Source organism: Melanostigma gelatinosum, assembly GCF_949748355.1.
Source record: "Melanostigma gelatinosum genome assembly, chromosome: 8".
Taxonomy (NCBI): Eukaryota; Metazoa; Chordata; class Actinopteri; order Perciformes; family Zoarcidae; genus Melanostigma; species Melanostigma gelatinosum.
In genome coordinates this window covers 19,738,682-19,810,770 of record NC_136641.1, presented here as the reverse complement: position 1 = coordinate 19,810,770, position 72,089 = coordinate 19,738,682, and the positions used below count along the sequence as shown (strand labels likewise).

General features: G+C 41.8%; 1 protein-coding gene across 1 annotated transcript; it reads right to left on the bottom strand.

Moving 5' to 3' along the window:
- Positions 1-26,215: 26,215 nt before the first annotated feature.
- Positions 26,216-63,595, bottom strand: tshz2 (teashirt zinc finger homeobox 2; the record flags this gene model as incomplete). Its single annotated transcript, XM_079272885.1, has 2 exons — positions 63,505-63,595; positions 26,216-29,256 (listed from the first exon to the last, which is right to left on the bottom strand). The coding sequence occupies exons 1-2, from the start codon at positions 63,542-63,544 to the stop codon at positions 26,216-26,218; spliced, it is 3,081 nt and encodes a 1,026-aa protein (XP_079129011.1). The 5' UTR covers positions 63,545-63,595.
- Between the last annotated feature and the right edge of the window lie 8,494 nt (positions 63,596-72,089).

Genomic DNA, 72,089 nt, shown 5'->3' with positions numbered 1-72,089 from the left:
TTTTTGGTTTATAGATAAGCATCCATAAGTGGTGTATTATCAGTTAATGAATATTTGATAACACAGTAGTTGTAAGCATACAATCATGCTCAGTTTTAAATAGAGTTATAAACAGTTTTAAACCTGCTGTTTACAAACAGTTAATAAACGCTGACACAATGTAATCTTGTTATGAGCTAATATAGATATCTTGTAATTGCTATTGATAAAATTGTTTTTTTTAAAACTCCATAAGCACTTAACACTATTAAATAGTTGCCTCGTTGTCTTTTATTTAAATATTCAAATATATGAACAATTAAAACCTTAATCTGATGATGTGCATCTACTCACCCTTCCTTATTTAAAACAGCAACGTGTTATGTTGTTGAACATTGAATATCTATGCAACACAATCAGCTGATTGTAACTATAATCTGTTACACGCAGCAGGTTGACTGATTTATCTGGATAACTTTGCTGAGAAACAACTGGGAACCTTTTGCAAAACTGAAACATGGACTTGTGTTAAAAGATCGGTTAACTCAACCGAATTATCATTATTTAGAAAACCGTATCCATCCACGAATAAATACATAGTAATGCTGTGGGACGAATAAAATAATCTTAAATTGTCAACTGGTAAGATGTTCACATTTTATGTTTTTAATGCTGACAAATGCTTATAAAATGTATACATTCATCCGGTTAATGCTTATCAATGTTTGGCAAACATACTTGAGTGTTTATTACCATGAAAAGGGAGCAAAAAATAAACTTTACATTTTCTTTTACACTTTTTAAAAATTGTTATGAATTCATGAATAACCAATTGTAATACATCTATATTTTGACTTTTAATAATGTACATTTGTAACAGTTGTATTAATTGTTACATGTGCACAATCTCTCAAAGGGAAGTTTAAAACAGTTTATAGATGTGATTAAAAGTTATAGTTGTTTTTTTAATCAAACGTTCATTCACTGTTTCGTAGCCCGTTATGAATGCCTCATAGCAAAGAACAAAACACATCATTAAACACTTACAAATGTTCTTATATTTGTTTACAACCACATCACTGTATGTCAGAAACCATTTATTCATTGTGTAAATGCTGCCAATAAATTCTAGATTGGAGAGTACATTTTACTCTGCAGTCTGCAGTGATGAAACAGTCTTGTTCCGGATTCAAACAGAGCTGCCTGCGGGTTATATTAAGATGTTAATGTGATATATCTAGCCACCGCTTTTATGTGAAACGCGTTCGGAGCATCTGCCTTTCAGCACCTTGAGATCGAAACCTCCGCTACATGTGGACTAAGGGGCAAATGAGAGAACATAATGCACAGTTGAACACATGATGCATTCACTGTAGTTTGTGTGTCTGTGTGCATCTACGTGGGCATCGGTGTATTTGACCTTGGCTGCAGGACATTTTGGTTCATCAGGAAAGATGATTGTTTCCTTTAAAAGATATTAAGAGGACTGTGTCTAAAGGAAACTGACATGGCTCCCTGCATCCCTGATGGTTTCCACTCCGTTTCTTTTATAGTCACTCAAGCACTATGGGAATAGTGTCCCACCACAGTATTTATACATTAAGCAAGGTCTCGTCTCCAGAAACAAGAGAAGAGCAGTGATTGGCCCCAGAGTATAATGTCTCCCGTGTCTACATTGGCGTGTCATCCTTTATCAATAATCACCTTGGAGGGAGTGCTGCTCTTCTTCCAGGGATATTGACCTCTGTGGTGATGAGGGTACGTGAACGCTGGTCATCCGTTACCACAACCCATACTTGACCCTGTATTATATCCGCGTATAGAGAGTCTGGGAGGAACCTTCTTTGCCGGGATTAGAGTGGGACAACATGCAGTAGGTGTCACCACTGCAGGAAACCCTTCCACCACATGGTAAGAAGACAAACAGTGTCCCATTTTAAAAAATGAAAAATGAAAAAAAGAAAGACATGGGGGTGCTCAGGCCTGCAGTCTCCTTTTAAATGCATCCCTTAAAGCCATTATCTGATTGCAGTACATTTACATTTGATCACTTTGGTTTTCTATGTGCTGGTGCAATGCAGAAACAACAACATCAGGATGAATGGGAAGCTCGATCTTGGAAAGGAGGAGCGAAGAAGTTACGCATCCATTCCACAAAGCAATAGCCCTCCTCTTCTAACGCATTGTGACACTGAATACTACACACAGAGAAACAAGTAACCTCAAATTGAGTTATTCTTCCTACCTGCCAGTAATCCAGTTGATAAGCACTATACATGTAGATTTCTGGGGAGCAGAGAAATCAGATTACCCTGAGTTGAACTGGGATTTTCAGTCTAAATTGGCTGTTGTTCCTCGGGTCTCTCATTCTATCAGGATGAATGAGGGGAAATAAATGATTTGACTTTGCTCCAGATAAATTGTCTGCGCAGGAGCACACGTAAAGAAAACAGTGCTGGGGTAATTGAGCATACGGGGATGCACCACATACGTGTCTTGATAAAATACATGTTTCAAAATCGACTAAATGGTCGGATGATTTATTTTAAGTTGTCTCTGTGATATTTAGGTCGATAAACTATTCTAAATACAACAATTCTGCAACATTTCTTCACTCATTCAAACATTGGTGACACCTCTAAACTTGTAACTTTTTTGGTTTTGCAAAGGGCAAGCAGCTAAGCATCACCTGGAGGAAATGTGATGAACTGTAAAGGTTTACACTTTTATTGTGAAAAGCCTGTCTTAAATAAACCTAAGAAGCTAAACCAGGATAAATCTGTTTTTATAAACCCAACCCGGGACCCAGAGCTGATGAGATCAGGCTAATAATAGTCTTAGGACGGTCTAGACTAGAGTCTACAGTCACACTAGCGGCTCTGTGAGTCTCTACTGGCACGGTGGGGCTTTCTGCTAAATGCAAACATTGCAACCTCGGATGTGTCAAGAGAACTGGATACAGCGTTGGAGGCGGTGCCCCACTCATTCCTATGAAAGTTGCTAAATTTTTGACTTCTGATTATAAAATTCTGATCAAATTAGCCAGATCTTCTGGTGATATTTTGCATCCATAGAGCATCAGCACTCGCGTTTCCTTTAACCCCTCCTTCCAGTCCAGCCTCGTTGTCAGGCTCATTTACACCAACGGAGGAAGGAAAATATTAGTTTCCTTGAAACTAATGATTTAAAGGACTATTCGTGTGTTTGTACTCGGAAGTTGATTCACTTAAAAAAAAGTTGCAATTCCACCGTTTGGCCACTAAATTCGAAAAAGTAAAAACAAATTCATCATGAAGGGGGATTGAAGGCCAGCACCGAATTCCATGGCCAACCATCCAATAAAGCCATGCGAGAAACACAACTCCAGCCATATCAACCATATATATATCAATCATATAGGTGATGCTATTTCAGTGCGGAGCTCAGCCGGAAAATGAGATACACAGCAGGATTTTATTTCTCTTGAAAATAAAGTTTGCTTTTTGGTTTGTAGTAACATAACAGCATTTGTAAGGCAAAACTAAGTGGATTTTCTTGTTTCCCGCTTTCATTTTTGACATTTAAACAGGGAGTAAGTGTAAAAAATGCTACATAAGGATACTGCCATGAGTTCTTTATTACCATTATTCTAAATGCAAAAAGTATTCAGACTCCTTTACTTTTTTTCACATTTTGCTAGACTCAGCTCAAGAAAGAGCCCTGGTTGTTGTACACTTCTTCTGTTTAAGAATTATGGAAGCCACTGTGCTCTTGGGAACCTTTCAATGCACCAGATCTGTGCCTCGACACAATCCTGTCTCTCTCTCTGCAGGCAGTTCTTTGTTTTTTTTGTGCAGACAGGTGTGTGCCTTTCCAAATCATGTCCAATCACTTGAATTTAGCGCAGGTGGACTGCAATCAAGGTGTAGAAAAGTCTCAACGATGATCAAGAGAAATGGGAAGCAGCTGAGCTAAATGTCAAGTGTCAAAGCAAAGGTTCTGAATACTTCTGCACCGTATTTTGTTTTGATGGAATAAATACCATAACCTGCTTGGTTTAAATAAATAAAGATATCATTTTAACTTTTATCGATTTGATTTTTGTCACAAATGATGCGAACACCGTTTATCCAGAAAACATGGAAACTCAAACATCAATGCGGCTCTTACGTCGGTGCATGTCTGACTTGCGTGGAACATCTCGGCATGATTCATGCCCTAAACCGCATTTTCTTGCATTGCAAATAGCCAGAGTCTCAGCCCCACCTCTCCTGTTTTTGTATTGTCTAACATGACACATGAATCCCTGGTGGCCCCGGAAATCAGACAACCCAGGTGCAACACTAATATCCTCCCAGTATCCAAACATTTCCTTTAAAAGTAACTGGCACACTGGGGCCCATAAATTAGAGCTGAACGCTGCTCAAGATGCCTGGCTTCCAATAAGACCGTACCCAGAGCAATAAACTTTGACATTGCTGCTTGAAAAATGTCTGCCCTTTTTCATTGTCAAGTGTTACAAATTGATGAAATGAGTTCATCGATGTTCCCCGGTCATTATCTCTCCAGTGGCACTTTGTTTTACAGACAGTGGGGAAAGGGACCGTGCAGATTAGAGGCCCAGGCACAGTTTATCAAACAAAATCTAATATCATCCATAAGAGAGGAATCTGGAAATCAATACTTCATTACTAAATTGTTAGTGGGAATGAAGAGTAATTGTGTGAGTTCAGAGATGTGTCTCGGCGGCCGGGGCATAGGAAGTTCAATGTCACCCGGGAAGTGATAAGTAAAGGCACTGATGGGAAGAAACATTTCTGTAATGGGGGCTGCTGGAGGAGGGCAGTGGCCTGAGCACAGAGCAGACAATAGACACTGGTTTGCCATTGATTGGCTCAGCTATAAAGATGGAATGGTTTAAAGAGCCAGAGAGAGAGAGACAGAATGAGAGAGGGAGAAAAAAAGAGTCAGAGTGAGCACCACCTTCTGAATTTACCCTTGTCTTGTCACCAGTTTTTGCCCACTGCGTAAAGTCTTCTTCTGTGGTCACTCCGATCAATCGTCCGGTACATTTGCATCCTGACAGATAAGTGCAATGATAAAACAGTCCCTCTGCAAAAACGGAAGACCGCTTGATGACACGGCCATTACCGCTGGCCGAAGGCTTGTCTTTGAAACGGCTTTGTGTTAATGAACGTTCATAAATAACTTTGATGATTAATCCCAGTCGTCGCTGTATGTTCTGTGATGTTTACAGTACTGTACATGCAGCTATCTGTATCTTGTGTGATCTCAGCAGAGCCCTCTAGCTCCTCTTTTGTTCAAGCTGTGTGTGAGGTCACATCAGAGCAATGAGCACATCACCTCCGTGCAGCCTGGCACAGCCTCATCCCTCTAAAAGCTTGTGTCTGGAGTCCCTCTGACCTGTTCCCCTGCCTCACCATGTTCAGCCATGCAAATCAGAGTGCCTTCAATTTGAACATTCATAAGCCGAACCTGCAGCTTGTGTTTGGAGCCAGTGGGAGCCCCGAGTGCATCCTGATATAGAATTGAATTGGCGACTTTTATATTTTGGTGAAAAGTGAGGCGTAGGTGGAGAGAGGGGTGTACTGTGGTAAACCAAATGTGGTTTTATATATATATATATATATATATATATATATATATATATATATATATATATGTTTACTTATGTTTTTACTTCGTTCTTTTAGAGCCACATTGGGGATTTGTTTTTCTTTGTTCTTTGATACATTAGGACATTAAATAGAACCAATTAGGCCTGGAATAAATGATTATTATGTTTAATTGATCTGTCGGTAAAGATTAATTTATTTTGCCTATAAAATGCCACTAAATAGTAATAATACCAATCACAACCTGCAGGAGCCCAAGGTGACACATTAACCTGGCTTGTTTTGTTGGACAAGCAACCCACAATTCAAATAGCTCTCATTTACAATCACAACAAATAGCGGCAAATTTGCTTGCTAAATGACTCAATCTACTTAGTAATGATGAAAGTTGTTATTAAAAGGATCCGTTTTCACAGATTATTTCGGATTGTGTTTGAGACCGCAAATATTTGACTGAAAAGTCATTAAATGGAGGGTATTGAACAGGCAGAGACATTTTAAAGAAAGGACCAATTGAGTTGCATTATGGGAAATTTATACTACATTGGAGTGCAGTATTAATTCCCTGACTGGAGTAGCCCTTTTCCGTTTTCTATTGGTTGACTAATCATTCGGTGTGTAGGATTTGGTGGCATCCAACGATGTGGTTACAGATCGCAACCAACTGAATACCCCTCCGCTCTTTCCTCTGTTTCCAGGACTGCGGTAACGTGAGCCGCTGAGTGCAAAACCGTGATAACACCATTCGCCTCGCTCCGAGGTCATCCATACCATAATCATTTTACTTTAGAGCAACGGATGTCAGATGGAGGCTGGCGGTACCACTGTTTTGCACTTTGCAGCTCACGTTACTCCAGTTTTTCTAGCGTGACTACGGTGGCCTTCAGGTAATGTAAAAATGCAAAAGGCCCTTTCTTGAGCCAGTGTTTGGTTTGTCCATTCTGGGCTACTGTAGAAACATGGCGGTGCGTCATGGTGGACTAATAAAGAGACCCACTAATAACAATAAAAACACTCCCTCTGTAGATATAGGGCTCATTCTAAGCTAACAAAAACACAACGATTCTTAGTTCCAGGTGATTAAACACGAATCAAAACATAGTTAATAGTTAATATTATATTAAATTTCTGCTAATAAATCCCTCAAATTGCTACACCGGCCCTTGAAAATGAAGTTTCAACACTACAAACAATGTATATGTATTGATAGTCTAAGTTATTTTGTAATATCACGTATTGATCAAATCAAAGATTCGTTAGTTGTAAACATAACGTAACATTTGAGGTTGAAATGGAGAACTTTTTGGCTACCAGTGGCCTATTTACTCATGCAGCAGACTCAGAGCAACATTAGCATTCATTCAGACTGATGAGTCTAACTGTTCTTTTAGCTCTGTTTTTGTCTCCACCAACTCCTGAGGGAAATATATGGCTCTTTAGCTGCTAAATGCTCCACTGTGTTCACCAGCTATAGTCTCTAACTGTGTCTGCTGTTCAGTGTGAAACTGCAGCGACTTCTTTCACATACACTTGGCCATTTGCTCCATTGTTGACATACATATATCGGTTATAGCGGCTTTAATTCATCAGTCCGCTAAAATATGCATTGTAAGTGAGTGTGAGGGACTGAAAACTCAATATTTGGAAGAGCACAGTATCTTCTTTTACCTTTCATCTGTAAATATCCACCACTGCAAATTCTACAGATGGAGAGTTCTTTTCTAATTAACAAAAAAAAACCCACCTCGCTTACACATCAAAAGCTAGCGGCGTGGGAGTGATATAACAAGCTGCTGGAATCCAGAGACTCTCATTTCATAGCATGTTTCAATGTTCAGCAGGTATACTGTTCCATTTAAAAAGAGCCTTCCCCTGTTGTTGACAGAGATAAACATTTTTTTTATGGCAGTGCTTTGACGTCGGTGAAGTGAAGCTGACAGTCCAGTAACAGGGGCCGTTTGCTAATGATTTTTGAGCAGCCCCCAACTGAGTCCTAAATGTCTGCAATATCCATAAACAACTCTATACTGTCCAATTAGGCAGACAGAGATGTACTGGGCTGTCAGACAGATTTGCATGGCTAAGCACCTGAGATCCAGAGGATGATGAGGGGGATGGTTCACCGGCCAGGGAGAGAATGTGCACAATGGATGACTTTCATTACAGCATTACCGCTTTACATACACACTCATCCAATTACTGCCTGGATTAATTGATCATCGTACCTTTCTTTCCCCAGCACCAGCGCTGGTGTGTTTTTCTCCCTTCTGTACCGACTACACGACCCGCTGCTTTCATTCCTTCTGCTCTATAGCGCCTGTCCCAGGTTTACAGCCAGAGCGCTTCATAAAAACTCAGAGGGGACATTTTGAGAAGGGAGGGGGGGGGGTTTTGTTAGAGAAAGCCATCGTCGGCCAACCACTGCGAGGACGGCCATTTGCAGCATCGCATACATTGGGAATAATTAGAATTTATGTGCGCTCGTCAATCCCGCCTCATCCCCTTCTCTGCTGTAGACCCATCAGTGGTCAGAAGGTTCACCGGAGCATGACTCATCCCTGAGTGCGTTTGATCAGAATGAATTATGCCCCTTCGATTCATTATGGCACTTTATTTCTCCTCTCTGTCCTCCTCCCTTGTCCGTTCAGCACCGGGAATGAAATGTACAAGACAGGGTACATATTTTATTGTATGCATGCTGTCATGCACACACAGTTAGGGATAAGAGGTAGGCAGTGGTGGTTTAGCCTAGCTTCCCAATGGAATACTCTACGAGAGTGCAAAGTGTGTTGGAGGAAACAGGAAAAAAAAACTCCAGAATATTTGTAACTTCAGCAAACAGGCCTGAAACCTAATGGCACGGGGGAGATTTGTCAGAGCCCTCTTGCAGATAATTTGGAAAGAGGCACAACTGGAAGACATCAAATGTGGCATCGGGAAACCACTTTAATATGACAAAAATCTAATTGAACTCACGCTGTTTAGTGTACAGGACTATGACAAGTGCTAATGGGTTCATTTCAGATCATTTAAAATACAAACGAGTCTTGGCTTTCTGTTCATTAATTACTGCTAATTATACGAACAGCTAGCCTTGTCGGAGCAGTGCATTTGGTTGTCTCTGAGTTGTGAATATCGGGTCTGAACGTGAGGATGTCCCATTCCCCTCCTGGAAGATAATGCATGGCGACGGTGAGATGAAGGAACATCACTGTGTTAGACACACAGCTGTTATTTTTTAAATTTATTTTGTAGTATAAGTAGTTGTTCTTTTACCGGACTGTTTTTACTTTGTGTTTCTCTACAGAGCTTTGTTTTGAAGAAATGATTCGGGGATTTCAAACTGCTAACCCATCATTTATTTAGAAAATGTCGTTCATGCCTCTGCAATCCACAACTGTCCATTTGTCTAAATACAGTTCATAAAGTGAGATTTCATGAGAATAACTCATCAGCGTCATTTAGAGAGAGCAGATTGCGTCAACTCATTTATTTCGCATTTTTAATTGTAGTTTTCTCTCCTTCCCTGGCCCCAGTCCCCTCCAGAGGAAGAGCCCAGCAACAGAAAGGTTAGCAATCTCTGATGCAAGCAAGCTGCTCGGTTTCAGATCATGTCAAGTCTTTCTCCGTTAGCCTGCTCTGCCTGGTTAATAATGTAGTTACCTATCCCCGTTCATTTATGCGTGCTATAACATTACCTATCCAGATTTGGAGAGAAAAAAAGAGGTTATATCTGAAATAATTACCACTTCCAAGTGGTCAATCTTTTTTTAACTGTTGTTTTCAGCCTCTGTTCAGAGCTTCATCAGTAATCAAGGGTTAATTTCACACCTCAGTGGATTGCCTGCCGTAATCTCTATTCAGTGTAATTAAATCTGTCCAATAAAGTGAGCTCTTTTCCTCTTTGTTCTCTCCCATCTCCTACTCTCTTTTTTTTTATTGTTTTACACCCATCACATCTCATCGTCTGAACTACAGGCCATCCAGCCTCACTTGACAGGCAGAATATATCCCTAAAATTAAAACATTCCTGACTGAGATTGTAAGGGGGAAAGAGAGGGAGAGGGAGCGGGAGGGGAGTTTGTAGAGCATGGTGCAGAGGAAAAGGAAAGGGAAGGGAAGCTGACGCATCCAGTGTCTATTTTACTTTTTTTTTTTTTTCATTTCAGCAGACTGGAATGTGAAGATTTGACCTTGTCAATCAGACCTCTTGACAAGTTTAATCACGGTGTGCCCTCTGCAAAATCATGGCTAAATAGGAATGCAAATAATAGAGCGCTGGGGCCTCTTATAAATGCTAATCAAGAGGACTAATCAACTGACAGGTCCACAGATATGGCCTGCACAAGGAGTCACTCAAACACTTTTTTGCCAACATTAATAAGAGGACAAATTAATAACATTAACATCTCCAGCCGTCCTATTCTTGTTTTTCCAACTGCATATGTGACACATTTTGATGTTTCTAAATCTATTTTTGTCTCCGAACATGAGACAAAAGGTTATATCTAAGCTGTGTAAAGGGTATCTTTCTTTTCAAGCAAGACCAGCCCGGGATTTCTGAACAATGTAAATGAGTCTTGCCAATCCACCCCTCTGTGATCTGCCACAAAAGTCAAGGGCTCCATGAAGACTTTGAAATGTTGATTCGGTTGAGTATGGTGACTTCCCTTTGCACCTTTAAAAAATGCAACTGATCTAACTTTTATGTGCGCTTGAAAGTTTTGAAGGTTGCTTCTCTCTCTCCCCCCCCCCCCCCCCCCAATTGTCAAAGATGTCAAAGCTAAATATGAAATTCCGTCTTGCCTCGACTGCATCAAAAGTCAGGGCTTTTTTTTAAGTCCGTAAGATCAGAAAGACAAATCCCAATACTTTGCCTCAAGTCTTTTGGGCTTTATCCATCACATCTAAAATCAAACAAACAAATCAAGCAATCACTTAAAACACATGTTGAATCGGAATCCACATCCAGAGATATTCTTTGTGAAATACTGCAGTTGATTTGTGGTTCTGAATCTATAATTTCATTTATTTAGAGAACCTTATACATGCAGAAGGGGTAAATTGGATTTGCCTCGCCATAATTACACATGATTTTAGATGGTTTGGTTTGTCACTGGGAATAAAAGGGGTTATATGGCACATCAGCTGGATCTAACATTTTTTAAGACTTACACTTCTCCGTTCGCTAATGATGGTTTACAGGCCAATTCTCTGGGGGCAGTCTGAGTGCTTCCAAGATATCACATCTTCACAGGCAATCCACATAACTTAGTCTGGCAATGCCAAAGGGAGGGTTGAAAGACACGCCAAAAGCTTGAGTAAGAGATGTGTCAGAAAACAGCACCATATATATAAATCTGTGCAAACAAAACATTACAAAATCAAATCCTCCTTCACCTTCTCATTCCTCTGCTCTGGCTCCTTTCTCTAAATTGCAACATTTAATGTGTATTTTTTTTTCTTGCGTTATAATACATCGGCTGAGGCATAAAAGCTCGTCATAAAAGAATAATACAAAAAAATAAAATCTCATCGCTGATATTCTGCCGGATTATAGTTCAGCAACATTCAGCCGCCTACATCACCTGCACAGCAAGATCAACATCCAAACAATGGAGCAGCCAAGACCAGACATCATGAGGCTTCTTAACACCTCACAAAACACAGACAGACTGACATCCAGCCAATTTGGCCATGAGCTGAGACTAGTAGTCTACAACCTCACTATGGACTAATGATGGTCTAAGCCTGTCTTGGCCCCTCACAGGCCTGTTTGATCAGGTACAGTAGAAATCTCGTGTGACGTGAAGTTGACTATACATTCAGCAGTATTTACCTGCTTGAATCCCATCGGGTGTTTGGCAGATGATCAACAGAGGAGTTATTTAAACTGATGTATATCAGCTTTACAATACAGTACCCGTCACCCGTCACTCTATCTATGCTGGACTAAAATTAACAGAGTGAGAGAGGCTGGAGAAAGAGCAATGCACATGTCCATCAACAAAGATGTGTGCTGACGTGTAATATGCTGAATTTTCCACAGAAGACGCATCATAAAAACAATTTTAGTGTGCTATCACCAGGCTATTTGCAGAGCTATTTTATCCGTTTTGATTAAAAAAAATACAGCAGAGATCATTTGGCACCGAGCAGACCATCTACTCAGGACGGCAGGCAGCTGGATGGATGGCATGAGGGCAAATATAGGGAGGAATGATGCACAGTATTTATAGCATCCAGATAACACTAGGTTGGAAATTGACAGGCCCACCTAATGATGCTCCTCAAAGTGGCATGGATGCAGACGAGTGGACCTCTTCAAATGGGAGGCCAATCCCTGCTGACACAGGGGATAATAGCCCAGCATTGAGCCCATTGTCTGGGCACCCCACACCATGGCATTTGGAACTGAGCTGCCCCTATTCCTGCGGACAAATGATCCGCACTCTGCCAGGGAATGTCAGCCATCATGTCCCTCAGTCAGGCTGTTCACATGAGCGATGATGGCAGAGGCCACTTTCTCGTAACCCTATTAGTTTATGAATAATTAGCCCTATAGCAACAAATAGGACGGGATATCTCTCTATCTCTCTATCTATCTATCTATCTACCTATCTACCTATCTCTCTCTCTATCTATCTATCTATCTATCTATCTATCTATCTATCTATCTATCTATCTATCTATCTACCTATCTACCTATCTCTCTCTCTATCTATCTACCTATCTCTCTCTCTATCTATCTCTCTCTCTCTCTATCTATCTATCTATCTATCTATCTATCTATCTATCTATCTATCTATCTATCTATCTATCTATCTATCTATCTATCTATCTATCTACCTGTCTGTGAATCTGTGTTATAATTGCGTGTAAACAAAAGAAACTCTCTACAGTCATTATAAACCCACCCACAGCTGCCACTGGGACCTCCATTAAGCCCAGTGTTCCTGAGATGCTCTGGTCTTATCTGATTCATCAACAAGACGTTGGCTGGCATGATTTATCTATGCCACTTACTTGTTTTCATTTTGCCCAGGGGCTGCCGCCAGCATCAGGGGCTTCTTTTTACAACGTGACAGCTCCATCTCAAGAGAAAAGACTCCGCATGCAAAAGCAGTGCTTCAAAACAAATAAGGCCCGAACCACTTAAGAGAAGTGGCTGCGTTCAGGACCCATTTTCACTACATGTCAACCAAATGATGCAACGGCACGCTCAAATCTGCATTACTTCTGTCTCTATGCCTTTTGTCTGAAAATTCCATGTGTGAGCCTAAAAATAGGGTGTAAACACAAACATGTTCGATTATGTATTAGTGTTTTTTTTATTTAGAGTACATATTTGACCCCAAAATTATACAAAGAATATATTTTTTCAATTGATTATCTGAGTTTTTGTTCTCTGCAGGCGTCCATTTACCCATCTTCTTTGCAAAAATTCTCCACCTCTCAGTTTACAACTGGTTTCCCCTTCTATGCTCCCCAAATCTAGAGGCAACGGGACGCTCTTGTACATTAAATAAGAACTGTCACCCTGGGCAACTTGCAGCAATGAAGCATTTATTCTGCCTCACATTTCCTGGCACTTAGAATTATTTCCTTCATGCCTGATAACCAAATTACAATATGGCAGGTCTCCCCGGAGCCACAGGATTGTTAGTGCCAGCTCACAACATACTTTCAACTGATGTGGCATTTCATGTACAGCTGCCAATCAAAGCCAGCAGAAGGGAGAGATGTAAATGAGGGCGGGCCCGACGGTGTTCAATTACTGCTCTGAGCTCTGCATAATCCCCCTTCCCACTGACTGACTGAATGACAGCTCCACATTCCTCCTCATCCCCAGCTTTCTCCCCCAATTTCACTACCTAGGTTTTGCCTCATATACTGTTACATGGAACCAGACATTGGAGGGAATTTCTGTCATTTCCGTTTAGAATAGTGCAAATGTATTATCTGACATCTGAAGGACTGTAAAGGTAAGGCACGTGTCTTCAGAAAGTAAATCATTGCTTACAACAAATTCCCTACAATTTGTGGCCCGAAGCTCGAAGCTAAACAAAGTCTCCGAAAGGCGACTCTGTTGATTATAATTCTCTCTTTCCCATTATAAAAGAATGGGACTTTCAACAGCTGAGTGGGCCGAGATACTCTTAGCTGCCTACTCAGCATCAACCTTTGGTAAATACTCAGATTAAGGAGATCCATGAATAGTGCCGGTATCTTTTGCTCTTTCTGTCATAAAGACGCCTTTAGATTCCTCTTAATCCTCGTGTTAAAGGTACGCCAGCCGAATGGCTTAAGCAATGTTCTGCTTGTGACTGAGAAATGATGCCATTAGACCTGCATGATTCAAAATGCTATGTTTTGGTGCAGGAGTGTTTTAATACCACAGTGTATCATGGGACATAATACGATATAGTTTGTCTGGCTTCATTTCATTTTAAAACATCAAAGTTTTTTGCTCCACAGTCACCTGATTTTTGTCTCCGCACCGTCGTCGTCGTCATTTACTTCTCTCGTCTGTCTCAAACTGGCACTTTTGTTGCATTTCAAGAGGTTGATAAATCAATCCATCAAAAAATTCTTTGCGGTGAAACTCAATCAAGAAAGGTCATGTCGGTGGGAAAAGAACAGATTAAATTAGCATTGAATTAGACATGGAAAGTGAGCTCTGTCAAAACCATCACTGTGCTCAGCACAATTAGAATATGTTAATTATGCATTTCATTAAGGGGCCTCAGCGCTCTTTGAATGTGAGATGAAATGTCACTGGTGTAGGCAGCCGAAAAATGGAAGATTGCCAGGCACAACTTTCTTTGTGCAATGTGTGACACCTTCATTAACATCAGGGATTGCTAGTCTGATTAGACTTTTTGTATTAGTTTAAGCCTTTAGGCTTTCAAATGCGATGCTTTTTTTCTTTTCCGTTTTGATGTGGCAGCTAAGACCCTTCTCCATTTCCAAGCAGATATTGTCTATGGTTCAATCCTTTGTTTAAATTCTCCAACATAATGCCACGACATTGGACGCAGCATCTCATTGTCTTTGGGTAGATGACGCCATTTGCCGCGTCTTTGTTTCACATAATCTTGGGTCACTTTCAGCAGTGCGAGACTTGAAGAGCCAAAATTCCCACAGTGTGTGCTCATATCCAAGATGTTCAGGGTGGCCTTTGTGTTTAATGCGTGTGATGTTGACATTAAACAGTTTGAATTTTCAGTTTTAGCTGGAGAACATCAGTACTCGCAATTCGATCGAGCATGGATGGATGGCATATATAGATAAGGTTGGCACTTACAGCTCATCATAGAAGAGAAACTTCAGGACGGACTTATTTCTCTGCACCAGTGAGTGATTAACTTCTGAGAGAACTCGGGAATGTCCCACATGGTGTCATGGTTGACAGGTCGTCACGTTGCATTCTGTGGAAACCGCACGGAGAACAGATGATAGGTAAGCGAAAGTTGGACTGTGGCAGCAGCTTACATTATAGATCAGCCAACTTTTAAAACTTCATTAAAACAAAATGAAAGCAGTTCCCAGCACACTTAAATTAAATCGAAATGCTTTGGGAAAGAGATGATGAAAGCCAAAAGTGGGAGCTGTCTGACAATTTCAGCGCTCACATACTTTCATGACATAAGATGATTCTTGTGTGCTGAAAGTGAATCGTAGGAATGATTGTCTCTGGAAGACCCCATCTCACAGATGTAATATAGATGTCGTGAATGAGTGACTACCTGCTGGCCTGTCTTTGCACCCATAACCGAGAATATACAGTACCTGTAGAATACAGCTCCCACCTCTGTAGCTACGGCACGAGATTGCCTTCTGACGCCAACCGCAGAGGGTTAAGGAGGTGAGACTGAAGCTGGGGATCAATTTCTTCATGTATTTATGGTTTGCTGTATAACAGTCATTAATATAAAATCAATCACGACTTGGATATTACAATTTAATAACAAGATTTCCATTCTTTATCAAGTAGTTCGACACATCTTCTGCAGAGGCCTTCATCTTTGCCTGAAAGGACGTATCCCAGTGTGTGACGGCTCATATTTTCTGTGGCTACTTTTCACTTTATCCACCTCGCACGGTCAGCACATACGTTCCACATGAGGGATGGTTCAGAACCATCCTCAAGGATAAGGGTCCTGCAAAACCATGAAGTCGGATCATTCACTGTCTCGGCTCCATTTGAGGTTTTGGTTCATGGGGATCGTGCGGTGGCACTGAAGCCTCTGACTGACTGCTCAGGTGGGAGGGATTCAGTACCTTCACAACTTTGCCACAAGTGTGTCATTTGCCTTTCTCGGCTCGCTGTCGAGCCTTTGTCACATTAAAACCTCAGCAGCTGTGACACTTGCACTCCTAAGAGAAGTGGAGTAATTAAAATGCATCAATCACTTGTTTTAGCACATGAAGCTATTTCCCCCCTGTTTGATCTGATATGGACAGCAACAACAAAACGAACAATGAAGGCGTCATGTCGGAAAATAATCTACTTACAGGTCCAGCACTGCAGGGAAGCACTCGATCATACGTGAAAAATGGAGGTCCGTGTCCAAGGCCTAAATGTATTCCATGGCCGGAGAATGAACCTGCTGCCCATGTGACACATGATTTACACAGGAAAAGGCCTGTGACTCCCTACAATGATAGATCTACGCCTGAGTCTGCCTGGGCTCACTCTATGACATATAATCCTTCTCTTTTAAGTTGTAAGATAGAGATAGATAACAAAATGCTGTATTGATTTCCCTGTCTGCACACAGTGGCTGGGTTTTTAAGACTGCACTTGTCCATGTCTGAATCTTGACCACATTGACAACTGTCTATGCAGCTCATACTATCACTGTTGCTTACAGTTGCATCATTGGATCAATTTAGCTTCTCTGATATTCAACGCATGTTCTGCATGAAAAAAAACATAGACACCTGAAGTGTTGTCTGTATGTTAAGACGCATCTTGTTTCACCACTGTGATTTTATTCTATTTATTTTATTTTATATGTGAACACGTCTATTCACGGTAGTCCTTTCATCAATTCAGAAACTGTTGTGACTTTGTGCCATTGGTTCACTCATGTGCCTGGAGAGGAGGCTTATTTCAAACATGCAGAAGATCCATAAGATTCTTTTTTATGAAGTCAGACTTGTGGTTTACATATTGTAACATTGCCATGTGTCTTCAAAAGGCTTAAAAGCGGCTTTCGTGACAATGAAAAGAAAAAGGCCCAAAATATACAGTGCAGATATATACTGTACATGTCACAAATGTTGATAAATGAAGAGCGATGAATGTCTTCAGATCCCTTCTACATTTTGACAGGGCTGCAGTTGAAAAATTGATATAAAAGTTTCGGCATTCATTTACCAATATAATGATAGTAGTGAAATAGTGTATATTTCAAAGGGGACTCAGGTGACCTCATGGTAAATGTATCTTTTATCATCAGAACACATAATGTGTCAGATTGATGGGGGATTTACTGCCTGTGTTTTCTCTGTCTGAAACTGTGTCCTCATCTCAGGCTGGAAAAGGGAGATGCATCAGCATGTCATGTCACATTAACACAACCTGATTGCCATTGCACATCTAATTGGAGTTATATCACAAAAAAACTGAACATGTCTAACCGTATTCAAGCTCTTATAGGTCATTAGGCAACATTCAGTGGTTTTGGGTGGGTGGTGAGGGCTGATTTATTTATTTTTTGCTGTTTTATTTTGCTAGGGGCCCATGGACCCAGGCTGTGTTTACAGACTGAGAGAAATAGCTTAAATCTGCTGGCGTCAATGCTGATTCATGTCAAATTGAGTGACAGGTGACCCGAGAGCCGGCAGCCAGACAGTGAGACGGATTACAAGTGAGCAAAACGCCAACAACCTCTGGCCTGCTGTGGGGCAACAGATGACAGCGGAGGAGGGCAAGAGGTGGAGAGCTCTGTTCTCTACCCCCCTCGTCCCTCCATCCATCCATCAACCCATCCCCCCTCCTGGCCACCATCCACTCAGGCTGACTGATAGACAAGGGAAAATGAGAACATTCAGTTGTAAAAAATATTACAGCTCTGTCGAGTATTATGTCACATGTTACAGATTCGGTGTTTTACTTTTGAAGTACCACTGCTACCGTGTTCATGTTGCGTCTGGCTTGGATTAGGATCCAAAGGTGAGAGAGAGAGAGATTTGTTACAGTATATCTACAAAGCAGCAGATTGTGAAAATGCTTGTCAATCAATCAAGGTCATTGTTTCTTACGCGGCAGCAGCAGCGGTAATTACATTCTAGCCCAATACAAGTGAGGAATAAGTGTTTCTGGCTTTAAGGCCAACTCAGCTGCAAGTCAGGAGGCGATCTAATAATAGGAAGGTGTGAATACAGAATTTGCTTGTTATGAAAAGGTGGACAGAAAAATGAACCAGAGAGGAAAGGAAAATGCTTGAGCAAGCCAACTAATTCATAGTGGCAAAAAGAAAGCATTCTTGTGCCCTTGTTGACTGCTGGCTGCAAGAGAGCCAACAAACCCTGGAGTCTCCTGACAGTGTCTGAGGGGTCCAAATCCAATCACATCCAATTCTGGTTGTTGGTTTACAGCGAGGACGACCTTGCACAGTGCTGACAGTCAGATTCTTTCCAGGCTCTTCAGTGGGTTTTATAATTCTTATACCTCACTGTGCTATAATCTAACCAAAAAAAGAAAAGTGAATCCAGCTGCATGTCATCCATTCAAAACTTTGCTATTCTGTAATGCGTACGATCCGTCCTCTGAAAATTTCAGATTGGGAAGACAAAGTAATAGTAATCATCTTTTTTGTGTCCCCAAAATATCCCCATCTGGGCCAATCAGCAACAAATGTGTCACTTTATTTTGAATTGTAATTTCCCCTTGGACCAATCAGTGTTATTCTAAATGCCAGAAAACAGTGGTGAGATGCATCATTTTCCAAGTTTTGTCAAAGTGAGATCAGTCATCTCTGATGTTTTGTGTTTGACACATAAATGAGCAAACAGATGTTGCTCAGCTCCTCCTTGGGCTCATCTGTGTAATTCCGAAAATCTGAAAACACAGCTGTGGGCTTCATCATTTTTCCAAGTTTCTGCAGAATCCAACAAGTAAGTAAATACTGTGGCGTTCCTCTAATAGGCCAATCACTTTCATTTGAAAAAGGCATATTTGCTACAAAGAATGCTTCCTTAACTCTTTTATGACTCAACCATTAATCTTGAACGCTACCTGTTATTATTAAAGTAAAGTAAAGGGGTCACTCGTAGTGACAAAACCGCTGACAATTATCCCACAACTCTCAAATGCCCCTCAGCTCTACGGAACATTTCAGCATCAATAAGCTCACTGGTTTAGTTTTACTGCTCACAAATGTACTGTTTTGGTTCACTCTCAACCTAATTTCCAGCAAAAGTAGAAGTAGAAGAAAAGCTCTAATAAACCCACTGAACGCCACCTACTCAGACAGACAGCGTTAGCGACCAGCATGTAGCATCTTAAAAGCTAGATATTTCCCCCAGAAGTTGGTAGAGACCAAAACAGAGATAAAAGAAGAGTAAATATTAGACTTACATCTTCCAGGTGGCCTGTAACAGACCGCCAATCAAGTGTTAATGTTGCTTTGTGTCCGTTGACTGTGTGAATAGGCTAACATGTTCCCCATATCAACTTTGACCTGACCTTAGAATGTACCAATCATTGTCAAATACACTTGATACCAGTCTTATATTTTCAGTGGTCAAAGAAGCTACATTGCCACTGTGGCCAATGGCAAGCTGAAAATGACACCAACAACATGTCTAGTGGGTGCCTGGTCCTACAGAAAGTGTTGTCAATTGCTGTCTTGTTTCTGTTTTCACTGGCTGTTTCGTTCAGATTACCTTTGAAGAACATCGAGAGCACCCTTGTCACACACACTGTAACTCTCTGGTATCAGAGCCTCACGAAAAAAAAAGGGTTTCTGTTGGCTAGAATTTGACAAACAGTGACTGGGTTTCTTATTGTTCCCAGCAAGTCTTTATGGTTCCTGCTATGATGTGTTTTGTTCTTGAGATTTATGTGTCTCTGTTGGCCACACATCTGGAGGGAGCTGAGAAGCAGTGTTACACATTTCTGGCTCACCTACATCTACGCTGAGTTGTAGTTTCCAGCCTTAAAGCGGCACTCCGCCGATTTAATGTTGCACTCCTACAACATCGTTTGGCCCATTGTGGGAAAAAAAGGAAGAAAAGAGATTGTCTTTTTTGTTTTACACATTCTTCTTCTCCGTCAAATCCTGGTGCCTACATTACCCACAATGCAACTCTACCACTGAAGAGTTCAGTCAGGGATTAGCGTGTGTTACGCTAGAAACAGCGAATGCAGCCCTGAGCAGCTCCCCTCACTCACAGATGAGCAGCGGGCTACAGAGCCCGGTGAGCTCACGTCTTGCTCACTCCACAGCCCTGGATTTGTTTTCATTTTCAAATGTGTAGTCTTCAGCCCCAACCGACGCTCAATGTCAAGTGACATCACTTGAGGCAGATTTCATCAGATTTTGTGCAACTTCCCTTGGAGCCTCAAAAGGTGTCATACAATATATATTTTTAAACATTTGCAGTAGAACTCTCTAAGACCTGTTAACAGACGTTGGGTTGCTTAATCTGTACAGTTCTCCTTTAATGAGAACCATAGCCTATTCAACCGGATATATATATATTTTTTGACAGTGGAGTGAACAAAGGCATTACAATTCATCTTAAACATGAGGGAACTGACCTTTTTGCCTAATATTATTGAACAGAATGTTTTTTATATGGGGTTTATTTTCATGACTCCCATCCAACTCCCTGCTAAAGTTCAGATGCAACATATTAAAGATATCAGATATGAATGTACGAGTCAAACAACTGAAAAAACCCAGTGAGTCAAACGAGACATCAGCTTTTTTGTTCCTCTGTCTCAAGATCAATAAGTGTTCCAAGATGTATCCTCCATTAACAGCTCATCCATAGATTACTCAAAGCACAATCTTGTTACACGAGTTTGCGATTTTTCCTTCCACCATATTAAAGCCTCCTAATAAGCGCAGGTGTCACCCCTGTCTCTGGTGTCTGGTCATTTGCGTTTGCTCCACGAGTCCTGAGATGCTTCGGAGGCACAAGCAGCCAGTCGGCAAGAATTAGAGCAGCGTCCATGATTGTGCTGACGTCTGCAAGGGGCTAGGCTGGAGATTAAGCCCAATACAAATGTGTGATTTGTTGCTTTCATATTTGGAAGATGTCAGCTTCAATTTGAGCTAGCACGCTGCCTTGAGGCAGGCTGGGTGACAAATATGAAGGATGCACTGATGAACTGCTGGCAATCAAGTGTTAGTTCTCTCATCCACTATATGATCGCAATGAAAACCTCCACACATTGTTACACAGAGGTTTGGCTACGGCTATCAGCTTTTTATATCACGTCATAAATCAGCTGAAAAAAGATGGGAATTTGATTTATTTATTCATCTTTTGTTCTCTTGTTATAAATCAATTATTCATTTACAGCATGTGTCTGCTAAATATTTCTCCTATTCACTGCTTCACAATAACACGGAGTACTTTAACCCATTTCAGTGGTCACTGACACCCTAAACGTGTCTTCGGGGGCTATTCATTTGTACTAATAAAAAGTGAAAAATATTTACCCCCTTTTTTTTGTATCAGCCATCAAAACCCCACATTGCGCAGTGAAATCACTGAGTTATTTTTGTACTACTGTTGGGTTATTTGCCAAAACTAAGATATGGTTATCTTGACACAGTGTTGGACACAACACGATCAAGTTATACATTAAAATGGTGTCAAATGTATTGTTAGTTGTACAAAAAGACGTGCAAAAAAACCCCACAAATCATCAACAAATACTAAGAAATACTGACGTGTGACTTTAAAAAGAGCGACAGATTACAACAGTTTGCAACCATACCTATTTTAGTTTGGGCAAATAACCCTAAATGAATATCAAAACATAACACTGGGTCAAAACAAACCCTTGTCTTGTGGCGTGTTCGACCAATGGGGCACTAGCTAAAATCAAACTATTATTGCATTGGTAATATACAGACCGAAATGATTTAAGTGTGTCCCCAAAGCCTGGCTCAAGTTATTAAATGAATCAATAACCTTTTTCAAAGCAAGGCAGTGATGAATATCTGTAATTATTGGGCAATCATTACAAGTGATTATCTAAAAGACAGAAAAAAAAGAGGCAAAATGGGGTCCGGGTCTGAACGTCATCAGGAGGGAGGATTGACTAACTGTTTAAGATTCTGGAAGTTTGAAAATACCTCATGCATTATAACTGAAGCACTACCCCAAGTTACCCGAGTTTAATCCTTTTCGCAAGTGCTTCATCAACCTTCAGCCTTTTTGACAAGACAGAAGTTTCAGCATGTATGATTAATAAGATACAAATGTGCAACTGATATTTGATAAATGACTTTGGTTTCATATTCATGATGTACAATGAATATGCAGCACCAGGGGCTTAGGCCTACTTGATTGATCAAATGTATTCCATTCATCACTTATTTTTGCTTAATTAGCATATTTGAAGCAACACCATTAACAGTGGAGGACTATGGGCTATTTGGAAGATATGATGTATGTAGGAGAGCAGACATACATGCATTCCTCTTTGTCTTGTATGAGCTCACATTCTCAGGAGGCTGAATTCATTATAAATCATATTTTACAGCTTATTATTTCGCCCAAAAAAAATAATAAAAAAAGAGGCAGAGCATTTAGGTACATCATTCATCACTTTATATTCCAAGTATTTGGTCCTCCACATTTTGAAAATAATATCGTGTCAGTAATCTGCAACAGTCTAATGCAGGTAAAAGGACGAATGTTCTGATATCTCTGTGAAACGGAATGGAGAGATGTAATGCTCTTTCTGGGATATTTCTCAGAGGGACGTAATAACCTGAGGACTTTGGGGAGAATAAATGGGAGAAAAGGGAGTTAGGATGTGGGTCATTATAGCTATAAGTTCTAAAGCCCTTCATTAAACACATGAGCTAGTCATTACCCTGCTGCTGTGTGATGAACATTTTGAACCCCTCCTCCTCCTCCTCCTCCTCCTCCTCCTCATCCTCTGGTTTACAGGCCAGACGATGCAGAGAATCCATGCTTGTCTTGCACAGGGCGAAGCAAAGTCAGGCACAGTGTAAATGTTTTGTGTGTATCCAAGCAGGCAAATTCTGATGCACATTTGCCCTATTACAGCACATCAGCGTCAGGGAGACGCGCCAGTGCAAGCAAGCAGCGTGCACTTATCATTATTTGATAGCATGTTTAATGACAGATTGACAAAGAATTTGCAAACACGAGTTGGCGTCATTTTCGCTAAAGTCGGGTTTCACTGCATCTTCAATGCAAGCTTACTTATATGCATAATTTCATTTTTTTTCGACTGAGCTATTCAGTTATTAGAACTGTTTTAGAAAGTAACTCCAAGCTGGGAAAAAATGTGACAGTGAGACATTTCTGAGGCTTTCTTGATTTTAATACATTTCAAAAACAATTTCACAGCTAGCAAAATGAATGGTGCTAATAGTGAGAATAATCAATCATATATGTGTGGTCTGTAGATTGGCTTCACTGCATGGAGAGGGATTACTCTGAGAGAAAAAGGTCTGAGATGTGACTTTCACCTACATTTTGTCTTATTATTTTTCTCTTTCCTTTATTCAGAGGAACCATACTGACACATAGCTGAGATCTGTCACCAACGCCCAGCGTTCTAGCTAATGTAGAGTACTGTATAAAAACAACGTATAAACTGTGTCCATGAATGAGCATGTTACTGCGCTTAATATCTCTCATAATCAATCAGTTTAAAAGCAAGATTGTGTGTGTGTGTGTGTAATTGCAGAAAGCTGACTGTGTGCTGTAATTAGCCATGACATGTTAGATATACGGTGCAATTAACTGTGTTAATATGCAAACATCCAAAATGAATTAATATAAAGCACCAAAAGAATTATGGGTTTATTTCACCAAATTACCTGCGATGTGTTACCTGAAGTATATCAGTATTTAATAACTCAGGTACTCCTATTAGCGAGCATCATGTTCATTTGAAAAACTGGAGCAGCTGCTGTGTATTTTGATTTTCCACCAACTACAGTTCATGCACATTGAAATGATGGCTGATTGCATGATACAACTCATATTAACCTTATAAAGGTTTTTTTTAAAATTGACATTACATCCATTTAGCAGTTTTGTGTACGAACAATGAGTCCCACATCGACTTTGACTTATTAGAGCAAATTATGTGCAGAGACAACTAATTTCCCTCTGTGATTGCACTGATGGGAGCTTTTCTCTTCGGTTAGCCTTGGGTGAATCTCTACTAGGTTGTGCTGAATCCTTAAAATGTACTTTGAGCATGCATATATATATATATATATATATATATATATATATATATATATATATATATATATATATATATATATATATATATATATATATATGCACTGAATAATGATTTTCATCAAAATATAGGGAATTGCTAAAAACAGAAAAATTCTGCGTTGCATGTCATCTTTTGTTAGTAAAAAGCCTCACTTTAAATGTCACTTAATAAACATAAACAGCCAGTAATATTCTCATCTCCCCCGCCCCCCCCCCCCACCTGCAAAGCATTCTGCTGCATCTTAAGGACAATGCTCGCTTCAGTTTAGAATAAGTTGCTCCTCTAAAACATAATGGCCCTACAGACAAATCAGAGATCCTTCGGAGAAGAAAGGCACTAAATAATTTATAGCTTTAATCTGCTCACTGAGGTGTGTGGTCTTTGACAGTAATTATAAATGCAGGGGAGAAATTATAGCTGAATACTTTCACTGCATTAGGAGTCATCTGATGAACAACGTGATTGCCTGCTCATTTCCAACAATAGGGGGCAAGTTGGTGTCACAGCATTCAAATCACCACAGTGCCCATGTGCTTTTTCCCCCCATTCACCATCAAATGTCAGTTGGCCGTTATAAAACAGAGATTTGATGGGTGGAGGTAATTGAAGACTTGATTGCTCGAAAAAGAGATGAATTGCATAAAATGTTTATGAATTTAGAAGGCAATTATTTTTAATAGCCTTGAAATAATAGAGCTGGAGGAAATATGTTTAATTGTTATGATACCATCTTGCAGCAACAGCAGCGGCGTTCACAGGAAAGCAATAAAGTCTGACAAGAAGATGTATCTTTGAGGTGTATCTAAAAGTCATAAGGTAAAAAAAACAGAATGCTGTGTGGGCTGCAGTATGGGGATGCTGTCCTTTGTCGCATTGAGCTTTGCCGTGGATTTAAAAGCTTGTAAAAGACAAGGAAGATATTGTGAATTTAAATAGAAAATACTTGGGTAACACTTATCTTATTGGTCTGTTATTTCTGAATATTTTGGTATTAATTACAGAAAAAAATGTGTTTTTGCTTTTTAAGAAATTATTTTAACACCAAAGTAAATATCAATTCATTATTGGCAATTTTATGCTCCATGTATGTTGAATTGAATCACATTTAGCATGTTCAGCGGACCTGCTGTGCACAGACTAAAAGACTCTTTAGATTTCCCTAGAAATGAAGTGTTTCTATTGTCCCTGATAAGTACCAAATTGCCTTGTTCTTTCTGGGAAACTTCCTCCAGTAATAATAAAGTGTTACTGATACTTGCATAACTTGAGTAGAATTTGCTGGTATAATATCGATATTTATTGTACATCAGGGTCAGGGTTTACAAGCCAGGTTTGCTAAGCAGAAAATCTTAACATCTTTATATTTTTAAAAACTAACTACGCAAGCAGACATCAAAGAGAAAAAAAAATAAAAAGATATACAAGCTGTTATCAAATGTTAACTCTTTATTTGAAGAAGTAAAAAAGGTGCAGGTATCACAGGTATCATCTGTCTTGCTGTTATCCTTTTGTTGCATGAAACACACTGTTTTTTTTTTTTTTCCTTCTAAAATATATTTACATGTGAAATATCCTTGTTCCCAAACCGTCTAATTATTTTTTTGAGTCATGTACAGAATCTGAGTCTAAACTGGTGATTAAACATTTATTAAAGTGCTTTTTTCTCTTCTATCATTGCGACACAAAACATCTTTACATAGCAATACACTGTACAGGTCTGCGTGTGTGTTATCGTGTGTCGGGCTACCTGTGTTAACAGCTGCACATGTATGCAGGTGGACAGTATCACAGAAGTTGTAAAGTACAATTAGTTCATTATTTTGTCTTTGAAATACAATTTAAACTTGACATATCATACAAATAAATAGTAGTCATAGCCGGGGCTATTGCATGCAAACATCAGCAATTATGTTTCTTCAAGCAGTAATACATTTCATTACTGGTGATGCATTTGAGCAGGGTGCAAAAGTATCTCTTAGTGTTTTCCTTATACAATTTCTAACCAGTGTGTCTTTGCCGTCCATGAAATGTTTTTAAAAACGTCATAATGATGCACTACACAATGCTAATTGAAAAATGGTTGAAATATCTGACCCGTGTGTTGAAATAAAAAAAAGAAGAAAAGGAAAAAAAGTGATAATAACAAGAAAAACTACTCCTTGTCCATTTCCACATATTGTGAATGGTTGTCAGGGGATTTGCTGTGAGTTTTACTCAAATGAAGTTTGACTGCGTGATTGCTCGCAAATGTCCGACAGCAGAGCTTACATTTGAACTTTGAGTCAGTGTCTTCGTCCGTGACCAGAGCCTCTGTGGCTCTGACACTGAGGGCCTTCGACAGTTCTGGCTCCTCTACCTTCGTCTGGTGCTCTACCGGCATTTTGCACATGTCTTTGATTTGGAACCCGAGATGGGTTTCCAGATGGGAAATGAATGAGGGGGGGGACCTAAACTGAGAAGCGCAGTCATTGCAGTAGAAGATCGGGTGCCCGGTGTCCATGCTCTTCAGAAATTTGGTCCCTCCGGTTTTACGCAGTTGGTATTTTACATTTGCTAACCAATGGCTTATGGTGGTCATGGACAATCCGGTGAACTTGGAGATGTGCATCCGTTCCTGAGGGCCTAGGTCTGCGAGTAAGTATTTACCCTCAGAGGTCTGGAAGAGGCTGGAGGCAAACTGAGCTTGCAGGATGAGAAGATGGCGAGGATTCCAGTTTGACTGTCTACCTTTACGCTTGTGGACGGAGTACACCTCGGCAGACATGTCCTCAAAACGCCTGACATCGGATTCCAGTTTCATCATCGGGATCCTTGATGGTATGGAGGGTTTTGGCGTGGTGGCTTTTGGAAGAACTTTAACCATATCTGCAATGTCAGACAGAGCATATTTCTGTGGCATCGGCGTGGCGGGGTGCAGTAGCGAGGAACTTTGCTTGCTGTGTTTGGATTTTGTCAGATCTATTGGTTGGTCATCATTAACAAAGAGAAAGGGGTTATCGGCCCTCTTTCTCATAGCATTTCCAAGCATTAAAGCTGGTTTCTCACTGCTACGGTTAATGTCAGCAAAAATAGACTGGGTGTGGGCAGATAGTTTATCTCCTCTTGAGTTATTGGGCTGATTTGCTTTGCCCAGATGATTGTTCAGAACTGACTGTAGAGCACTAAGAGGGTTTATGCCAAGTAGACTTGGAGTGTCACTGAGAGGCTCTGAAGTAGTGCCGCGTCCATTGCTGGCAGATGGGCTCGGTGTCTTGCCTCTGTCAGAGAAATCTGGGCTCAACTTCCCTTTGATCGCTTCACTCCCTTCATTCATACAGTCTGCATCAAGCTTTGAAGAGGAAGAGGAATCATCCTGACAATCGCTGTCATCATTCTCCACCAGATCAAACTTAATATTCTGACTTTCTTTACCATCGCTAATGCCAACCTTTTCTTTTTTGATGTCCACATTTTGATGCGCTCCCTGGGGAACCTCGACTCCCACAGCACCGTGGTATAACTTCCCCTTTGGGGCAATCGGTCTCAGCTTGTGGTTAAATGTCTGCTTTAGCTGAGTAGGGGGAGATGCAGAGAGTGGGGCGCTTTTGATGAGGCCAGAGAGCTGATAGGCAGCGTGAATGCTCGGATAGGCACTCCAGCTTGGTGTCCCTGTTTGAGCTTTATTGATGGCAGAGGCCACTGTATTGGCTAAAGATTTAAGAATGTCCCCTCCGCCACCTGAGTCCTGTTCAAGATCCTCCTCACGGAGATAAGGGTACTTAAAAGTCCCATTGTCTGCTTTTTGATCCTCACTCTCTTGCTTGTCATCTTTAGCTTCAGTTTCTTCCATTTTGTCTGATGTACCTTCCCCCTGGCTGTCCCTCTCACTGGTCCCGAGGGAAGGATTTTTCGGAGACACCTTTTCTCTCTCACTATCAGTGGCAGCAGGCACAGCTAAACCCTGGAACATTTCTATGGCCAGGGGGTCAAGGGCTAACTGTTTACCCTTTTTAGAGGCTGAGTTTGTGACTTTGATGAAGTGTCCAGTAACCATCATATGTGTGGTGAGTTGCTGAAGGGTGTCATGGGAGCTTCCGCACTCCATGCATTTAAGAATCTGAGACTTGCACGTTTCAAACTGCCAAGTGTAACTCGCTCCGTTCTGATAGCCGTAGCGATTATTGTTGGCATTTGAAATGGCGGCGGCCCGTTGTGCCTCAGTGTAGCCAGATAGACCAGTTGTAGAGTCAGGGGAGCAAGGTCTCACCGTCTCAAATGCCCGTTTCTTTGATGGTGGCAACAACTTGGGTGTGATTACTGGGAGAGGCTCTTTTAAAGGCACTTTTTGGTAATGCTTAGTTTTTATCATATGGACACTCAAATCCTGGAGTGATTCAAAAGAGTGACCGCAGAACATGCACTTCAACACTTTTAGTGCATCCTCTTTTCCTTCCATATCATGCAAATTCCTTTTCCTAGATTTAGAAGACGAAGCAGAGGAATTACTCTGTTTGCCGTGGTTGTTGTCCTGGTAGTGTCCGCTTTTGTTCATGTGGACCGTCAGCTCCACGACAGTGTCATAAGCGTTACTACAATCCTTACAGCGAAATCGGCTGGCTCCTGTGAACACTGAGCCACAGGGTTTGGTGGTTTGCCTGTACAGGTGGACAGAGCTAAAGAGGTTAGGTTTGGATGTAGGCCTTGGGGAGAGTGTTTGATGCAGGGTCTTGGAGAGCGCGTCTTGGTGCCAGTCAAACTCACTCTTGGCGCTGCCGTTGGTGCTGTCGCAGTTGGCTCTGCTGGCTTTCTTGCCAATTTTCAAGTCCATCCCTATCCCAGTCCAGTAGGAATCAGAGAGAAAGTTTGTATAGGCTGCCCTCATCTTCTCCAAGCTGCCGACCACCTCGTCTTTCTGTTTGGAGCTGCGGTTCTCGACATCCCTCTGGCTCTCAGGTGGCGAGGAGGTTTTGAAGTCTGAGAGTCTGTCGCTGGTGTCGCTAAGGCGTGACTCCATCTCGGCCTCTTGATTGGAAAGGACACTGATGGGAGAGTTCTGGTTGCTATAAGTGTTGGTGCTCTTGTTGTCTAGCTCTTTGTCCTCGGACACTTTGGGGCTGGTCTTCTCTGAGCATTCTTCCTCAGTTTGCGTGTCGTTCTCGCCGTCTTCCTCGGGGATGGATTCCCGAAGAACACCGTCTTCATCAGGCACGTACACTAGAGAAGAAAGAGACACAGCGATTAATGACATTAAAACACATTGTGTGACGGCAGTTTAATGAATTTAATTTCCAAAGAACAATGTTTAAAAAGTCCTAATGCGGCGGCAAGTCATTTTTTTTGAGAAGTCACAGCAGTCATTTAAGACAACATAATGGCGGCTGCTTTGTGCCTTGGGAGGTTGGAGAGTATAGCTGGACATAATGTCTTTACTAACAGACTGCTGCTGGTGTAACGGCACCATGTGATTCACGACAGGCCATTGACTTAGTGCTGTGTCCAAGGTTTTTTCTGGCCTCAAGTTGAGATGTTTACAACAATCATTGGCCACTGAGTGACAAAAGGAAATTGATTCGTCTGGGGCCCACTAAGTGTTATTGTAAATGACCTATTCCATAGCGATTATGGATGCCTCAAAACTGCATTGAAAATGTAAGCCTTCTGTTCTGGATAACATCTAAGCTTCCCTGAAGCCGTATGTGTGGAATGTCTTAACATAAACATAAATGTGTCCTGCATTGCTCCATCTATACATTTAAAGACTCGACTAACAAAAGATGAGGAAACTAATTTCAGAAGATATGTAGCCATTAAGCAAAATAAACATATGTTGCAGATGTGAAAGCTGATAAAGCTGTTGATCATGCTGGTGGAAAAGCTGATTCAATTATAAGTGTTAAAACTAGACAATTAGAAAAAAATTAAAAAAAATCACTGGCAATCTGTCACGTCATTATATTTTCCCTGACAGTCTCATAAACAGCAATTACTTCTTTCATTATTCACCTGTTCATTCTCCCAACTCATAGAGCACAAACATTATTGCTTCAATTAACAGATAATTAAACAACAGTATTTCTAATTGACATATTTCCCATCATCCAATTAGTGGAAACTCTGACTCAGCATAGAGGGTTCTTCACACTGCTTCAGGGTCTGCTCGGCATAATATGAACACAGCCACGGAATATTAAAGTGTCCTTTCTGACAATGACTATTTCAGATTATTTAAAATCGAAACACCCGGCAACCCACACAACAATATCACAACCGATGTTTGCAAATATTTTCAAGACATCCTGCAATAAATGCAGTTTGTCAGTGTTGTCACATATCTGAGATATTTTCCACCTCATAGTCTGGAAAATGTGCACTTTGGGAGAGACGTGGCAGATGGGCCCCGAGTTAAATATGAACAGGACATAACAGCCCTGTCCAGGCACTTATGCATTTCATGTGGTTAATATTTCTCTTCTGAATAGAGGGCACTCCATGAGGGGGAAGGCTGAAGCCGAGCACTCAGGAGTCCCACACTAGGCGGCCAATAGAATGTCTTCCCTTTTTTTGCCTTCTGAAAATAAGACTTTTTTTTTAAATCAATATTTCACAAGTGCCTCAAGAGAAACCCTGGAGGTGAATTGCCTGCTTGCTAATGGATGGAGATGGGATTCGGACTTTCCAAACAAACATGGAGAATGGGGCCTTGGTGAACAAGAGCCTGCACACATTCTCACACCGAAGAGCCCCAATGTGCTGTGACCTTGTACCACCGCAAGAGAGATGTTTTGATTGGCCAACCGAGATCGGTGATGGCCTCCAAAATACCCTTGATGCCAAGGGAGAGAGTTGTCAAGAGCACAGAGGTATGTTTTATTTATAGTCTTATATATAGTATTCACAGTGAAGGAGAACACCAATGGCTATGACAAGCTCCAAGTTGATGTCCTCTTTCTTCGCCACTAAAGAAGTGGCCACTAAAGTCGCCACTAAAACTGAGGGACTGGGAAGAACTCACTCCAAAGTGGGGAGATCAGCATTCTTTCCTGTCCAGTGAGAGCTTAATTTAAATGTCTCATTCCTAGTATGCACCCGCATGTAAAGGCTATTCCCTGCATATTTCATGTAGCTTCAAATTCACCAATAGATGCAGTTCTGTTCCACATTCCCAATTTGTGAGATAAATATGCGTTTCACCAAGACTAAGCACTGCTTTCCTGGAAATAACCACTAAGATGTAGTTATATCAATTTGAATGTGAATGTTTGCGTCTTATCGTGGTTTTTTTGAGGGTGGAATTGACAGAGATTAACTGCAGCCCTTCCTTTTGTTTTATGCATTTCTATCAGATGCCCTAAGTAGCAGACATCCACAGGCACCAATTAACCTTCTGGCAGGGATCACTCCAAGTTACCCGCATGTCTAACTCCGCTTCTCACACCAATTGTAAACGTGCTTTGCCAGCTCTTGTTCTCCCACAAAACTGCTGCTGTGCCAAGCTGCGCTACTCTTTCACACAAGAATTCAAGGACAATGCAACAATAACAGACAACTCCTCCAAAACAGGTCATTATATTATGAGAAACAAGTTTGTCAAGAACACAGAATTAATTGCAGAAAGGCTTGAAACTTAAGTATAAGAACTGGTGCGTCAAAGTGAAGAGATGAAATTCTTCTCATTCACAACTTAGAAGAAAAAAAAAAAACAGAAAAGGAAATGCCTGGTTTGAAAATGTTGCCTAGCAGTCCAAGCAAGGCAACTCCCAAGCTAACTAGCCTTACGAAACGAGAGGCTGGCATGCCTTGCCTGAGATTTAGCATGTCATAAACTCCTGTAAAGCCTCCAATCTGTGTCACTACAAATTTATATCTTCAGACAGAGATATGCAAAGGTCAAAAAACCTGAGGTATCCATCATAAATCAGGCGGTTGAAGTGTTTATAACCTTTATCCGTTAGAGCAGACTCTTGGCATAGCAAGGCCTGGATTTACAGAAGCAGCAGCCGGTTTTCTGAGCCAAAATGTTTTTTTCTCCCCTTACATCAAGAGAAACCAGTTAACTGAATAGGAAACAGTAGATTAAGTTCACTGCAACATTCACGGCCGCCTGCTGTCCAATTGGATTGGTGCTAAAGGCTTACATGACAATATATTTACAACTCAACTTGAAGCATCTTGATAGAGTACAATCCCCTCTCCCTTGTGAGTCTATTCAAAATCTGTCAATCATTTTTTTTTTGTCCACGTAGGAGGCAGCTGTAAAAGGGCATTCTGTTTCCAATGCTAACATGCCAGTAAGAAACTTTTGTAAATTTGAGAACATCAACATTTATCTCTCGGAAGGTCAACATTTCCTTCATTAATCTGACAAGTCAGAAAGAGTTAGCAGCCTGAGGAGCTTAGCTAACAGACACCGCTGCAATACCCAGCGCAGGACTCTGTGAGTATCCGAGGTAACACTATCTTCAGAGAAGATTGGGTAATTCATAGGTGCCAGTGACAGGTCTGCACGTCTGTGCCACTTTCCCCGGCGCTCTCCGGTTGTCTCAAGCTACAGTTTTTGCTGCTCGCAAATCAATATCTCTTTTTACTTCTCATTGATTGCCTTGTGGTGGGACCAACCTAAGCAGGACTGTTATGACATTTCTAGATTTCCCCCTGTCCTTGGAACAATCAATTGCACGCGCATGGCAATCAAAACCTCTTTGCAAAATGAACCTGCTCCATGACATTTTCATCTCCCCGATTTATGCCATGTAAAGAAAATTAAAGAGGCCTGCTGGATAGACAGAGACCACTCTAACAACGCAGGTCAGGATCACTGAACAATCTCCAGGCTGTCTCTCTAACTATCACCCCTTTCTCCTCCCTGTTTTCACTCACATGTAAGCCAAGTGAATTGTGTCTGTACATTTAAAAGCTCTTCTGTTGTTATGAATAGGTGTGAAATGTCAGTCAGAAAGTACTGGGTGTACCAAACCTAATTCCAAAGTTGTGAAGCTCTTTGCAAGGTTGGAAACAGGAGGGTGTGTTTTCTGAAAGCCACCGCGGTGCGATTGTGATTTCTTCAGTGAGCTATCATTAGAACGAGACACACATGTCACAAGGTTTAATATTTGACAGTGATATCTGACGAACTCAGTGAGCAGCGCACGTCAAGATAAAACAGATACATTGTCAGACATCCTGATGATAGTCTTGATGACACATCTGAAGTCAAGTCTGAACTGAATCACATAAGAAACGGCGAAGAGCTAATTCTGAGCCCCGGAGCCATCTGTAAAGATCTGTAAACACCTCTCGCTTCATTGTTCCCTGTCAGGAAACAGTCTCCCCGAGCCCAAGGACACTGCAGAGTAAAGAGAGAACAATCACATTCAGACTGCTCCCTTTGACAACATTTGTCTGGAGGTTAATTGATATCACAGAATTAAATAGTGTTTGACTTGCTTTTAAATAGGAATGTGTCGTTCGTTCCCACCTGGCCTATTATTTCATTTAACACTTTTGAATGACATCCTTAACCGACTTCAAAACTCTGCAGACACACTGTAACTGAGGCTTGTTATTAACAATGTTGTGCTTCACATTTTGGTAAAAACAAAAAAAACATAATCCATAGGCTAGATAATGAAAAGCGGGTTTAAAAAGCAGCCACAAACGCCCACGAAGCGGTTTTGTTGGACCGTCCTGAGGCTTTCACGACAAAACCATGAAACGGAAACACTCACGTTAATTTTTGTATGCATGAAGGAGATGTTACTTAAAGTGCATTACTTACTTCACTAAACACAAGCTATTCATGCAGATAAATGCCTTGCTTTCATACACCCTCAACTTTAATACTTTATGGTCTAATATAATCAAATAAAAACTCGCAGCTCAAAAAAAAGACATGGACGACTTGAGGACAGATTGTGAACACGGCAAACGGCACAATGTGCTCAGATGGACCTAGAGCCAGATTAATGATAGGATCGCAAATATGACACCATATCCTGCCATCTGGCTGTTCATTTGGGCAAAAATGATCACAATAATTATGGCAATTAATCAAAAATGTTTTCACAACCAACATGCTGTTAACTAAAAACACAGAGAACTTTGGAACGCACAATCTACACGCCAATAAACACAAAGAAATATCCGCAGGCAGTCCGAGCTACACGGCCCTTCCAGCGAGTTTCGTTTGAGCTGTTGGGGTGTTTCTTTATGCAATGATAGAAATGTGTGAATCTCTACAAAAGTCGGTCTTTACATGGACGCTGATCACGGTATTTACTGAGCCACATCAGATTGCCCTGCCTGAAGCTCCAGGAGCCCCTTCCCCTCCGTGATGTCACCGAGCGCTGCCGCTCCTTTTGGTACCTACTAGAAGCTTCTGCTCCGAGACGCATCAGTCGGCCCGCTGCCTAATTGGAAGTGAGCGGTGGGAGAGCATTGCAATCTGCACTCCAGCACCTAAGTCATCACTTTGAACATTGCCACAGCCGACGCATCACATGCAGTTGCCTTGTGTTGCATCTCACCAAAGGTTCCCACATCAGCACCGGCAGAGACAATTATACACACACAACATTCCTGTCCTGCCTGGTAGACATTTACCAGACCAGCAACACAAAGCCAGGTGGATCTGTGTACAAGATGTTATTCTATACATGGATAGAACAAGCCTTAGGTCGGCTCTGTGGCCTCTTTATTAGGTACACCTGTACAATCTAATGCCATCCAATAGAACATCTTAACATCATTGTCCGGGTTTTTGAGTCTTTGAGATTCATCAAATCTTCAGTGGTGGAAAGTAACTTCGGTACATTTACTCAAGTGCTGTATTTAAAGATCGGGTTGGTAATCTGGAGGAACTAGCAAGAGTAATCTAGATTGTAAAAATTATACAATCTAACAAGAACGTCGCCAAATCTGCAACACTTGAGGCCTCCTTCCAAAGCCACGACCCCAAAATGATCATTATGTACATGAACAACAAACATGGCGACTGCTAGTACTCACAGCTGTCAATATAGCAGCTTGTGGAAGACTCTTGTGATGCGCAATGAGTGCACAGGCAAAATATATAACAAGATATAATAAAAAAATGTTTCTGAAGATTACCCAAAATTTCTATTTTGTGATAATTTACACTCTGACTACACTACTTTTTGGAGGAAAATATTGTACTTTTAACCACATTTATTTGACAGCAATAGCTGCATTCATACTTGTCACATTACACTTACATACAAAACACATGATCAGATGGCGTGCTGCGCCATTTTCAATCATGAAATGCTTGTAAGAAATGTCAATATTAACACCAGCATGATGTGTTTTTAAATCACAGTACAATCATGTGATTCAGTTTACAGCTCAGAACTGAATCATATGACGAAGGATGATCTGAATACGTTCTGCAAATCGGTGAGGTCCAAACTAAATTCCACTCTACTGAGAAGGCAACAGATATCTCAAAATCTGGACCATAAAAAATTAAAATAAAAAAAATCCACAAATAGCTGCAGGATAAACACCAGATGAGATACGAGAAAATATGCTTTTTTTTTTTTTTGCAATTTGGGAAAATAAACTGCCGGCCTTTGAATCAGCTGTATCGTGGTCTTTTGTACAAGCAGTTAAATATACTGTACAAAGCATGATGCATCCTATTTGTTCCCTTTTGCTAACAAGGAAAGGTAAATATAAACAATTCTGGCGAGCATGTTGGATAACGTTACAACGGAAGAGGCTTAAAAGCCTCAGTGTATATTTGGCAGATTATAGATGATCTTCTCTGCCCCGACTGATACAAAGTTCCAGTTGGCAGGGCAGAAGCAGGGCGGCTTCAGCTGCAGTGTATTTTCCACTGGGGGGGGGGGGGGAGAGAGAGAGAGAGAGCAGCCTCGCGCCGCTCTGTCACTTGGTTTCTGAAGAGCCTGTGACACGGCTCTCCAGGAGCGACATGATGAGGTCTGATGGTTCCTTTCTGCAGAATAGCAGTTTACCCCTCATTCACCCTTATCAGAGAGTGAACCCATCATCTTACAGTACGCCACTCAAACCGCTCCGCATATTGGAGCTGACCAGTCGAGCAAACAGGGCGGTACTAATAAAAGACCATCTTGCTTTGGTTCAAATTTCCCTGATTGAATGTCATTCAGGAATGTTTTGCGTGGCAGCAGGGAGGAAAGTGGGCCATCACTTAAAGGACCACTGCATTACACTGCACACACATAAGGCCTTTGTTCTAGTTTCATGAGATACTGAGTGAAAGGTATGATGGCCTGCACTCGCCTAACGTGTGCCGTTTGTTTTTCCATGCCCACTCGCCAGACTAAATAAAGAGCTGTTCAATTCCAATTCAATCATTGTATGATGCTTTGTAAACATTTGTTTCCTCATATGAATCCAGAATTGAATTGTTTATAATATCAAATTGGTGGTTTATTTCCTTGTGATCTCATGTGTTATTTCATGAAAACCCAGTGGCGGGTCCCCTTTACCCTCTGCTGACTGGACTGTGTACCATTCAGTCTTCCCCTGAGATCAGAAGATGTATACACAGCCCATACAGTCCCCGCATCATAAACTTTGCATGAACTCTAAACACTGGCCCTCCCAAACAACAACAGCCCTCCATCAAGGTCAGGCCTTGATGAATCTGATAGTGCAGCTGGAAGAGACTGTGTGTATTCTATTAAAACAATCTGCATTTCACGAACTCTTCGCGCCCGCTCTGTCCCTGTATGGATCTTTCATTAGATTCTGGATGGGCTCCAGCCAAAGCTTTCCTTGTACAAGCAGTGTTATGCAGTTTTCAGTAAAGGGAGGCATTTTTTTTTTACATTCCAAGTTCATTAATAGTAGATTGCCACTTTTTCCCTTCATTAAATACAATGAGGCCACAGAGTGAATTTGCAGCTGAAGCGTGGTACTGTCAGTTTCTAGTGGGACCAAAGGCTGCTTCATGGCAAACATAAAGGGAGAGAAGCAAGCCCGCCAAACCTGGAGCTCTGTGGGACAAGACGAGCAACAGTAAGAGAGGCAGAAATGCTTCAAAACAGCCCTGCTTCCTCCTATTCAGATTCATTTTAATGGCAAATTTGTTGTCAAGTGTCCCCCACAAAATGATTAGGGCCCGCTGTTTTCTGAAAAGTGCAAACTGCTGGATTTGCCTGGTGCGCATTGTCACTTTGACAGCCCCATTCAGAGAACAATGGCTGCCCAAATAGTGAAATGTGTTGGCACCCAATAGTTGAACGTTTCCCCTCAAAACAGGCGTTCTGCTGTTTGTGGGTATTCTGCTGTGTTGATATCTAGATGTTGATTAGAATGAAAAAAGAAGCCAGTGAATTGGGCTCCCCAGAGCAGGCACATCAACCATTGTAAGAGATTGACAGTCACTCCATTGAGCCAATTATTTCTGTTCATAAGACCTGTGTCTGTAAAAAAAAGAAGAAAAAAAAACTGGTTTAAGACTACAGTCATTGTTGGAGTGTCTGAATTAAACTACTGGTCGAATTTACAGAAAACCAACCGCATTTGATGGCAGCACTGCCCACTTAGTGTGCTTTGACTAGTTAGAGGCATAATATTGTTTCCATTAACTGTTAAAGTTGAATACAGTGCTTCCCAGAATGAATGCATAAAAGAAACACTGTGAGCATAGTCTCGCCTTGGCACATGGGCTTTTATTGTGTGCTCAATTTCTTGGTAAAATTATCCACAAGTCACCTACAATAAAAGACGCGTAATAAAACCAGATGCAGTGCCCTGCATGTGTGGGATATATGTTCATTAGTACCACACGGCAAACATATCAAAGCTGTTCAAATACTGCCAGAGGAAAAAGTCAGTGCAGCAAAAATATTTTCTCTTTTGCTACATCCTCATTTAGCCTTCGCGTCAGCGGCGTGACATTTGTAAGGTGTTCAGCTGTAATGGAGGAGGAGTAGGTGGCGACTGCAAGACGAGTGCAGAGCCTTTTTATTCATTGCATGGGAGAAAGTGGTTAATTTATTGAAAAGAAGGTAGGCGGACGAATCAGCGGAACGGAACTGATACCCTGCGTGGCTGTAGGTTGTGCACCGAGGGGGAGGAGAGAGGGGTGGTAAAGGGGGGGGGGGGGGGGGGGGGGGGTTCGGGGGAGAAAAAAAAAAAAAGGAGGTTGAGGAAGGCGGAGACCAGAGCGACAGAGGAACGGTTAATGGAAATGAGTGACAGGCTTTCAGAATGATTTACAACGGGTGGCGCTGCGGCAGAGCCAGCGCTTGATGGATGATCCTGAAAGACGGAGACGAACCATAAATCATGTCTTTGAATCATTGACAGAGATAAAGGAGGGGGAGAAAAAGCAATGGCATTGACGTTCATTCTTCCAATAATGTACATTGACGAGTTACACTACGGAGCCTTAATTAAAAAGTGAACACGGGTCTTCTCCCTCTCTCAACCCCCCCCCCCACCCCCACCCCCACCCGCTTTCCCTCCTCCATCCCTCTCTTCTCTATTGCGATATCAATGGTAATTAAAGCTGCAGTATCCCCGGCCCCTGTCCCATAGCCTAATGTCACCCCTCAACAATATCAATGTGGGTCTGGCCCATTTGTTTCTACATCTGTAAACACACACACACACACACATAGAGACGACCGGGAGAACTAGGCTGGCTTTTATTTCTTTTACGAAGAAAAAAAGAAAAGAAACAGGCATTGTTAGGTTATGAACTCGTGAAAACACAACACTTATAGTCTTCAGTTACAGAGGTTACCATGTTGGTTTTAACCTCTAAAACACCACAACATTTTTTTAGCAAGAGGTGAATGTTAAATTAAATATTGTATTTTATTTGTAGCATGCCATTTTTCCCAACATCCCGCCCTTAAAAATGCTGTTGTTGGGTCTTGAGCGCAGATGGCACTTTGATAAGCAGGAGGAGCCCTGTAGGAGCAGAGAGCCTGAATGAGTGGCATTCCACATCAGCTGAGCTCCCTTAAAGTGCACACAATAGAGCAATGAGGTGAAAGTAATCCTAAACATCTGTCTTATGTGTCCTACACGCACAGGCTGTTTGTTCAAGTTCTCGGAAAGACATTAGCAAGAGGAGAGGAGAGAGAAGAGGACATATCAATTCATGCACTAGTTCTCCAAAGGGATTACGCAGAGCCTCTGTTGTCTGTCCTCTCACTGCTCTGGCAAACTAAATGGAGAAGACTGCCCGACGAATGCAAATGCCCTCTTTCAAGACGTACTGTAGGCAAGCATGCGTTTAAAAAGGATACTTACAGTATATAACCATCCTTTGGTTTTTAATCATTCAAACCTAATATATGTTTTTTAGAACCCAGTTCATGAGGCTTCTGTGGAATGCTTCTGCAGCACAATGAAAAACTAATAATAATGTATTTTTTTTGTATTTGGGAGCAGGATACAGTGATTAATCCTGCTCTGCCCATGTGAGAAAGGGCAAGTGATGAAAATACAGCAGGCTCGGTGCACCGTCCTGTTTAACGGCTATGCAGGGAGACTGGGAGCAGTCGGTCAGCCCACTGCGTATGGGGATATTCAGCGACTCAAACTGAAAAACACACAAAGCTGTCGCTCGCTCTCTCCCTCTCTCTCCCTCCGTCCCTCTCCTGCTGTGGGAAGAGATTTTGGCAAGCTAGAATGGAAACGAATACACAATGGTCATCTCGCATTGAAAAGCTGTGGCAATAATATTGGTCAGGCAAAAGGCTGCCCTGCCCAGTGTTTGTGTGTGTTCATGTGTTTGTGCACGTTTATGAATGATTCATGCTGCAGCGCAACACAAAAGCTCACTCGGGCTTCAAGCGATTTCAGAGTCATTTTCATTTGAAGGCTTGAAGTTGTTAATATCATGTTTGATCGCATCCTTGCATCAAAACACAGTTTGATGGACAAGGGAAATAATTACTTGTCATTCACGTGTCTGAGGTTTCTCTTCTCTTTTGTTGCTGTTAAACATGTTCCTCTGTTAAACACTTTTTCCTCACCCAACTCCAGGAAAAAAAAAACCTTTCACTCAACTTTCAAGTGACACTTGAAAACAAAAAGAAATAATTTCATTCGATTCAAAGAGGACAAAAAAATAAAAAAATGAAACTGACTGTTCCGCAAAATAAATCAAAGGGTTTGAGTGTAATGAACTTCTCGGAGTCTCCGTCATTAGTGGACAATCGCTCTCGTTGATCTTAAATGGTCTTAAAAGATGATCCATACAGTAATGAAGCCAGCTCTTCTGCTGGCCTGATGCCCAAAACAGGACATAATCAAAGTCACAGGGGATAGACCGGAGCTACTGTTCCCGAACAGCACCCCTTCACTTCCCCATTGCATGCTCTTTCAAAATTAAAAACAAGAAAAATGTGTTGGCCATTACACTGTCGATTGCTAGATGCTAAATATTCAAATTCATAGCATGTGTTTCGGGGCCGTCAGCTGGGACCACAGAGCAGCGGGTCGGCTTGCAACCCACTGGGTCTTTTGGAAAAGCAGCATGTAGTGTCCAAAGCCCACCCTCCTCCCGACTCTTCTGCCTGGACCACCCTGCTCGCTGTGTTACGCTACATGACAGGACGATGCTGCTCAGTCCTTGGACCCATCACATTGTTTTTCTTGGACCAGGGTGAAAGCAAATAGCAGCAAAAGGGACCTCGGCGCTCGCAGTAAAAACCAAAAACCCGTGCAGTCATTCATCAAAGCCCAGACAACTCGCTACTCCCCCACCAACTACCAACCCCCCCAAGGCATGGCCATCTCCCCCTCTACTCTGGGTTTTAACTAGGACTCCAAATAATTCCAGAAATGACAAATGATACTTATATCTTTGGCCTGTGCCGAATCAATAAGCATGCAGAACAACTATCCATCTTGAGAGGTATCGACAGGCGCGGCTCGACGTCGGTGGAGAAGCACTTGGTGGCTTTATTCAGGATTGGAATGGGAGGGACGTGGGAGAGCAGAATAAACCGTACACTCACTTTTAAATTACAATAAACCACCCAACACTGTTAACAATCGGAAAAAAATAAAAACTATTACAGGAACCGCAGCATCCGGAGATGTTTTCACAAAAAAAGCATCAAGGGGGAGTAAACGTCCTCACAATGAGAAGGCCGACTGAGCATTTGTGGAAATATGCGCGACCCCGTGAACTGGTACAGGGTTTATTTTGACAGCAGCACCTGCACATGTTTACATGGCAGTTGTGTGCTGGGTAAGGGCTGATGGGTGGCGATAGGGCCCCTCTCTGGTCCCCCGGCTGGATCGGAGCAGCTGACAGATAGCACTTCAGAGCAGCTTTAGCTGCAGCTCCCCTTGAGGGGCTGTGATTGATGACTCGCGCTGCCACCTAGATCCATTTTCTCCTCCAATCTGACTCCTCACAGGTAGAGTGGAGTCCTGCCCCCGCCCCTCCCCTCCCCATCTCCCTTCAAATTCAAGTGTTACGCAAAGGAGTTTACCAACAGAGCGCCTTCAAAACATCTACTCTGAACAAATTAAAAACAGAATGGTGCAGAGGAAATCATTTGAACTAAATGCCTTGCAAAGCCATTTTGATCCTGCTGAACATTAGGGATCAGAAAAGCTAAGAAAGAAAAACAGCTATGAGATGTTTGCAGGCATAATGTCATTAGCAGGGAAAATGTTAGGACCCAGGACCCCTGCAGGTCTGAAGGCATTTAAGAACAGTTAGCTTAGCCATCTGGTAGACAATTACACGGGAACAAACACACCGCCTCAGCAAATAAAGCTTGGCTCATCAATCACGAGAATGGCCAGAAGTTGGCCTGTTATTCCCTCTGATTTAATAACCCGGTGAACCGCAGTGCTATCCACCACGAGTCTCCACGTCAAGTGGCGAACATCCAAACATTTACCAACAGCATCGTGTAGCAAAGAGGCTGAAAGTGTGACGTGTATAATGGAAGATTTACCAAAAGAATCAAAAAATGAAAAACCTTGACGGCGTCTCTAAAATGAAACTTTAATTTGCACCAGTCTGCGAATATAAATGGAAGTGAAAAAGAAGTGCGGGGTTAGAAGTAAAAACATTGACTGTTTCCACTTTCAAGTAGTTTACTTAATTAACATTTGCCCCGTGTTTTTAATTGCAATCATACTTCCCCATGGGACTTGAATGTGGATTGTCTGGTAATTGCAGATGTTGAGATGAGATGGTGACACAATGTCAAGTCTATTACTGAAATAGCAGAACAAAAAGGAGAGGACGATCAGGAATGCACAGCCACTGAATGAACCTCTAAATTCACTAAAAAAAAAGAGAGGATTTTATCAATTTAAGACATTGCAGTACAGTGGAATCACTATGCTATCACAGCAAGTGAATGAAACTGATCCCTATAAGCATTAGAGGGCGACGATAGAGCCTGCATTTCACCTGGATGCAGGTCAGTCTTTGTCAGTTTCACCGCAGTGTTTTTTGTGAGCCAAGAACATATTCATCTGGGTTGTGGCCTGCATGGCCCTGTGTGGAAGAAAAGAAGTAGGCCACCGCTGCGGTCTCCGATTCTCCTCTGTACATGCGTCACCTGCCAGCTCATGTGGCCCATCTGAGATGTAAACAGGTCTGGCAAGAACCAAATGTTTTCATTTACCTCAGGGGCATCTACACTCTTCTTTAGCAGGCGGTGGCAGGCTAACATGTCAAGATACCGGCCCGGGACTCTGGGCCTCTGGGAGAGGTCACGCACTAAGAGCTTGGGTTCAGAAAACATCAAGATATAACTCTCTGCAAGAAGGAAGGCAGCCCGGACCCCTGCACTGCACGACGCTGTAGCCTCACAGCTGAATAGTACCAAATAACATCAACATCAGACGTGTTATTCATGCATTCTTGCAGATAAAAGACACACCAAAGGTAGCTATGGATCATTTTGTTTCATAGCCCATTCCAACACCTTGAAACCTGAAAATGTGCTTCATGACACCTTTACGCTGAGATTTGATATGTGTTCACATTGTTTGATGGATCCACATTCTACTGGGCGGTAGGGGGTAGCGGTGCTTCTCAGGCTAAACCTCAACACGTCTATTTCGAGCTGAGGACTTGCTGACAGCACATTTAACTTTGTGATCTGCATATGAGAGACAGCTAACAGTTGCTGACAGCTGAACCACACAGAGTCCCATTTCCCGATACAATACCTTATTGACACTTTTCATTTGATGAGGACTTCAACTAACTTTCCGATTAAAAAAAAAAAAAAGCAAACAACACAAAGTCTGGATGGCGGGTACAAAAATATCATAAAGAGAAGGTTGATTTCCAGCCAGCTCATGGAAACCAGTCGTTCCTTTGGGAAGGCTCTGGCAGGGGCGGGGTGGCAGCGGCTGTCTATAGAAGCCTGATTTATGATCTACTCAGTTTTGCATGTGTGTTCACAGGTTTCTGGGAGTTACACTCAATTAGAGCAGCGGGGGTTAGGAGTATGTTTTTGCGAGGATAAGTTAAAGCTTGACACATTTATTTCTGCCAGTGCAGGCTGAGGAGCTGGTGACAGTCTATCAAAAGTCGTTTTCTTTGATCACCCCGACTCAAAGTGTGGGAAAATAGTAACCGTCCCTGACAAGTGAAAAGAAAATTCCAAAGGAACACAAAATGTTTATAAAGCACAATCTTAAATACCAGTCACCACCACCGAGAGCGAAAAAAATAAAGTGAATGGTGAAGATGAAAATGGCATCACTTAGCAGGACAACAAGAAGCTGACAAATGCAGCGTTAATCAAATTTGGAAATTCAAATTAGCTTAAATATAATTCGTGCAAAGCATGACCATGGAGCTTGCGTCAAACCCAAAATCTGAAGAGCGACTTAATGGTTTCAGCAGGGCAAAAATCCCCAATTACAAGTTAAATGCCATGTCCCTTCACAATGTTTATAAAACTAGTAAATCTTATTTTTTTGAGACATTTAATGATTGAGCCAGCCAGTGAAACAGGGGAACAAAGTACCGGCGCAAGGAGTTACTCATATCCCTTTTGAAAAACTCCTCCGTTTAATGATTCACCACTAAGGAGAGTCCACACACTTCCAGAAGAATTCAAATCCCTTTTCCCACAGCCTCTTTTCAGTCCGTATGATAAATGACACCCGTCATTCCACCGTTGCCAAACAGCACAGAGGGGAATTGTCCTGATATATGATTCACAAGAACAGGAAATAAACTCTGCCTTTCTCTGTAGCTCTCCCTCTTGCCAAGTAGGACGGACCTGGACAGTGTCAAGGCTCTCATGGTGGAGGCAGTGGGAAGGCTGACGGCGCTGAAACCCAAAAAGGGAATAGACAAGATGAACTCTCCCTCTTTCAAAACGCTGGAGCTTCTGATGACTGATGAAGCGCACACAAGAGCCACTGCATCAAAATAGCATCAGCATCTATGGGAACGAGCTTAGGAGGATAAAAAAAATTAAAACAGAGGGCACGCTAAAGTCTGCAATTATCAACCAGGGGGAAAAAAACATATAGGATGAGCAACCTCCCTCTGCCCCCAATTACAATGCAGCAAGTGAGGCTAATTACTGCGCCTTGATTATTTCACATTTCTGAGTGAGTGAGAGTGACAAATGCTTAGAGAGATGGGGTGCAAGTTCAGATAAGGCTAGTTCACACAGATTTAACATATATAAACAAACGTATATAAGATACAGGTTGGATTAAACAAACATTCGGCTGATTTAATACCTTCTACTCTCTAATCTGTTTATATAAAAGTTGGTGTTCTTGTGTCTGGGAGACAAAAAAAAGAGAGGCAAATCCTGCTGCTGTGCGGCTGCCCGCCTTCAGGCTACTCCCTTCAGGCCAGCGCTCAGCGGTAGGCCTTCCACTCGGGCTCAGAGTGCGGGGATGTGCCCAGGGCCAGGACCAGCAGCACTCAATCACCCAGACAGCGACATCCTTTCGCCATCACCATCAGAGAGGCCCCTTTGGGGCGGTGTGCGGGAGGGGGGGGGGGGGGGGAGGGGGGGAAGATATTTATGAGTGGAGCGTTCACACACACACGCCCAAGCGGGCTGCGATTCCGCTGATATACTGTCGGCCGGACTGTGGGATGGAGCCGTACAGTTCATCTCCTCCTCATTTTCAGCCCCTAACCAGACCCCTGTAAGTGCTCCTCTGAGCTTTACAGGTTGGTTCTGATGCAGGAAGCAGACAGCGAAACACGGCACCGCATGTAAATCTAGCACGCCAAATGCAAGTGTGGAACTGGAGTTACAAGGTACTTATTGGACCTCATTATCAATCATTGTGGGAGAATGTGAACCGCACGACCAAAAGTTGCATGGGGGGAAACAAAAAAACTGTGCACGCGCTGCAGTATTTTGGGACGAGTTGTTACAAAAGACACTTTGAGTCCAGCCCTACGTGGTGAGCGGCACATGTTTACCTAAGAGGTGTATTTTAATGCCACTTTACCTTTGATTTCAGGGCAGAATAATGACAGGGGAAGCCATGTAAAACCCTGTGGCAGATTAGGCAAGTGAGTTGGAAATGGGTTCAAATTGTTGCTCTGAAGTAAAGCGGCTACTCTGCACCACAAGGGGGTTCTTTCCTCAGGCAGGCCGGGGGATTAAAAGAAGCCATAAAAGGTCTATGTAATGGCATCAGTAATGTCTCGCTGCCATTAAAAACGGTGAGAAAAACATCTGCTTTGCATTTTTCACTCCCCTGCTACTCATTTGTCTTTCAAACTGTCTCAGAGAAGTGCCCTGGTTTCAATGTGCTCGCACTTTTTCAGGATAAGGTTATTTTCCAGACTTCACCCGATGAACGTCAGCTTAAAATCAGGATTGTATTTGCAAAATGCCAAAACAAGGGCTAATGTGGGCTCGCACAATATTGTGAACCAGCGCAATTTGTTTTCTTGTTGGAAGCATGACCTTCAAATTGTAAATCTGCATCCAAACCTGCAGCACTCGCTATAGTAGTGCTGTTTATTTTCGCCCTGCACAAATAAAAGACACATTTTTAAAACTATCTGTATCCACACCCAAATCGCATTATAGGTGCCAGCTTAGAGCAAACACCTTGATTGCTTTATGGTTCGCCCCTAACCATTAGAGGTACACTGTGTCCTCCTTCCCTGGGCTTCCTGGGGCCCTGCAGTAATCTTCTCTCTGCTAACCCCTTAATAAACCATAGCCTGCTTCATTAGCTTCCCCTCACAGTGATTGATCGGTGCCAGTCACAGAAACCCCATCCTCGCCCTGCCCACCTCTCCTCAACCAACTAAAACAAGACACTTTTTTTTTTTTTTTTGTCAGCCAGCTACCACCCATCACACTATTAAAGGAGAGCATTCAGTGTGAGCCAAAGAGGGAGTGGCATCAGCCGTGGATGGCAATGCAACAGTGTTCCTTTTGTTCAAAGGCTGGGTCAAAATCAATTTATAGGATGCACTCTACTGTGCTCGGTGTATTCGATTCTTACGAGTTCAGATTCTGTCTCGACACATGAAAGGGAAAAGAAAAGAGAAATGATTCAGTGAGATTTCAACAATGAGATGGTCATAATACGCGGACGAAAATACATTACGAATGCAGCCTGAGTGAGAGAAATGTAGTGGGATTAAAAGGTACAGTTTATAGAGAGAGTGACTCATTATTTTGCCTATTGCTTAACAGGTCTCACATTACTATTAAATCACATTCGCTGTGCTTCTATATTACTCATTTCCAGTAGCCTTCGGATGAATATGGATAGATAATCATCAAAAATCAGTTAAAAAACGACTGAAAAAGTTTCTGCACATTTCGCTAATGTCCTTAAATTACACATTAGACCACAGATTATATTAATTGCGATGGGAAACAGTTATGTGAGACATTCTCAGAGCAACATAAGAAACTGCACTCCAACACTAATTCAGAGAAAATGACGCATCTGATGAAAAACAACACCAGAAGTGTGTATCCACATACCCAGTGTACAAGAGACATTTGCAAGACGACAAACAATGAGACACACACACACACTGAGTTAAGATACTAAACCGAATGCAAAATACAACCGGCGGGAAGAAGAAACACATAATCTCAGGATAAGAGTGGATAATACAGCATTACTGTAATAATGGCACATCATTCCCGTGTCCCCCTTTAAGAGCTGGACTCTTTTCTCTTTAGTAGTACCTGTGTGTGTGCTGCTGTGTGATCCTTCACTGCTCTACAGCGGACGAATAGAGAGATACAGAGGGGGAGAGGTGCTAGATGCTGCTCAGCTGCAGTGATAAAGTCAGTAATATCACTATCTCGCCCTCCTCTCACAAGAATTGCTGTAAACCTATTTCGAAAATTGCACCCATATATTCAGCGAAGACAGTCAGCTCATCCCGGTGACAGTGCAAACTTTTAGGCTGAATTATGCCACTGTCATTCAGAGGGGTTTATCAAAGAGGGTCAATAACTCACGGACCCAAATCTGAAGCCGGCCGGGCCCCAGCGCCTCTCTCCCTCCCTGCTACAGGCAGCTGGTGTGCTGCCATGGAACAGCCTGCTGCTATTGCTCAGGACACAAGATGGTGCCCAGTCACACTGCTACACGGACACTGGAGGCTGCACAACACACAGTGCAAGCAGACACTGGAACACGCAAGTCGGCAGAAAAATACCAACGCGAAGGCCTGTACACAACAGGGAGTGTTGTTTGTTTTTTCTTCGTGAGATGAATTCGTACATTAACATGTTTGTTTGAACTGTTGTTTTTGTTGTGAGTACTTTCATACAGAATACAGCATTATTTTTCTTTCCCCGGATTGGGTCTGTCGATTCAATGTCTCTGTTCAATTCGACAGAAAGTATTCTTCGGTGTTAAATTCACAATATATGGTTCATCAATATGCTGGTGTAGCATGTATCTTTTTTTGTTTCCACGTGAAATAAAGATGTCCGTCATTCCAAAGCGACCCTAACGACCGGCGTGATTCAGCGCTGACAAACACCGAGCATGCAGACAAACATTTCTCAGTTTCCACCCCGTTTACGAAAAAACCCAGGCTTTATCGCTGCTGCCTTCAAACAAAAAAAACACACGGCGCCATTTTGCACCATCGTAAGGCTCAAAACACAGTTCAGCCTGACACTTATCTGCAATTAGCCATGTTAGACGTTTGTCATGTGTAAACACTTAGCAGGATTTGACATTTATTTGATTCTAATGGGCTTTTTTCCCGTTGGGTTTTTTTTTGCCTGGGGAACGTTGCAGTGTGAACTGTTCACAAAATAAATAAATAAATGATTAGGAGCACACTGAATTGGTATCATCTATTGTTAAAACAGACACTCTCTATGTTCCTCGGCAGGCCAGACTACATTCAAGTGTTCCTGTATATCCTGAGCTCCTCAGGGGGACTTTGTGCCACTGCTTTGTCAATAGTCTGAGGGGTGATATCCCCTGCAGCTGTTTACAATTAGCTGACTTCTTTTTTTCCCAAAGCAGTGCTTACGTTTTACTCACCCTCTTTAAAATCCGTATTTTCCAGATGGCCGAACGTTGAAGCTCCTTTACATATGAGCCCGATGCAACTCAACCTGCACGGACCATAATAACAATTTGATTCATTTTAAAACAGCGTTGTGGACGACGGAAGTCTGTTCACTTGAAATGGTCTAAAAGGTTTAGCGAAGGGATTCTACTTTAGAAATTCTGAATGAAGCCCTTTAGTTACATGAGTTAAAAAAATTGCATTATTTTTATTTATATATATATATATTTATTGCATATTTATATATAGCATATATATATTTATTGCATATATATATAGCATATATATATATATATATATATATATATATATATATATATATATATATATATATAGCATATATATATATTTATTGCATATATATATAGCATATATATATAGCATATATATATATATATATATATATATATATATATATATATATATATATATATATATATATATATATATATATAGCATATATATATATTTATATATATATATATAGCATATATATATATATATAACTATGTGAGTTAGTTCAGGTGCCACCGGGCTCAACAAAATACAACCTGCCCCGGTGGCGAGAGACGGCTGCTGTACACAAACTACTTCACTGCGCCGGTCAGCAGAACAAGTGTGTTTGGGTCAGAGTGATACATGCCCACACACTCTTTGTGCACAGTTAAAGCTGCACTATAAAAGAAACCGAGGTCTATCCGACTCCCACAGCCACAAGCTATTTTGCATCTCGCAGGCCTCAGATGACAGGCAGCTGCATGAGTATCCGCACGCTTACTGTACAGAAGGATAATTCTGTTATCATATGTGGCCCAGATTTGGAGCTCAACAATACAGACTAAGTTCCTGAGCTCTCTAAATCCACTGGTGAAAACTATCAAGTGCCATTTCATGAGAGTGAGCTGTCACACTGATAACAAAAGACATCACAGCGATGCAAGTGTCGAAGATACGAAGCTGTCCGCATCATCACTTCAGAGTGATTTCAGATTTCAACCTTGGGCTGAAAAACCTCCAAATCACAGAGACCGATTCATAGTTCTCACCATAATCAGATGAATTCCCAGGCTTGGTAAAAATCTCAGCTTTGCTAAATTCCAAGCATCGTTTTTTTTTTTTTTAATACCTGTTAATGAGCTTTCATTTTAAATAGGCAGACACAGTTGCACCCAAAACTGTCTTCTGGTTACGGTGCTGTAAGTATAAACCTCCGTGAGAGGTTGCGTAAATAATAATGATCAATGTGGGATGCTCGTAAAACCGTACACACAATCTGCTGCATTCGCCTGTAGGGCAGGAGCGCATTCCAGTGAGTGGAGCGACGCCGCTCTTTATCCAGCCAGAGGTGGAGATGATCCTCTCGCACAGTGGGGCCTTTCCTTTGTGTACACGTGTGTGTGTAGGGTTGTCTCGGCAACTGCGAGCCCGCTCCTTCATTGGAGCCGGGCCGCCGCCGCCGCCGCCGCCACGCCCTGAGCGCTGTTGTGCATAGCGAGGAGGGCAGGATCCTGCTAGCGGAGCAAATAGTCTACCTGAGGTTTAGTTAAGCTGCCGCATGTGTGCGTTGTGTATATATGGCATCATCAAAGCATCCAAATAATTACAGAGTCGGGTTATTACTGTATGTGGCTGTTATTTTCATTAACATTCATTTCCGGTCTCCGGTAAATACCCACCCACCAGCTTAATCACAGGTTCCTTTCAAACCAATGCAGTTATCTCTATGATATCATCAAGCCCTCATAACGTGACGATGGATGAGATATTCATGTTATGAGAAGCAGACCTTTATGTGGAGACGGCGGAAGCATGCTGCGTGAAGTACATACAGACAATAGTGAGTCATTTCACAATGAGTCAGTTTCAAAAATAAAAGATTGACATACTGTACTGTGCATTGATCCACACAAAGACACTGTATTACTACAATAAGAACCCCGGGCCTCCCTTTTCCCTTTAGACACGGCGTGATACTAATAACATGGAACTGGTCATGTCCAAATGGGAGCGTGTTTTCAGGTCTTTGCAGATTTGCGTTGCATTGAAATGCAGGCAACCTTGGCAGGAAATAAGAGATGGGGGGGGAAAAAAAGCCAGCCTTTCATCATTTTCCCCAAATCAGTGGAGGAAATGAATATGGATGCCCTCAGGCGTGAGGGGAAGGAAATTCAGGGGCTGATGAGGTCCCTAAAGGATGCGTCTGGACAGTACCGGAACTTTTCTGCTGGGTCGCTGCCAGGCTGTGAGGGCATGCAGGAAACACATGCAAACATAAAGGCACTCGCACAAACAACTAGCGATTAAGGGCACATGAACACACAAGCGTGTGCACACAGAGACCGATTAGCTGAAGTTGACGGCATCGTTTTCATCATAACTTACAGAAATGGGGGGGAAACAGGTGAAGAGAATGCAGGGACTTCAAATAGAAATCCTTCTGTCTTATAAAGAGCAGATACATTTCTGATAACATAAAAAACGTGTCCATGTGGCACCTGGCGCCGTGTTTCAACAGGATAATCAAAAGCACCCTTATGAACCTTCACAGAGGTACCGGTGCAAGAAACTTGATCAACCCCTACCAAGCCGCCCTCACAAGGAATAAATGATCACTCTCTGCGAGCAGTCGTATGGCACCAACGGCCACTGCTTGCCTCACTGTGGCATGTGAGGATTTGGCAGACGAGAAAAAGAAAACCGGTTGGATGCAGCGAGCAGTGAGGCCGGAGAGTCAAGTGCCCCCGCTTTGCAAGTTGGGTGCAGCGGATCCACCACATCAACAACTAATTCACTGAGGGTGTGTGAGGCATCCCTGGGTTTCGGGATTATAGCAGCCTTCAAAGGAAGCTATTCAAGGCTGCAATAAGAGCAGTGGCTCTGAATGGAAAGAAACAAGAAGTGCACATCATAACATATGAAGTGGATTGTGATAACTGATGCGATTGTTTTACACTGTTACGGTTGCTGTTTGCAGATTTAATGAGATTTGTTGGCCTACAAGGTCGGCTGCCCCGTTATCCTGTTGTTAGAGACCAACAGTGAGATTAGAAATAATTTGGTGCAATGTTCAGGGTTTGAGCCAGAACGACAGCGACTCACCACCACAACCTGTACCCAGCTGTCCCCTATTAAATCAGGTTGTTAGCAGGCTTCTAAGTTTTAGATTTGAGAACATTTATTTCATGAGTTAGCCAAAGTACAAAACTGGGACTGTTGGGTGAGAGAAACGTTCCCCGTCTTTAACACGGAGATTGTGCATTTATTGCTGTTCACAGATTTCTAGACACAGATGAATTTTCAAGTTCTGTAAAGTTGACTTCAAGCTACTTAAAATAACTGTTAGTGGCACAGCCCTGATAGAACAAAGGGGCACATACTTTCTGGATCAACCTGTTTTTCATGGAGAGGCCGATTGCTTTGGCTTCCAGTGGTAATGCTTGCAGAGTTCACGAGAACTCATCTGTCGTCGACTCCAGGGAAGAGAAGAGTTCGGTCGAAAGGTGAGTATATATATCCAGCATCCTGCAGCAAAAGTCAACTGCAGTCAATGGGCCGCGGCCTGGAAAGAGCCTGCAGAGCCCTGAAGCTCCGCCCCCCCCCCCCCCCCCCCGCTGCTGCACAGGAGCAGAATCGCTTGTTTATTCAAAGTTTATTAATATTGAACGTGTTTTGTGTCCAAATTGCACGTCTTCGGGTCCCCAGCATTACACCCACCAAGTGTAAAGTAGATCGGATGAACGGTTCTCCAGATAATATTCAAAACAAAATTAGCTGATTCTGAAAATGATTCTGTGATTCATATCAATCTGACATGATTCAAACACAGTTAATCTCACCTTTCCCTCTCATCCAAACCAGGTTTCCACCAGTAAAAAAGACCCAGACTCTCCATTCTAGCAGATGATACTCGTGTTATTTCCGGACGCGCCGCTGTCCTGCGCGGGGGTCACTCCGTGGTAAAGTCAAGGCCTTTGGCGAAAGCAATGATCTGTGCGTGACCTCGGTTACATTTTAGTGATGAGTGAGCCCTCCGGCGACAGTTTACCAGGGATACAGCATACAGCGCAGAACAGGACATGTCAGTCACCAACAGAGTGAGTGAGACAGACAAGCTAGAGGGACAGGTAGACATTCAGACAGAATAGGAGCTCAATATAACAAGAACTGGTTTCGACAGCAGGACAAATGGCCGCACAGAAAGAAGCAGCTATATGCACATATTCACTAAGAGTCCTAACATGTCAAGTTCATGGCTGATTTGAAAGTTGCAGTCGGTTGACAGCTGAGAAGCCTTAGGTGTGTCAGGTCTGAGTAAAAGTTTTGGAGATCTGGAAAGTAATCGGACAAATGTTTCGAGCTTTTCCGAGACGTTCTACGAGCGCCGTGAGAACGATGAGACGGGCATGAAGACAGACAGACAGACAGCGAGGGGCGACTACGCCGGACAAAATGTCTTTAGGGTTCCCGATAGACTCTGTTTCACCAGACTGAAGAGCTTTGCCGACTGCCACAACACTGACCTCCTACTGACACAGAGAAAATGACCACTTTCTACAACTTTAAAATGGCCTGGGGGGAGGGGGGGGGGGGAGCACGAGATACCAGGACTGGGAATACAACAGACAATTGCTGACTCAATGTTTGTCAGGATATGGGAAGGAGGAAAATATGTCCTTGACAACTTAAACGGTTTTGGATTGAACACGACTTATTTTGACAGTTAGTTCTATATCAATGACTTTTTTTTTCTTCTTTCGCGCAGGCAGACACAGAAGCACACGTGCACACACACACACACTTCAAGACAAAAACATGTTCTTCAAAGGAATTCTCGACGCATTGAAAACAAGCTTCGGAAAATGAATAAAGGATGATCGGAATAACCTTGTCACATCTGATGTGCACTTGTGAGGATGACCAGGTCCAACCGGGTTTCCTGTGACGCGCACACCTGTATTGCTATGATTAGCCGAATGAAAAACAGCAGTAACACAACACTATCATTTTCTACTCTCCCTAAGGTGCAATGCAGGCCTATTAGACCCTTCAGTTGATCCACACACACACACACAAACACACACTAAAGGCCATAAAATATGACTGTAACATATTGTACTATTGTAGTTTGCTTTTAGAGGCCTCCCTGTCACTCAGTTAATCTTAAGAATGCTGTTCTGGTTTACAAGTAACAGCTGAAAACCAGGCAGAGAAACACATTCTCGTCTTGATAGGCAGGATGACTTATGGCTGGTCTGTCTAAGCAACCTCTTGAATGTGTCTGGGCTGAGATATATGATGAACAGGCAGAACATGGGAGGACATGGAGTCCCTGAAATTCTTGTAAAAAGGGGGGGGGGGGGGGGGGAAGGTGATGAATCTGCATCTGCTCTCAACGCTACAGCAAATGTGGACAAACTAGTAGTTATGGCCAGTGAGGTCATGGGTATCATTCTGTGTTTGGTTGGACACGTGTAACTCTTAAAAACACGGAGAGAGAATACTTCCCTGTTGGCTTTTTATTGAAGCTAATTACATTCACTGGTTTTTTTTGGGAACGTTGCTGCCAGCTGGACGGAGTACACTGACCCACGAGTTGTGGGCCCAGCGTCACGGAATTTGGCTGACGATGACATCACCTACGCACACATGTGTGAACCACGTGTGTGACGTGTCAGCGCAGTTCCCACTGGTAGCCCTTTGGCATCATGTTTGCTCTCAGTCAGACACAGTTGGACCATAATTATACATGCCACTTCCTGTACAAAGACCTCCCAGTGTAGTATTAATCATGTGAGGATATAGTTGAAAATCCATCCTTCGGAAATTCCCCCCGTCTTTCATGTATTCTCAACATGGAGAAAGGGGGCAGAGCGTCAGTTTAATCAGATGTCAGCAAAGCGAGAAGCAGCACGGGCCTTGATAAAGAGAGCGATAAGGATTTTAATGTGGCGTTTTTCTCTGAGGCCTTAAAAGAAAAACCCTAAAATTATAACATTATGATAAATTGGCTTTTTGCCACGTTGACCCGATGACCCGATCTCCACTGTGTGGGACTAGGTTTCTATGACAATGTAGAACAACACTGCGAGTCTTTTTTGTGGGGTATTTAGTGAAATTAGTTCATCTTCATGGAATATCATGGCATATAAAATGCTGCAGAATAATGTTTTTTGGTTTCCCAGCGTTCATTTTCTCCTCTAAATTATACCATTCGTCATGCACTCGTTACAAAGACAGTCAATTTTGAAACAATTCCAATTGCCTCTAATTTTCAACTGAAATAACACAAGATGCACATTTTTCATCTGCCTGACATCCATTGACTTTATTATTGCGGGGAAATGCCACACTGCAGCTGAACAAACACAAAGGAAAGTCAACATAATTCACATTTTCAGATTAGGTCTATTCTTAGGCGTTACACTTTCCAAATGATCAAAATCAAAGTCGAACAAACTACAGGCCCTTTCAAAAAAAAACGAAACTTATTTTATTTTGAAAAGTTGTATATTTCAGGCACAGCAGGTAGCACGACCGATAAACTGATCCTCTTAAGTAGCTCGTAAGTGCATATAGGCCAAGCCATAGGCTACATCACCGGCATGTTGTGTGCTTCTCCTTAATCAAGTTGTAAGTACAACAGAATTATTCTACATTCATCACGGACACCTAAGCTGTCACTGCTGTTTAATGAGTATCAATTAAGCTGTTTCAACAGACCAGCTCAGCACATACTAGAGACACAAACAGGCAGACGCAGCCCTCAGGAACAGGCTCTCAACACAATGCGGTGCAGAGTCTCGTCGCTAGTTTAGGTACAGGATTATGTTGACCGTTTTTATTCAGAGCACAATCAAAGAAATGTTGTTTCAGTTCATACAGTAACACGCAACATATACGCTTAATTAAAACCGTCTTTTTAACAGTTGAGATCTGTGCTTGAACGTTAGTCTGCTCTTTGTTGTTTGTGTTTTAATAGTTCTCACGTTTTTTCTTTTAAACTTTTTGATCTAGCTGTATTTCTGTCTTTTTGTTTTCTGCATGTTTAAACCGACAACAGTCCTTTTCAGGAGGAATACTGTTGCCGTTAGGTTTGTGCTTTTGTATATTTCTTTTAAATGTCATTATTACTTGACACTTTGGCAATATTGTCTTCCTTGTATTCATGCCAGTAAAGCACATTGAATTGAAACTTCAGAATCATAAGGTCATTTTTTTTATGATTTCATCGGTTTTTTCACGCATTACACGTCATTTTTAAGCAATTTACCGTGCAGTCAGAATTATTTTAAGTATTTGAATTAATCACAAGCGTATCAATTAAAACATTCTCATTCAATAAAATAAGTCACGCAGCAAAATCATATTGTCATTCATGTCAATATTTTGGCTTCAGCTAAACACTTCAAACCTGCACCCTCGAGGCGTCGGGGGCCGAATGTTAACGCGTCTAACAGGGCGCGTGAGCCACTGGACCCCCTGCCATGATGAAAAACAAACTCGATATTCGTGTCACTTTACATTCTGTTTGACATTAAAACTTCCTTTGCTGCTCACAAAAGAATTATCAAATGAGCCATTCAGTATTTGAAAGCTCTGCTAATTAGAAAGCGGGAGTTTCTATCCCCCCAGAATCAGCGTTTCTATTGAGAGAAGCGTTTGTTCGATTGCAACACTGGAAGCATTAACAATACATGGAACAATTAGCCAGCTAGCGGCGCTGGTCGGTCTCCAATGCAATTGTACTCATTCAGATTGTTACTGAACTATTTTAGGTCCTTTATTTGTAAATGAAGCTCCAACTTGAGCCGTTTCAAGCAATATGTAGGATTACAATTCAACAAACCAAATGTTGGTAAATGCAGTTAAACCATCCGGTAGACGATTACATTTATAGTCAATAAAGGTTAACTATGTCTTGTTAAACATCGTGGCTCTTGATACATAAAAAAAAAAGAAACGTAATTTAGTAGCAGATTTATGATTGGCTGCTTTGATCAAAAACAACTCTACATGTGATGCAGAATGTGCGCTGCTCTTTATCACTCCTGCCTGCTGCCTCTATGGCGTGCCACTCAAACGCACCAGTTTAAATCACAGAGTTAAAGGTGTTCAGACAGAGTTAATGACGGGGGCGAACGGCTGTAAAATGAGATTATTTCTGCTTGTTTATCTTTCAGGCACCGAGCCTATATAACATGCAATATAAATATAAACAACGATGAGAAATACAGGACTCATTTTTGCACTGCAACATGGGGGGGAATTTAGAAAATACATTATTTTTGCTTTGCTTTGGCTGATTAACTGATTCATTTGGACTGATGGTTTGCCAAAGCCATTTAAAAACAAACCCGACAATAGCTCATTACGAATCAGTACATTCTTGATTGGCTGTAATAACAGGCGCATGTTAATTAGTATTTTTCTTCCTACCGGAGTGTGACTGAGTCGTACAAAGTGTGAAAGCCTCCGTTTGACCCGCATGGAGAGACAGAAGATCACAGGCCAGGGAGGTCAACGGAGCCGGTTGAAACATTGACTTGATTCATCAAATTAGGTCCGATGTAATTGCGCTGCATGACGACTCATAAACCACGTCAGCTATAAAGCTGTCTGGAAGCCATCAGCCTCGTGCTAAATGAAGTTACAAAAGGTGCAAAGGGTCACAGCTTCATACAGTGCTCGAGTTAAGTGCCCAGGAGCACTTCCTCTGGTCACGACCTCGCTGTGGTGATCACAAACCTGAGGCCGGCTGTACATCTACATTTTTGAGTTTTGCTTATGAATGAAAGTGGGTTTCAACATCAGTTCACTGACAAAAAAATATATATATATTCTCCTGTCTTTCTTTGTTTGTATAACATGTGTCGCTTATTTTAGATTGAAAAGTGTTTAATTACTTTTCACTTAGCCAGGAAATGAGCTTTTCATTCCATTTTTCTCAAGATGTGACTAATAAGCTTCGGAGGAGTCGATGCATATACTAACATCTACAGCGGAGATAGTTATGCGTATATGACGACTGCAGTTACAAACAGTAGCAATACGTCCGATATCAATGATACTCTCACAATTCTATCCGCTGAAAACAGCGGATTGGCAGAGTCTTAACAAAACAAATTTCCAAAATCTCCACAACACCTGAATGCATATTTCGCAGACCGACCTCTCGTAGATTTGGAGCGTTCAGTGTGAAGGCAGTTTACCTTTGTAATTGTTACAGATCACACCATTAGCACAATATTGTCATAGCTCCTGCTCCTGCAAGTCAGTATAGCAGCTGAGGGTTAATTTGCATAATACATCTTAATTGAAGCTCATTAAGGATTAGATAAGATGCAAATCAGGTACACCGCGAATAACTTAAGATTAATGTTTTCTCCATTTTCTTTTTTTTGGGGCGCCCACATGTTGAAGGGGAATGTCACATTCATTTCAATGCGAGGCCTTTTGCATCATTGCGTTGGTGTTTTAAATTAAACTTAAACATGAACATTTAAATCATGACCTTTATAGTTTATAGCGCAAATGATGCTTTGAATGATCATCCGAGGTGCTTCTTCATAAAAGCGGCGCATCCGTGAACCTCAGCCGGTCTACACCTCTGAAATCAGAGTACAGACATTTTTTTTAGGACATAAATATGATATGGCAACTTTATTCAAAAGCATCTCGGGTTACTTTAACCTGATCCGGCTGCGATTGTTTTTAAAGACCCCCCCCCCCAACCGTATGGCCAACATTCATGCCCTCTGACTGACTATACATGTAGGTCAACAACTACAAGATGGATATCCTCACTTAAATCTCCTCGACTCTGTATGGAAAAAAAAGAGATGACGTGCTCTTGACAAAACTGCAGATGATATGAATTACAAAGACATAAACAATGGTGGGAATGTCCATCATTACAATAATACAAAGCACATGCGGTGCAGCGCTTTTGACCATAAAGCCTATAAAGCATGCCATACCTCCTCCATGTAATCAATAGCAGGCCCTTGGTGCTACTGTATTAACTGTAAGCTTGCCTTGCATTCTTATCCTCTAAATCCACATAAATGAACAACCCAAGCCATAAAGTCTCCTCCTTATTTTTCCTCTGTAAATCATTATATCTGTGGGGACCTGGACAAAATACCATCACATCATTTCTTTTGTACTTGGGATGTCTAGCAGAAATAATGAGTTTTAGCCCGCTCCCAATAAACTCTCCCAATATTCTAGTTATTGTCAGACTTAATGAGTAAGAAAAAAAAAAAACACATAACAAGAAACAGTCTCTTTTTCTGCAGTGATGATCACATGGAAACATTATCCACATGAATCACCCCAACGGCATATCAAATTGTGTCATTTGCCTGGAAACTAGTGCAGGTCTCAGAGGGAAGGCAAGGTGAATGAGCAGTTGCTGTAGAGCGGTGCAACACTGCACAGGCACTTGCTTTGAGACCAATCATAACAGGCTGTTTTCTCCACACAGGAGAGAGCGGAGGAGAGAGATCAATGTGCTGGAGGGCACAGGAGTCTTGGTTCTTATCACCTAGACGGTGCACCACCCTGTCTGCCTCTCACGCAAAACAAAAGCCTTTCGCAAACTATTATCTGTCTACACCCGTCTCCTAACTGGCAATGCAGGAGAAAATCCGATGGGATCACGCTGAAACCACCTGACTTCATGTTTCTATTTGTCTTACTGTAGTAAGAATATAGAGCGTGAAAAACTAGCTGATGAGGAGAAAGTTATTAAAAGGGTATCTCTGTGGGGAGCGCCTGCAAGTTAGAAAGTTGCAAGCATTGCAACAAAGTGCAAGTATATGGTTGGGTGTGCTCATAAGCCAATGCTGGATTTGATGAAATACTAAACATTTGCTTTGTTGACATCAATTCAGAGAGATGCAGTGCACTGAAAAATACAAAGAGCCAATGCCCGCTCATGATAACATCTCTTGGCGAGTTTTTCATTTCGTCTGGGCAAAAGAAAAACTGCCTCTCTTATAAATAGTATCAGGTTTTAACTGGAGCTTTTTCACATTTCATTGTATGGATTCTGATTTGTTGAAAATGCACAAATTGCCATTGCAGCCTTGAAAAGTACAGGAAGAAGAGCTTCACTGCAGCTCATACAGTATAACAATTCAAGTATCAAAATGGCGCGATGAAACTATTCATATAGCTACAAGCACATGATTTGATTCCCAAGGCCAACAAGGAGCTTCGCCTCATTGTTTTCATGCATTGTTATTTTTGCTCTGCACGGAGTAGACGGTGAGAATTTGTTCTCCAGTCTCTCACGACTGTACATTTCAATAAAAAAAAAAAAAAGGTGAAGCAGTCATCTGTAATCTGTCTTTACAATATTGTTCCATTTGGTCATTTTCATAATTCAATCGTTAACTTGATTACATAGCTGCTATACCAATAACGCCACAGCCAATGGGAACGCTCGTTTCCTGCAGCTAATCAGATCTTATACGGAGAAGCTTAGAATGGCAAATATATGACCGGCCATGCACATAATTGCAAAAAGAATAAAAAATAATAATAATCATCATATTTATACTGTGGTTATCAGAGAGCAAATGTGGCCTTGAAAGACAAAAACACCAGTGGTATCACACACAGACTTAAGATTATAATAAAATAAAAAACCTTGAATTGAAGTCCAGCATGAGTATCATTCTCTTTTTATTCACAATGTGCAACAAAGGTTCAATGAATTCAAGCAAATCACAGAAAAAAATGAAATGTTGTTGGAATGGCTGCAGACAAAAGAATAGTGTTGCGACACAAAACAACCCAAGAGGGTGGTAATCTGGTATTAAAAAAATATATATATATATAAGACATCATTGTACTTGCTGCCATTTTCCTCCCAGCCTTTGTCATTCAAAATGGACTTCCTTTTTCTACCTAAACTGGATAAACAACATCTGCCTTGATCGTAGGATGTTTTCTGAACAAACCACTTAGGAGGAATTTCTGCTAGCCAATTCCCACAAGCTGCTGTCAGTCACTAGCTGGCACTGCAACACTTAATGCCTTTGTCTGTTCTCCAATTTATCTTGTTAACAGCAAATTGGGCTAACGGTTTGAGGCACAGAGCTATTGTAAAAAAAAATAATAAAAAAAAACAGGAAGAGGAATACTCCCACGGCCGCAACATAACATATGGCTCCCTTCACTCAAAAATGCATCCCATGCACTTATAGGGCTTTAGGTTTACACCATATATAAACCTGATACACACATTTCAACCTGGGATCTGATAGCCGTCTGTCTTGGTGATGCTTTCTCAGTGATAAAGCAAAAGGTTCAGTGCATCCTATTCTGAACTGGTGAGTAATTGGCATTTTAAATTAACATACAAACCATGTATGCAAAGGAAGTAAATCCGACACAACTGGCCTTTACTAGTACGTCTGTGGTCTCACGTTTACAAATATGCCTATTAATAATACAATTCCCGGGGGAGATTACAAACACCCTGGATGCCGAATGTCCTCTGAATTAATGCTTGAGCTGGGAATGGTGTCTTTTTTTTTTTTGTTTCTACACCACCTTGCAAAATACTATTTCCACCAAGAGGGATACTGCATCTTTAAGAGCCCTACGGAAGAAAAAAAAAGAAAAAATGAAACCCATTCCTTTGCATCTTCCATGCTCTTATTTCAATACTCCTCTCTCCTTGTTCCCCCTCCACACATCATTAAACATATTATTATAACATGACTGTCAGCCTGCGTCTCTCTTCGCTCTCATTCTTGCTCTGCCAGGTAATCAATTTGTCGTCACTCTCTGTAACCCCAGTAAAGTCATCAAGTGAAATGAGTTACAGCTGCAAAGAGCCTTCAAGAATACAGGAGGAAGGAAAAAAAAATAAAAAATGAACGCGAGAAAAATGACAACACAGCCCAGGAATATTCCACCGCTTGATAGCACATCCCAGGTCTTGAAGATGAAATATTAATGCACAATTTGTTTATCTGCAGGCCCACATCTCTCCAGTGCCGAGCTGTTAATTTTCCATCGGCACAGACAACGGATCAGTCAGTCATGAACTCTTCACAGCCATTACCGGGAGACATTTTGATTAAGTATTCCTAATGTAGTGGATAGGAAAGAATGAAAACACTCTGCCTGCCAACTTTTGATTGACCATTAAGCCACTGATGAATGTGCCTGTCAAAGAGGAGACAATTACCTCAACAATGAAGAAACTCTTCTGGAAGGCTTATTTCTCTATAGAGCTGACACATTTACCAGAGTACAGGCGAGGCAGCTGAGAGCGTGTAAAGGGATCACTTAGGCATCTTCTCTAAAGTTCTCTGAATAAAAACCGGGGGGGCATTGTTTTTAAGAAAAGGGGGCTTTTGGAGGCTGAAATGTGGGAAAAATATTTAGTGTGTGTGACTGTATGGCAGCGAGAGCCTTTGTGTGTGTGTGTGTGTAAACTGAGAGTGTGCCGGGCAGATAAGGGTCTCAGTATCTTAAGCGGGTATAAAGAGACGCTATTATTGGCAGAGAACAATCGCCATCTGGTTGCTACGTCCGCAACCATAATAAAGACTGATAACTTCTCAACACACCACAACCAAGTAATTGCATCCTCATACGCTGAAATGCCATTGATCAATCGAGTTTTAATCCACCAGCTACATGATAACGAGGCAGTTCGGAGGGAACACAATTCATATAAAGTAGGACGCAAAGACTGCAGTGAATAAGGTCAAGTTTAACATGCATTTTGACCTTGTGAATGTGAACATTTCCTCAGGAGAAGTGCATTTTTGGGAAAGAATTTAAAAAAAAAAAGAAACATTTAGTGGAATGTTTTGGTGTCTATTGGAAGAGAGGAAACGCTGAGATTTAGAGCAGAATCTACCAGGATGACATGAAAAGAAAAGAAATGTTAACACAGGAAAGCAGTTTACAGTCGACACATTGACCTGAACCGTGTGAGGGCCTCTTTAAAGATGAGATTATGAATTCAACACAAACACTGGACTGCACATAAGCACATGGTGGATTCTTCTAAATTAGACTGCTGACCAAAAGGTGAGATCTGTGTGGTTGTGGAGGTGTGTGTGAGAGCGTCCTCCTCTCCCGGCCAGCAGCGTGGATGGAGTGCATTTGTGTGTCCGTGTGTGTGTGTGTGTGTGTGTGTGAGCGAGTGAGTGAAACCCATTCTCCATTTGTCCATAAGATTATGAAGAGTTCATACAGAGTTCATCTGCTGCGGATACAGCAGCTCCGCATCGTTCAGCCCCTCTTTACTCTGGAAGAGGGTCAAATCAAAACACACTGACGGAGTTTTTTTTTTTTTTTTTAAACTGTAAGTGAAAACTAAACTTTCTGATCAATAAATGAATAAATCCCGATGTGACATGTTACGGGATTAAGGAATTACTGCACAGCTGTGTTGTCTTTTTAAATCCTAATGAACAGTTGTCTTTAGTATTGATGTTATTCGCCTTTTTTTAATTTACCTCCAACTGTGATGCTGCAACCCCCCCCCCCCCCCCCCCCCCCCCCATCCCATTGTTTTAACATTTGACTTTCTGACATCTGTGGTACCAGGCCCACGTTGGAGCACTTGAGAGACTCTGTGGTGACATGAAAATGAGTTGAATTTCAGTGCTATTAAACCCATTATAAGCACAAAGCGTAGCTGTGTCCGTATTCTTCACAACACTACACATACAGTTATATAACTGTAGCCTACTTAATCCTCACCAACTACAAAAGCCTGCTCGGATGGGGCTCCTCGGGACAATACATCTCGAAATACGGGGGTCTGATGCGGATCTATTCAGGGGGGTCCCACATGATAAAAGTTTGAGGGGGGGGGGAACTATACAGAGATTCATAACAAATATGATACACAAATAATACACTGGTATTATTAAAGAGGTTCTTTGAAGAAGAAGAAAGAAATCGCTTACCCGCAGCCCGTTTGGGCGCCTGCTGTTTCCGCCGTGGCATTTTTTTTGGAGTCGCAGTTCACCACTGTGCCCAGGTGAAATCTGAATGCGGTCTACGATAGTCCATGCATAGAGAGAGAGATAGAGAGAGAGGGGGGGGGAGCGAGAGAGCGTGCGTGTGTGTGTGCGAGTCTTTATTTTGTCTCTCGGAGTAGTTCAGTCTCTCTCACGATGAAACAAAATCCAGTTAGGAATCGTTTTCAACGGGGAAACTGATGTTCAGCCGGGCTTGTTCCTTCACCTTCTTCTTCTTCTTCCTCTTCCTCCTCCTACGGGGGGCGAATCGTCTCCTTTCACCATCTGTTTTTGACGCGTGTCAGTCAGTCCCGCAGGCAGCTTTTCAGCGGATAAATATGTGGAGGGAATTGCGCGTAAAAGGCGTTTGGTAATGGTACGGTATCTTACGCACGGGTGCAGGCGAGGGGAGAGGCGATGCCAGCAGACATCGATCCATAGAACAAACTGAACATTAAAAACTCCTCCCTCCTCGCCTGGACTTGATGATGGCAGCGAGACATTTGTTACACTAGATAACCATGAGTTTATTAAAGGAACAGAGGCCAGGCAAAAGGGAGGCAGCAGGAGCTCGGGCTGTGTGCTGCTGCTTTCTATGCTCGCTGAACCTTTTTCTCTGTCTGTGTGTGTGTGTGTTTTAAGATCCTTTCCTGCAGCTTCCGCTTTGCTCGCTGAATGAAAGACATAAAGTTTGTAAGAATTCCGTACAAACACAAAGAGCCGCTGCAGTCGCGGACGTCAGGCGCTGCTTTAGTGGAACAGAATAACGTGTGTTGTGTGACGATCAACCTGCTTATGTGAACATTTAGCGTTTAAAAACAGATGCACAAAATAAAGACCAAATGAGAATTGGGAGTTCTGATTAAAAAAAAAAAAAATTTAAAAAAACATATGTTTGATAAAGTCACGTGCGATATGTCACATTTTACTCAAAACCTGATCGTACACATCGTTTCAGTGGTGTAATCTGATTACATTCGTGCAACTTTTCTTTAAAAATAGTTTACTGCAATGTAAACAGTGACATTCAAACGCATACTTAAAGAAGAAGAATAATTATGATACAAACAATTAGGTCATCTAGCATTTCAGGATATTGTATGTGTACATAAACTTGTGTTTATCTCATCACATTCAGCTTGTAAGTCCTTCATGTTGCCATGTATCTCTGATCTGATTACTGATAAAAGGTCCAACTAAAAGCATTATTAACTATTCAATCTGGGAATGCGACTCACGTTAAGTTTCATTGTTGATTCATTAAATATATGAAAATCAGAAAATTGTGAAACATGCCCATGAAGCCTAACAACACGACGTCACCGAGTTAGTTATTTCACCGAACCAACACTCCAAAGACCACATGCTTTTTACTTTACTACAGTTTTGTGCACAGAACGAGACTTTGCAAAACACAGCTGAAATGACAGCAGTAAAATGCTTTTATACGGTTTAAGTTTCAATCACTTTCAACCCTGAAGTATATTTTTCACACTTCTTTTTTTTACTTTAAAATGAATATATACAACACTCAGTATTTCAGCTCAGTACTTTGTATGCTGTGCCCTTTAACGTTGGTATATGAACATAATATGCAACTTCTGTATCACACTGTGCAAGCACAATATCTTCTTTCTCTTTAAAAGCTACTCATGACCTAATCAAATATGAAGTTGAGGTGATGGATGACTTCATTTCAGAGAGACAGCATCCCTTAGAGATCCCAGCTCGCCCCTGCATTACAAATGGCTTCCTGATAATATTCCATCACCCTATTTTGTGTCTGTCACTCATTTTGCCAATGATACCAGAGACCTCCCGTGAACTCCACCTGAACCTGTGCGATCAATCACGGCTCAGATCAAGCTTGAGCCATACCTGTCTGACAGCTCTTAACACCCTGTGTGTACACAAAGCATGTGTGTGCGGTGACAGGCGCTACACCAGCGGCGCCCACCGCCACCTTATCTCTGCCAGAACGGCCTCGCTCTGCTGCCACTCGCTGCGCCTTTACGTCATCTGCATCTCCACACACCGACTCGCCCACGTTTCTATTCACCAAATGGCTTGGAAGGAAAACTTTCTGATTGGCGCTTGCATTTGAAAAACTTTTCACTTACCGTTCACGCGTCAGTGTCAGCGGCAGATCCACGTGCAGATGGTGGAGTTTGTCATCCCTTAAGTCTTGATGAGCTTTTCCTCCCTCACATGGTTGCAGCTCTCATACCTGGCTGCTTGAGGATTTTCCGGGATACAACTTCAACAGATTTCACTTAAGTGTGTTCCTCCACTGTAACAAAATATGACAAACATCTGTCTTGTTAGTGCTTTTTTTGGAGCCACCTGTGGCTCTCTTTGCAGTGGGGAAGCACACATGCAGCCCACATGCTGAGAAAGTAGACAACAAAACTTAATGCTCGTGACTTTTGACCTGTGTTCGATGACAGGCGTATGAACCTAAAGTGGAACTGAAATAATGTATTGGACTAGAACATGTTTTGCACAGAATTTGAAAAATCTTTCCAGTTAAACAAGCGGATGTTTGCCGGAGCCTGAAATCCGATAAGTTCATATTTCATCTCAGATCTCATCAAGAACCGGAGCTGCTTCTGTTACTAACGGGAGCAGAGTTTGTGCATTCTCTGAATGTTTGTTTGAGCTTTTGCCCTCAGCTACGATTTCCCTGCAGCTCTGACTCAGACAATGTGCACACATTCTTTGGACGTCACCTATGCCACTTCTGGAATGTTGACAAAATCATCCTTTAATTTATTGTCGACAAAGCAGCTTTCAGAAAGTGGCTTCTGACGGCAGCTGGCATTTTTGACCTTTTTAGCAGTTGAGAAAGAAACAGCATTTGAGGAGTGGATGTTCAGGTTAAACCTTGAACGTATCCTGGAATATTAAAGTACAGGACGGAAAGAACAAACAGTTCTCAAGAGTACAATGCACACAAGATGTGAGTCATGGCTGCTGATAGAAGCCTACTGGCTTAATTCAATTAAAAATGATTTATTGCATTTTTGTCTCGTACGTTCAAGTAATATTTCAAAGGCTTCAGGGCATTATTGAAAGCATTATCAATAAAACCACATTTAAAAACCAGTATCACAACTTAGTTACGTTATTCATTGATATGGCTACTAGATACGATAAGGTCCCAACTTCTTTTCATGCTAATTGTAAATATCTTCTCGTATTGACTGACTGAACCTCTGGTTTGATAGTTTACATCAGGTTTACATCTCAGACCGCACACTATTTTGAGCTGTAATATTTTGTCCAAAGTCCAAAAACCAGAGTATCTTAAAGGGAGATTGAGTAGGAATTTCTTTAAAAAACCCAGACTCATGCAAAAAAATGTATGAGCAATTTATAAATGACTGTGTATTACATGAAAGGAGTCGCTCCTGATGGGGAGAATTATCACAGACTCTGTAGTTCCCTTCATACTCAGCCCTGTAACTTCTATCAGCTCTATGTTTTTCGGTTTTACAACCTGCAACTGTTTTGGTTGACTAACACTCGACGTCACCAAATGGTGACTAGCTGGCGGATGCAGTGGAGCATAAAGCGGCTCTAGAGCAACATATTTCACTCAGGAGACGGTGGAGACCAAAACAAAAATAAAAGAAATTAGTGTGTTCTTTTTCCATCACGTTTCTCTTTCAGTTTTATTTCATTTTTCTCCATCTCTGACATTTGTGTCGGTCCTCTCCCTCTCGCTAACATTTCAGAAGTATCTCATTGGTTGGATCTGAGTTCACACAGTTCAAGTATTTAAAACTGTTGTCTCTGAAAATCCAAGTGAAACGTATTTTTCTTTTCAATCTATCCGTGCGTGAATTCTAAAAAATTAGAAACGAAGGCATTTCGTGGCTGTTCATCAACTCTCAAAGATTCATTTTTTTCCCCAGGTCAGAACTGTGATTCTGGAATCTAGAACATTTAAAAATCCACACTGGTCAGTTGTCCATTTGGGTGAAATCTGGACTCAACCGGAGACTATTTCCAACATCATAAGACCCTCATTCATATTACTACACAGTCTTTCGACGATAAGGAGTCTAATTATAATGCTCATGATAAAAGGAGGACGGTCGAGGAAATCCAAACCTGTCTTTAATCCAAAGATGATATTTCATGTACAATGGACAGTGATTGAAGTCTGGTTTCATTATTTTCAAAGCGGAACAACAACATATGCATACAGTCAAAAGCAGCTGCTTGATTTTTAAGATGTAATTCATGTAATTCTTGTGAAAACTTACCAAAGCTAAAACAAAGAGCTATTACTTATTCAGAGGCTGTCAAAAAAACAAGCAACTGAAGTTTCCAGTTGCGTGATTGACAAGCGGTTAAAAATAAAAATTTCCCAGAGCAGGACTGCAGTGCAGCGATATATGATGCAAGCCTAATATGAGCTCGCTCCAAGGATGAAGAACAACAAATCACATGAAACACGGATGGTAGTAATCTGTGATCATATAAACAGATGTAAACATCATTTGACACATCTAGAAATGACGCCTTGGTTGTTGAGTTTTGATGACAGCATCAAGATGTTCCCACAAACAGACTAAATTACATTAAATTTACGTGGTTAAAAAAAAAAAAAAGCGTTTTTGCGATGTAACAATTCATTCAGCAGCGCCAAAGACGTTAAAGGGTATTCATGGTTATACACACAGTAGCATGTGGGCCCGTCCCGTGTAAGAAGAATACAGTTGAGTTGAAAGTAGGTGAGGTTGAACAAGCTGATGTGAGTGTTGTTGTTGTTGTTGTTGTTGTTGAAAGCACAGTTAAAGGAGCTTTGTGGGACTCAGCGTGTTTGTCCTCGGGGCTGAATGTAACAGATGACAGAGATCATTGGAGCTTTTTTTCCACATCAGTCAGAAGTTACTCGTTTTCTTCTTTTTTTTTACAATTTTACAGTGTACTTTGGAGACACAATCACCGTCGTGATATTGTTGCACTGTTTGTACGTAATGCTGGAAACTGACGAGTGGGTACTTGACGTTCTCTTCGTGACAGGTGTTGATACCCCATACCACCATTATTTTAGTGACTACACTGAAAAATAAAGGCGAGAGTTGGCATGTACAATATGTGTGTTCATTAAAGGCCCCTATACGCACTGTGCGATTACAGAGATCTCGCAAGTTGGATCGAATGCAATCACAGTCGTAATCTGTGTCACACTTTACGATTCATGCCTGGAGAATGGTAAAGCTATGACGTCAAAAGAAGGTCATAGGTCAAAGGTCACAGCAGCGGTCACACTGTGAGAATTACGGTCCCGTCTTTGCTCCCTAAAGTTTAAATCTCTCTAATTTTGGATTGACAACTAGGGCTCTCGCAGTGAAGTCACTCTTCCCTGTGGTGATAATGATTGGTTCAAAATCGCAGAGCGTGGTAGAAGCGTAATGTTTTTTTGTTTTGTTTTGCCAATTACTTAATTTATTCTTATTTTAGTGCAACATATATAAGCTTTATTGTTGTAGGCTACGATAAGGTATATTGTTGCTTTTCAAATGACAACAAAGACAGTTTAAAAAAAATTAAATATTTGATTATTGTAAAATGCACAACACAGATGGGCACTGAGAGACAGCGTCTTTTTCAGCGGCGATGCTTTAGTTGCGTCCATGTGCTAGGATCCGGAATATCAGAGGAAATAATATTGTGGGCACAAGGTCTGGCTAAAAGGAAGGCTGAAGCATGCAGAGAGAGGACAGACCTGCAGGTCTGTGTGGGTTCATTTCTCCTCCATCGTTATTTGTGTTCAGCACTTGCAGCCTTACATGCGGGATGTGGTGGTTGGCCTGTGTTGTATTTGTCCCACCCCTACTTTACTGTGATTGGACGGCTAGGTTAAAAAGTAACAGTGATGAGCGCAGCGCAGCGCTTAACCCTGAAAAAAAACCGACAAACATGCAGCGATCAGCGCAGAATAGACGCTCGGCGTCTCGTCGCACTGCTGGATGAAAACAACAAGTACGTGAACATAGCGGTTGCTTGCCATCCTCTGCTTTTGGCTCGTCCAATATTGCGGTTGTTGCGACAGCCGTATTTAGAACCAAAGATTTCACCACCAAATCTCACGATTTCCAACTTTTGTCTGAGATATTGCGCAATGTATCTAAATATGTATCCGTCCTACATCTGTGGAGACCATTTCATAGACAGGCAAAGTTAGCTGGTGGAGCATTTAGCAGCTGATATTTCCCTCAGGAGCTGGCAAACAGCTCCGAATGAACGTCAATGTCCAACGTCTGCCGGATGTCAACACAAGCTTTGCTGACCAGTTTGCCGTATAAACTTTACAATCTGATAATGTGTCAGTGTTGTGTTTACACCTTGTTGTGCCCCCTAGTGGCCAATAAACCCATGAAAGCAGCTTTTAAGTATGTATCTGTCCGGCAACTCTGGAGACCATTTTGGGAAAACATGTTTGTTTTGGGTTCTTGGCGGTAAAATGTTGCCGTGTTCATCAAAAGAAGACTAGAATTTTATTATAGATTTGTTCATATCAAAGTGATGGAGAGACTCCAATGTGTATTGTCTAAAATTACCATGATGCTGTCTAAACGCTGCATAGTTAAAAGGGCTTAAAACTGACGAATAATGAAAAATAAAATGTTTCCGTTTCTATAATCAGAATGACATTTTATGGCCAGGAGACATTTCTTTTCCAATAATTATAATTTAATTATTTGCTGCACTTTTATGTTCTGTGGCAAACTCATTTCAAATAATTTATTTTATTGATATTCGTTCTTGCCTGTCAGAAATTAGATCATAACATTTTGAAAAAAGAGAGAAAGAAAATAAATAGATACACACTCAAATGGGTTAATTGTGTGCTTTGCTTGTCGAAGCCATTTTGTGTGCTGCTGAACATCACCTCCAGCGGTCGGGTTAAAGTTGACGTTTATCTCGCGTGGCACGACAACGTGACCCGGATGTAACCTTTCCTCATATCTGTAGGAAAATGAGTCTGAAGCTGGAGCTGTCAGTCATCCTGCAGAGTAAGTACAGTATGTGGGGCATGGAGGGAGAGGAGCATTGTTCGCCGTCTTTTTTAACCCAATAACACCCATGCAAACAATCCTTCTAACATTGCTGCTTGACCTATTTCCTCTCATGTAATATATCGTTAAAGCAGCCTTGTGAAATGGTTTAATTATTCATGCTTGATTTCAAAATGAAGAGCTTTGAGAACATGGCTCCACAGGAGGATTGACACATGCAACGGTGCTCTTACAAGCACACATACTGAGGCACGCTGGGGCCCGGCTTAGGCAACAAAAAAAACTCAACACACACACACACCCTTGACTGACTTCATCCACTGTATTGTGCACAGAGCATTAAAGCAAGAGTGAAGATAAATGCCCTGTCAGCGCCTTTAATGATTTATTTCAAACATTTCACTCGATCCAATAAGGTTACAATCTATGGCAGGTAATTGTTTATACAGAAATAGATGGCATTTTGTTTGTTTTATTGAGCATTGAGCAGAGTGAACACCACTGACCTCAGAAATGGATGCACTGTCAGAAATATCAATTCGCTGTTTTAGACTACGTTCTGCACTTGGATTCTCATCAGATATCAACGCACAGTATTCACCATGCAGCATTTTGACTTTTACGCATCAGGCTAAACACCACCTCTGAAGTTTCCTTAATCTCTTTTTAAGGGTGTGAGGCCAGTCGGTCCATATGGAGGGGCGTGCACGTGGGCATCCGATCCGACGCGCACTGTTTTTGCCTCCCCTGCATGCGTGTGCTGCAGTTAAGTAAGGCATCAGAGCAGCCTGTCACTTGTGCCTTGGTGTTGCTTTAGTCTGCGTCGACAGTGTGTCCACCCTGGGTTTGTCAGTGTCTATTCAGACCTGACCTGTCTTGTTCAGCACATGGCAGAGGATGCTGATGGACATTTCCAGTTCTCCCTTCTCGGTGTCCATCACTCGGCGCAGGACGCATCCCTGACGCATCTTAGTTTGAGCTCCTGAAATTTGTTGACAGTTGCAGAGGGTGGTCTGCAGTTCTGTCACCCTCAATTATGGGAGATGTGATCTGATTCTGACTTGAGGGATGTAGGTTGCCTGCTGTGCATAAATGCTCAATTGTGGTCGATCGATATCTCGCTAATAGGTTTTGAAAATTGAAAACAATGCGACTAGAAAAGATGCGTAAACCCTGCTGAGGGATTTTGAAATACAAACCCAAAGGGCTAAGTGAAGGTGGGGCAAGTGACATCATTTATTTGTTTATTTCCAGTCCTGGTGGATTAGATTCATTCATCCTCTTTCATGTTTGTTGCTTTGCTGCCAGTCAATCTTGTGTTTGTTCTCTTAATTTCCTGCGAGTCGCTGATGAAAAAGAAGGAGTATTTAATTAGCCCTCCCTCTGTTCTGTTGAAACAGTTAGTGTATTTTTATAGGACCAGGAACGGAGCTCAAGTTTGTTTCTAATGGAGATGGAGGCAATCAGATAACCAACATTGCCACCCATGCTCTCTTT